The sequence below is a fragment of the Agelaius tricolor genome, unplaced genomic scaffold (genome assembly GCF_023055355.1).
Source record: "Agelaius tricolor isolate 1412-34295 unplaced genomic scaffold, bAgeTri1.0.p SCAF_20, whole genome shotgun sequence".
In the NCBI taxonomy this organism is placed as follows: Eukaryota; Metazoa; Chordata; class Aves; order Passeriformes; family Icteridae; genus Agelaius; species Agelaius tricolor.
In genome coordinates, this window is record NW_027269280.1 from 8219925 (window position 1) to 8285305 (window position 65381).

At 44.9% G+C, this 65381-nt stretch overlaps 3 protein-coding genes across 6 annotated transcripts; 1 reads left to right on the plus strand and 2 right to left on the minus strand.

The window, feature by feature from the left end:
- Positions 1-8446: 8446 nt before the first annotated feature.
- SDF2L1 (stromal cell derived factor 2 like 1) lies at positions 8447-12675 on the minus strand. Its single transcript, XM_071445429.1, has 3 exons — positions 12447-12675; positions 11508-11704; positions 8447-10322 (listed from the first exon to the last, which is right to left on the minus strand). Exons 1-3 carry the CDS (start codon positions 12613-12615, stop codon positions 10044-10046), a joined length of 645 nt encoding a protein of 214 aa, XP_071301530.1. The 5' UTR covers positions 12616-12675; the 3' UTR covers positions 8447-10043.
- Positions 12676-20676: 8001 nt separating this feature from the next.
- On the plus strand, positions 20677-34117 carry YDJC (YdjC chitooligosaccharide deacetylase homolog). 4 transcript variants are annotated; one of them, XM_071445430.1, is made up of 6 exons: positions 20677-20959; positions 21536-21708; positions 29375-29534; positions 30227-30326; positions 31218-31395; positions 32700-34117. In XM_071445430.1, the coding sequence occupies exons 2-6, from the start codon at positions 21551-21553 to the stop codon at positions 33007-33009; spliced, it is 906 nt and encodes a 301-aa protein (XP_071301531.1). In that variant the 5' UTR covers positions 20677-20959; positions 21536-21550; the 3' UTR covers positions 33010-34117. The 4 variants fall into 4 exon arrangements, with proteins under 4 accessions (XP_071301531.1, XP_071301532.1, XP_071301534.1 ...); XM_071445431.1 differs by lacking the exon at positions 20677-20959 and adding an exon at positions 21007-21113; XM_071445433.1 differs by lacking the exon at positions 20677-20959 and adding an exon at positions 21237-21254.
- An 853-nt stretch (positions 34118-34970) lies between these two features.
- Positions 34971-52680, minus strand: UBE2L3 (ubiquitin conjugating enzyme E2 L3). Its single transcript, XM_071445434.1, has 4 exons — positions 52547-52680; positions 44138-44233; positions 40687-40873; positions 34971-37720 (listed from the first exon to the last, which is right to left on the minus strand). Exons 1-4 carry the CDS (start codon positions 52571-52573, stop codon positions 37566-37568), a joined length of 465 nt encoding a protein of 154 aa, XP_071301535.1. The 5' UTR covers positions 52574-52680; the 3' UTR covers positions 34971-37565.
- Positions 52681-65381: the final 12701 nt, after the last annotated feature.

Here is a 65381-nt window from a genome sequence, read left to right on the forward strand (position 1 = left end):
TGTTCGCAGGCTCCGACCAAAAGGAAGGCGTCAAGCCTGAGGATCTTCCCCCCCACCCCGTGACATAGGGAGGCAGAGGGCGGCCCCCTTCCGTCGGGGAAGGTGTGCTTGAAGCCACTGCCTTCCCCTCCGTGGAAGGCTGACGCGAAAAGTCACGTCCGCCAGTCCTAGCAGAGACGGGGAGGACAGGCTCAAAGCGGGGCCAAAGGGGACACCGCCTAAAACCACTTCTCGACATAAACGTCTTGAATTTTTTTAATTAACTTAGGGGCACACAATAAACATAAATTTGGAGGGGGAGGGGGGACGACACAGCAGGACTAAGTATTGCTCAGGCTATTTAGTCACACATTTCCGATTATCTCTGCCCAAAATACCTCTGCCCGACATCCAAGAACGTCCTTTCCTGGCTCTTCTCTATTCAATTTAAATCCACTGAGGCACATAAATGCCCCGGAGACCAGCCTGGAGGGAGCCTGCTGCTGCTCCGACCGTGCCGTCGGGAAAGCACCTCCCGGGCCCACCGGGGAGCTTGAGGGTGAGCCCCCGCACTGCTTCACCGCATTTCCCTCCAAGAAGTGAGTGAGAGTCTCCCACCTGCAGCCGGTCAGTCCCGGCGGCGAAAGCACCGGGAGGAGAAGGAGCAGGAGCCACAGCAGCCCGGGCCAAAGAGGGGCTGGCTCCCGGCAGAACACCCAGCCTCCCTCGGGCCGTGCCCGAACACCCCAACACCCCACAGCCCCTGCACAGCCGGACAGGGACAGACAGAAGTCCCTGCCTTCGAGGGACAGGGTGGCCGTCGCCATTTTAACCTGCTCCGAGCAGCCCACAGCACACAAGCAGCGGGTGATCTTCCACCGCTCTGCGCGGCTGCGGGAGAAGGATATTGGGGAGGGCAGGGATTCACCTGGGCAGCCCTGGGCATGTCACCCAGTCTCCATGCTGGCTTCTTGGACACCTGCCCCGGAACCCAGAGCACTGCTCACAGACAAGGCAAAGAAAACCTATCATTTTCTCTTCCAGATGGGACGAAAAAGCACCGACACGTTTTTGGGATCACTCAGTTCTGCAGCTACAAACTGAGTACTGCTCATCAGTTCCAGTTCAGTACCTTAAGCATAGCTCTACCTATTCATTCCAAAAGATCCCTGGACTTTAGCTAACACTTTATGAGGATGGAATTTTATTTTAGGTTAAGTACTAAGGAATTCTTTCAGTATAAACCACAGTGTCTCAGACTGAACAACAATCACTTCTCCTTCGGTTTCTTAAGGCACCAGATATAAGAAAATATGATCTAGTGTTAAGGTGGTTTTCTGACAAGAACAATCTAGACCGGGCAACTTTCCTATGCAGAAGAGCACAGAAAGCAGGTTGGAAAGAAAAGCGACATTCGGCATTTATTGTTATCTTCCCTTCAAAGCATCTTTTAATGTAGCATCCCATTCAGCACCAGCCTTCCCAGCGCCGCCCCGCGCAGCATCTCCTCCCCGGTGGGGTCGGTGCCCCGGCAGTGGGAGCTCCGCCGCGGGGTCCCAACCAGGAGCGTGCTGTGGGCAGAGCAGGAGCCGCCCCGGCTGCAGGTTCGTGCTGAGGATGCTGAACCACCCTCCCCTGGCCAGCTCCCATTGTACGTCCGTTCCACGCCTGCGCCCTGCCCCTCGCAGCCCCCGCCCCTGCCCTGCTGGGCACCGCCGGGCTCGGAAAGCCTCGTTCTCCGCCACTGACACGCACATTCACTTGGTTCTGATGTTCCCCAAATTCGGGACCCCCCTCCCCGTCCCAGCAGAACAAGAGTTGAGGGGTTCATCGCTCCCCGGCTCGGCTTTCGGGTGTCGCTGGGGAGGAAGCCGAAAAAAGCTGCTATGTCAAATTTCCAATCTTAGGAGCGTTCTCAGGGTTTTCTCTGCCACCCACTCCTGCTCTCCCGGAGGGCGGTGTCCCTTCAACTCCAGCTGCCGCTTCCAAAAAAATCACAAGTACCCCTACCTTTTTGAGTGGGGGGGAGGGAAGTTGTGCCCTCCCAGCTGCGAATTTACCCCTTAAAGACAGAACGTGTTCCCGCCGGTCGGATCGCCCCTCCCCGCCCTTTGCCGAGCAGCATCCCTCCTGTTCTCCGGCGCCCGGCTTTACCCCTGGGAATGGCAGTTTTCCTAAGGGGCGTCACGAAGCACCATTTCCCCCAGAGCCGAGACCGAGGGGCTCCGAGGCTGCTGGGATTTCTTAAGCAAGATTTCAGTTAATTGCTCACAATAAACAGCCTCCCGTATCATGAGGGAAAACAGAGCACATAGAGAGAGACAAATATTTTAACATTTTAAACTATTTTGCCCTTGAGACTGAAGTCTCTAAGCTCGACTGAGAGCCAATCTCACCGTGGGTTTGTATTGCTGAGGAAACGCAGCACAACATAAACGTGTTTTGCTGTGCAGCTTTATAGAAAATTGCCTGCAGCTCGACTATAATCATCTGCACATCCTCACCCAGCAAAGGCAGAAGTAATGTGTTCAAAAGTATAATATTTGCAAGAGAGAGCAGATGGTGCTCCCTTGGGTGCAATTTCAGGAGAAGCCTTGCATTCTGCACTTCTCGAGGTCTGTTTTACCCGCCCAGGTTTAATGCTATAAGAGCACTGTATTTTTTTTCCTTCGGCAATGGAGTCACAAGCACACTCAACGCTAGCCCAGTGTAAGATATTGCTGGCACGCGTCATGATCCTTCCCGTTTTGAACAAGCAGGGAGGATACAAGCGGAGTAGACAGGTGATTAAACAAGTGCCTATGTGGTTATTTTCCCACATCACCTTCCGTGTGCCCGCCGAAGCCAGCTACCGAGCTAGATGGGTTTGTACTAGGATGGGAACTGCTGAGAATGCATTACGGCGTGTTTCTCTCAGTGTCAGCAACCGGACAGGGCCGGAAGCCCTCTCACAAGCCGTATAAAAGCACGATTAGAACACCCCTAGAGCACGAAGGCCTCCGGGCGTCCTTGATGCGGGTTAAGAACTCAGGGCCCCCGTGAGCCTGTCAGCTCCCTCTCCCGGGCAGGTACTGAGTCGCCGCTGTGTTTTCTCGGCACAAGAAGGCACAACGATTCGCTTTTGCAGCCTTTTGGGCTCTCGAGCTACTGGGCTTTAAACTTGCCGCCTGGCCAGAGGAAGTCGGGTGAAGGCAGCGGAGGAATCGCCCTCTTTGCTGACCCATCGGACACAGGCTCTGCCCAACGCAGTCCTGTCCCTGGGCTCGGCCCTGCGGCCAAGCACTGCCGCACCCAGCTCTTCCTTCCATGGGAGCCGCGCCCGCCCAGGCTCTGCCGGGGCCCGGGCTCTGCCCGCAGCCGGGGGCTCCGCTGGGGCCGGCGCACACCGTGGGACCTCCCCGCTCCCTCCACGCCCCGCTGCGGCGGGCGAGGCTGAATAAAGAGACGCCGATCGTGCCCGGCAGAGAGCAGAGGGATAGGGGTAGAGTGAGCCGTGAGAACAATTCCGCTACGAGAATGAGGGTCTCCTGCCAGCTCCCGAGGATCGCCGTTAGCAGCGGCTGGCACGCAAATACTGGTACCCGGAATCCCTGAAGGCTCCTGTGCGAGAGCATCTTTCCGCTAGACATGAAAGAAATGAAAGAATATCGGCAGGCGGCGGATGCTGAGAAACCCAAATTGCACCGCCAGGCAGACACGCAGGGAAAAAAAAATACGTTATTTTGGCACGTGAACAAAGCCCTCGGCAATAACTGCGCGGGTAGGAAGGGGAGCTGGACCCGCCGCTTGCTGTCCCCACTGAGGACGGCTGGTGGGGCGCGATGTGGGTGACCCACGAAGCCAGCGGGAGCTGCATCCTCGCAGGATGGCTGGGAGAAGTCTCGCAGCGGCTCGCAAACCGATACCGTGTCGGTAAGAGATGGCAGCTCGGCTTTCCTCCTCATGCCAAAGGGGAATCCTCGGCGGATGGCACAGGATCTGCTCCAGGGGAAGCGGTCCAGCAAGAGCCGAGGAGAGCCAGGTGAGCTACGTTAGGGATAAGAGGTGTTCCTGTAACCACCACTGACGCGCAGCCTATTCTAGTTAGGAACAGATCGTTTCGTTTTAGCTTTTACTGTCGAGATCTTGCGAAATGTAATGCTTTTTTTTTTTTTTTTTTTTTTGTACATGACAGGACAAGGAGAGCTCCCTTTTTAACGATCCTTTTGTGCGTTTTCTTCCCCCACCGAGCACAACCCGGTATTTAATTTTACAATACAGATAATTGCCTTAAATGTACACTGTAAGCAAACAGACTTCATCCTTGGCCGCACTTCAACGATCCTAAAGAAAAATAGTAAACAGAAACGCTTGAAGCACCGCTTCAGAGCTTATGCTAATGTTTTAAACTTCCCTTCTAATAACCGAGCAGAACATGACTTGGCAGAGCGCACCTAAGGAGGCACGGCCGCACGGGCGGTCTTGCAGCAGCTGATCGCCTTAGCAGTGTAACGCGGGGGAAGCGGATGTTATTTGTTTCCCCCCGAAGAGTATAAATCTGCGGCGATCAAAGCTGCGCTGCTGAAACCCTGCCGGGCTGCCAGAGGCACACGGCTCGCAGGCAGGCAGGCAGGCAGGCAGGCGGGGGAGCAGCGCTGACTAGCGGCCGCGGCTCCGGCACCGAGAGAGCCACACGCGCCCGCCCCTTGCACCTCTGAACGGCCCTGCCCGCATCCACCCCACGCAAGTTTTTATACGGCTCACCCACAGGGCTGCTCCCTTGGCAGGACAGGGGAGCCACCAGCATTTAAGCGAACAGAAGAGAACTCTCGTGTAGGGGCTGTCTGCGGGCACCGGCCAAGCCAGGCTGAAGTCAGCCCGCCCTCCCAGGCAGAGATGGGGTTGTGAGGGCATCAGCAGAAGAAAAATAACATCGGGCACCTACTGCGTATTATGTTCAGCTGTGGTTTGAGTTGCACTTAGATTCACCCCACCTACTTCGATTTTCAGTACAGCACACACTTATACTAATTATTAGTACTCAGAAGCCGAGGTGGATAAATCATAACCACCACGAGGATCAAGCAAAGAGCCACAAATCTGAGCCAAAGCTAAACAGTCCTCCAAAGCCAGCATCCACACATTATTTTTACAATTAATAAAAAGCACATAGGAAGTAATTACACAGCTTTACATCTTGTACACATTCTGATTAATTTGTAATGTGTTTCATAAAGGTTTGAGACCCTGGAGATGTCACACAGCTTCTAACACTTATCCTAATGAAGCAGGACACCATTTTCACAAAGGACAGGAGACAGATGAATCCCTCACAGAACAGCAGCTTGAATCAGTCTCAGAGCTATCACAGGATTTCACTGTGAACTTGATGCTAATTTAGAATTAGCACAATACCAAATATAGTAAAAAGGCTTTTATAATCAGTTCAATTTTATGCAATTTAAATAGAAAGAAGTATTGAACAGTGTAGCTGCTGAAGTCTACTTTTCAAGGTGCTCCCTACATTCCCTCCTTGCTCATATACACCCAAAATAAACCAGTACTGTCCTCACAGGAATCGGCTGACCATGTCTCAATCAATTTCCATGCATTACTGCAATTACAGCAAGTTTGATTCAGGTAACAGATGAGAAGGAGCTAATGCTGGGTTTCCCTCTTTTGCACAGAAAATAAGAATTATTATGTGTAAATACCGCACACCCTACCAAAGAATTTATAACCATGGGAGCACTAAGATGCTTTGAATATCCCTGGAAGGAAAAGGAAGAGGTATGAAATACTTCCTCCTTTAGGTTCCTAAGGTTTTTCAAAATGCTTAAAGTTTATTACTGTTTGTGACCTGCATGCATAACAAACCCTAAGGTAATGTTCAAATTGCCTTGTGTTTCCTACATAACTCCAGGGTGGTAAGGTTGAATGTTTCATTCTTCCTTGAGGAAGAAAACCATGCCCTGTGTTTCCTACCCCACCGGACAGAACCAAGCACAGTGAAGAAGGAAAGCATTTCCTTAGCTTCAAATATTCCTGTTTAACTTCTTTTCTTGCTTCCTTAAAAAGCTAAATGATACAACCACAAGTGCTGTCTTGTATCCCCAAACACGAGTTCCTGAAAGGCAGCTGATGAAACAGCCATGTTATGAAGCAATTAATTATCAAAGATAATTGATTGGTGGCCCAGGGCTGGATTACAGGAGACATTTTTAAAGAGAAAATTGCAAAACCAAAAGGGCACAGATGCAAACTCAAAATTAGGAAAGCAGCATTAGCATCAGACACCCTACATACTCAAAGCTCTGACAGGCTCTCAGCTGCCAGCAGGGAATTTAGCAAAGAGGCAGCAAGGATGCCAGGCAGGGAGTCAGACACCAGCAGGATGCTGCTGCTGGAAGAGGACACTGCCACAGTTCAGCCTCTGCCTAGGCCAGGTGTGAAATGTGGAGCATCTACAGTGTCAGCCTCTGCTCCAGAGCTGGGGAAGGCAGGCAGAAGACAGAGAAGATTCAGCAAAACGAACAGGCTTACAAATACTGCTGAGGAAGATTCATTGTTACAGGCTTGTTTTGACTGTATTTTTTCCTCTTAGAAAGATATGCTAATTTAACCTAATAAGAACAGATATACCCAATTAGTATTCCTAAACACAATAAATTAAATTATGGTTATACCATTTAAATACAAACACTGGTTTATATTTAGCCTCAACATTCAGAATGAAGAATCAATGAGCAACACATCCCTCCCAGCACACTGGAAGAACTAAACCCAGGTTTCATTCATCCTGACTAAAAAGTCAAAGTGTGTGGCAAGCGTTCATATGCAGAGCAGTTGTACAGAGCTTTAAAGAGCTTCCAGAAATAGAGGAAAAATATCTGTAGGCACACACTTGCCTAGAAATTAACATATCTAAGGAACTCTTTGTCATTTCATATTGAACTAGATATATAAGTATGTGTAAAATGCACTATTTGACAGATTTCAAAGACTGACTAGCAACTATTCCCGCTGAGAACAATTATAAATACAGATCCTTCTAATTCTTTCCCAAAAAGCCTTTCGGGTTTCTTAAAGGAGGAGTACAAAGCAACATTGGTGCACCTTTTCAGAGAGTTCTTGTAGTAAAATGTGAGAAACAGGAAAGCACCTGTTCTTTCTTATTTGAGAGGATTATTTTCTGCTAGCATCAGAAGACAAAATAAACTGGTTTCATTTAACCTTGAAGCATACAAAGAATTTTGACAGGAGGTATAAAATGTATCATTTTAAAATAAAGGAAAATAAAGAAACAAAACAGAATTCCCAACTTTTATATCTACATCTCTCAGTATTTCATGTTTTACCCTAGAGCCCCAACAGCTTTAGGCAGACAGTAAAATCACATGGAAAACAAACATCTCCACACAGCCATACAAAAACAGATTCTCCAAGTCTCTAATCCTCACCCATGGGGGCAGGACTGAAAAGTTGAATTATAAGCAGCCAAAGTAAATAAAAACACCTGAATCACACTCTGAAATCTCAGTACTTGCAAAGGAGCACAAGCTATCATTTTTCATAGCTATAATTTTTGCACTTCCTACATTACATGACTTTTGTAGCCAGAATTCAGCACGCTAGGGGTACCAATAGTTCTTGATGCACTATATTACACCTTCCCAAAGTAAGATGTACTTCAAACAGCCTTATTTGAGAGTCCTTCAGACCACCACTCAGGGATAAAAATTGGGGGAAAAATCCCAACCAAACAAAATCCCCCCCAACTATTGTGACACACACCCAAGTGAAATATTAAGTCTAAGCAACTTCTACACTTTGGTCAGAATCAGAAGTGGAGGAAACTCAGCTCACAGGAATATTGTCGAACATGTCTTTAAATAAGGCAGTCATGGGTGTATTTGTGTGTGGCAGCTTGGTTCTTTAGGAACAAAAGGCACAAATATTTTTCAAAACAGAACATAAGAAAGTAAGCAATAATGACTAAAAGTCAGTTTTTTCACAGCCTCACCAAACCAATTTGGTTCAAATCCAGAACAGAAAGCCAAAGGTCCAGTGAGATCCCACTCAAGCATAATAAATAAGACTGAAAGCCACCTTTGCCAGGGTCAGAAACATCCAGGCACAGACCATCATTGGGTGGGGATAATACCTGGCACACAGACTGAGATGAGCCCCACAGCTCTGCCCCTTCTCAGCCAATTCAGTATTCCACAGGTGCACAAACACTAAGCCATTGGTGTAGGCACAAAGAATTTTAGCTCTTAGTGAACTCAGAGAGCTGATTGTCAAGACTTTCTTCCTCCTGTCAAATGCCATCACATTTCTTGTGTTTATGTATACAACACCTTCAAAAGAAAAGCTCTCCTTCGTAAGGAAAAGCTTGTTTATGCAGGTTTGTTTTGTTTTTAAACAGTTATCCTTTTATAGCTATAACCTCAGTACCAATTAGTCAAGAGTATCAGTGAACCTGAAATATTAATCACAGGAAAGTTTATTTCTAATACAAAACAACAAAAGCCAGTCCACTTAATCTCCAAAATGCCTGCAATCCTTAAATACACACATGCAACTAAAATTACTAGAAAAACATTCTTACCTTTTCCTTTGAAGAAAAATGGCAAGGTACACAGAAATGCTGTTACAGAGGTTCCTTGTTCCATAGGGTTTGGACAGATCTTCCCTAGCAGGAAATCCTTAAATAAAGCCTGGAGCCAGCACTCCTGCATGAGGTGCACAGAGCAGCCTGCTGGATTTGTAAAGCTGAACTCAACTGCCTACTGCACCCTCTCAACACAACACCAACACTGCAGCTCCCACCTGCAGCTGTAAGAGCAGTAAATCAGTTTCCTGCTTCTTTAACTGATTGACTAACGAGCACTGTAATCAGTAAACTATTCACACATGGAAACAAGAACACCTGAATGTTCTGACTTTCCTCACTGATTTCGTGAGCTTCTCAATTTCAGACAAAATCACAAATACATGGTATTTTGAATTTTAATCAGTATTTCCAGTACCACTGTGTAAAAACGCACTGAAGAATGAATTCCTTTTCACAGAGGAACACAGAAATTCTTAACTCGTTCAGTGAAGATTCCTTGCTAGCACTCCAGTGCATATCACTCTGTCAGAAATCCATGGCCAAACCATTGTCTCAGGTTTTTTTTGCTCTTCTGGATTCACACATACAAAGTCCCACATAGATGTATGCCTCACTATTTATTCACCTAAATTGTCATACTGATCTTGTAGTGACACAGAAGTAAATCAAATTCAACTGTTCCTTTACACCATGAGAAACTGTGTAAAATTCCAATATTAATTAAGCAAGCAGCAGTTTTCTGCACCTGTTCATAGAGCAGAGCAGCCTTACCAATGGACAATCAGCTGTACCACCCCTACTAGAACATCTGAATTTCTTGGACAAAGTAAAACTCTTAAAATTTTGTCTTCTTACTCCAACACACACAATATTTTCAAATCTTCCAATACAATACAGAATGAAACTCTCATAAGACATTGGATGCAATTTTCAAATGAATACTTTTTTTAAACTCAAAGACCGAATAGCTGACTGCAAGTCATTCAAAAACCACCGTATTTCAGAATCATTTTTCCGTTTCTACACTCAATCCATCTCCTCATCAATAACATTCTTTCACTAGGATGTAGAAATCAGTTTCTAAATATTTAATTATAGCTGGAAAAAGATTACAAAATACAAAGTTTTATTGTACTTGAGACTAGAGGAAAGTATTACTTTCATTTTTCCATTTCCTTTGAATTCGAGAAAAAGTAACAAGCAAACAAATGACAACAAAACCTAACAGATGCATGAACTAGTTTCACCAATAAAGCTTGGAAATTCAGAAAGGACTTCACCAAATAAATGTCAGTGGCCGAACCTGGCAGAAGCCATTCCCCACAGAAGTGCTGCATTCCTAGAATGAACTAATGCCCTTCAGTAACACAAAATTCAGTCACCCAGGCAAGGCAGGACTTAGAAGAGACCAAGGATTAACATCTCCAAACACTGGAGTCAAACAAAGCGATTTGGATCCTGTGTCAGCTCAGAGCTCATCATGTTTTGCAGGGTCCAGACTGGGTTTGATGAAGACTCCCTCCATGGCTTTCCAATAGTTGTGGTGGTTGGCAGCAGGCATGCCATGAACCTCCCGCTGGCCTCGGATGGGGTGCCCGTACTGCTCCCCCGTGATGGACAGGAACACCTCGGTGCCCACGTGCTTGAAGCGCACGGCATCCTCCCGCTCCCAGTAAGAACCACTGCACTGCACAATCCAGAAATCCAGGTCATCTCCTTCGCCATCATCCCCAAAGGCACTTACTTCCTGTTAGAGACACAAGCTTCCTGAAGTGAAAGTGTAAGCAAACACCTCCAGGACACACAAACACCAACCACAGACCCAGCAGAGTTCAAAGACAAGGATGGGGAAAGCAGTGCTGTTGTTTTGCTTTGTCAACAGTTACTGAAGCCAGAAGCAGTAAGGTTCTACCAGACAATCTGAACACAAAGCACCAACAAACTCCAACCTGTAGTCTGAGCAAAAAGTGCTGAAAAAGCTCCAAACAAAACAAAACCCCACAATGACAGATGAACATTCTTACCTTAATGACAATATATGAAGTGTCTACACTGAAAAATGAAACTCAGGGAATGTTTCAGAGTCAATCTTTCCCTTAAACAATTCATTTGAAATGTTATTTTTCCATCACTTTTAATAATCAGATTATTGAGACACCCTACACAGAGCTGAACCTTATTGTTTCAGTCATTTTTCTCATGATGAAAGAAAAATTTTTCCACAAAGAGTCAGAGCTTCCAAGTTTGAATGTAACAACCTATCTACACAGCCTGACATGACTAACAACAAAAATCTTCCAACAACCACATTATTTATGAGACATTTTCCATCTTGGAGAAGTATTTGTTCTGGGGCTGAATTACAGTTAGAAATTACACTCTTCTAGATATGTACAAAACTATAATTAAGTATGATTGCAAGAGCAGCTCAGTTTTCCTGTGGAAGCAGGACAGAAAAATATGAACAGTGAAATGAAATAGGGATAGCAAGAAGACAACTGAGACTAATACACTGGATGACCAAGGAATATGGACATAGGAATGCCAAATGTTATGACACATGACTAGTTGCCTGGCTCTAGAGCAATCTTCACAATGTTGAGGGAGACACTCAATCTCTTGCATCTAGAAAACACCAAACATTTCAGAACAGCCTTCCCAGCAGCAACAGTGCAGAAAAATAAAAAAAGCAGATTTGTTAAAAGTACTGTGAAATACCAATGCTGGCACATACTATATTACCTCTGTCAAAAACTGAAATACATAATTTCAAGATGCAGAAAAGCCTATACTTGAATCTGGATATGCACAGACATACTGCTTCTGGCAGCTGGTACTCAAGCCTGATTCTCCAAAAAACCAAGCAACTGGAGAGACTATTGTCAATAGCATGTGCTACTTGTACAAAAGCTTAAGATTTAAACCAACTCACTTGGTTATTGGAGAGTGGTGATGGGAAGTGATGAGTGTGCAGATTTTTCCCAGTGTTAACGTGGGTGAGTCGTATGGCTTGCCCACATTTCACTGGTGTCCCACGCTGGCAACTGCTGTCACTCTTCCCACGGATCCGCCAGTAGCTGTTGGCATCATCTGAGGCTTCAACTCCTGTCACTGACTGCTGCCCACTTCCTGTTTGAATAAAATTAAATGACACAAGACTTATCCCGCTTCCCCAGTTCCAAAAGACATGAGAAAACTACAGAAATTTGCTTTAGTGTTGTCATGCCTTCGTGTTTACAAGACGCTTAATTCTCACAGTCCATTTACTGACTGCAAAAGGAATGCAGGTACCAAATAATCTTTCAGATGGAAGCAGGGAAACACAGCATGTGTTAGCAGATGCACACTGTCAAAGTTCATGGTGAACACAAGGAAAAAAATCTGATCCATGACAGGTAGTATTCACACCATCCCACCTTTATCAAAAATACTATCAAGATCTTCGTGTTCCCCAACACACCAACATCCTCGTTGCTAGAACAGGCACTGGGAAGGTGCTGCTGAGGGCCGTGACACAGAGCAGGGCTTACCTCAGGAGAGGGCAAAGCAGCCCTGCCACATCCCGGCTCCAGGGCCCACAAAGCAGCTGACACATCTTCCTGACATTTTCCTGTCCCACAGGCCTCAGCATCCCCCTGTCCCTGCCGTGTCTCCCGCCCATCCCTACACCCCATCCCGGGCCTGCCGCTTCCCTCCGCACGAGGGATACGAACCTCGGGACACTCCAACTTCCTCCACCTTCCCCACCACCCTCACTGCCTGCCCACCCCCGCCATTTCCCTGTCAGGCACGACCTGTACCCCGCCGCTTCCTCGGCCCCTCACAGCCCGTGCCCCGCCATGTTCCAGCTCCTCGGCCAGGCCCTGCTCACCGGAGCCGTACTTGACCTCATGCGAGTGGAGCCGTACGCTGTGGCGGGTGTTGAGCAGTTTCAGCACCGAGCCGCAAGTCACGGCGCCCGGCGCCGACTCCCTGCCGTGGCACAGCCCGGGCAGCAGCGCCAGGAGCAGCAGCGGGAAGAGGCGGCGGCCGCCCCGCATCGCGCCGCACCCGGCCGGCCCCGCCGCCCCCTCAGCCCCGCCGCCACTGCCCCCCTCAGCGCGGCGCTTCCGCTCCCCCGCGCGGGCCCAGCGACCGCCCCGCCCTCCGCCGCGCTCAGCCAATCCCCACCCGCCCCTCCACTCCGCCGCGCGTTCTCATTGGGCTACGGCGAACCGGCAAGGAGGGGAGTGGCCAATCAGAGAGCGCGGCGTGGCGGCCCCCCTCGTGTGAGGACGCGAAGGAGAACTGAGGGCGCTCTCCCTCACGGGGCCGGTCGGGGCCGCGCTGCCGCCCCCGGGCCCGGAGCGGTGTCACCGCCGGCTGCTGGGCACCCCCGGGGCAGCGCTGACACGGCTCTGCAGTTTGCCCTTGCCGAGAACGTAGGAGGAGAGGCCAGGTCTGTCAGTGCGACCCTCTCGTCTAACGTGGTCTGGGCTGCATGAAAAATCACAGCCAGGTCAGGCTGAGGGGTTGTTAAAGGGCCTCGGTGGAAAATGTGCTGTGGGTAGGACCGGCCGGTTATTACCGAAGCCAGGGAAGGACAAATGTCCTGACAGCGAGAGCAGTGCCAGAGACAGACCGGCCCGCAGGTCACAGCCCAGGTACGGGCAGTGCTCGGATCCCGCCTCGGGGAGCCGCAGTTGCACTGTCAGGTCAATCAGCCCCTGCTGTTCCATTCAGGCCGCTTCCAGCTCAGAGCTGGCAGGCGGCACATTTAGCTCTGCTCCTCCCTGCAGTTCTGGCTGTTAGAATGGAGTAAATATCCACCCATTTGGGGGATTTAAAGAGAAAAGTATCACAGTGTTGAAAAACAAAGGGAATTCATGTTTGTGAAGTGACTTGGATGATAATTACAGCTCCGGTAATTTCTGAGTTATATTAGAGCTTCTAATGATAGGGCATAAACACTACACGAAGAAGAACTTGCAACGGTTGTTGTAACATTAGGCTGTAGCAATAACATAACATCTTTGCTTTTGGATCCCAAAATTCACCTTCTGTGCTTCAATCTCTTGCAAAGTTCTTATAACTAAGAAATTATTAAGCTCTATTCTGTAGAAAAAAAAAAGCACAAATTCACATACATACTGTCCTTTATTGCATCGTTTTTCAAACTGAAGAAATACCCCCCCCCAAAAAAAATCTCAGTAATAGGCAGCCATTGACGAAGGACACTTGAAGTCCTACACAGTTCTTTTACCTCTGAAGCAGCTCAGTGGGTTTACCCATGTACCACATCACAGCCTTGTGTGAGCCCCATGTAAAACTGTGAATAATTCAAAGTAATTCAAAAGAGCAAAAGATTTTGATCTTAGTGGCAAGGAAACAGGTAGAAGGACTCCCATCTTGTGACTTACATCTTTGTAATAATGGCATTTTGTCTTTGCAACAGCAAAGAACTAAACCACTGCACTTGATATTACAAGATGATTTAGAAAGCACATTAGTGTTGCTGGGTAGTGCAAACATCATAAGATGCTCAGCTGACTCTCTCTTCCACCAGTCCTGAAGCTGCAAGGTTTTTTCCTTTTTTCCTGCCCATGTGATACCACTCAATCAAATGGTTTGCTTTTTTGTTCTGGCTTTGGCGTGTTTTCCATAGCTGTACCTACATTTGAGAAAAATCTCTGACTTAAATGCCAGGCCAGCATTAAAACAAGCCCAAGTACTAAACACAGGTCACATATAAGTGTGTGTCTATACACACACACACACACACAGACACACACAGAGTGTGCTTTCCTCAGACTTAAAACTCAGTTCCTAGTGCTGGAGGTATAAAGCTTTAGTCACAGAAAAGCAAAAGCTCCCCCACTGACAGTCAAATGCCATATTTTTAGGTCATTCTAAGCTGCCTTGCTGTGCTAGCTAAGACAACAACAACCAGTTTCCTGATGCCAGTCTGCAGGAGGTGCTTGGCACTGCCAGGGCAGCCTGAGTTGTAGGTAGTGGCAGGTTGGCTCTGGGAGACATCCTGTGCTGTTCTGAGTTTTGGGAGGTGGCAGCCCACTCGGGGTCACAGGCACCTGGGTGGGGGCAGACCCCTGGACACGAGTGCCAGCCCTTTTCTGTGGGAAACAAAACTCACCATCCCAGCATTGCTTCTGTTGTTATAACTGGGGCAAAACCAGATGTCTGTGGTTGCCATTTTAGCCGTGGAAAATCAATCATGTGGGGCTTTAGCTGGCACCTGTCTGTCTTTCTGGGAGGTCGCTGCATCTCAGTGCATTTAGTGCCGTTTACACGGTGCTCCCTACAACGCTTTTCAGTCCCACTTTAGAAACATAATTGGGTTAGAACGGCTGCCAGCCAAGAGCCATCAATGCCTAACACCCACGGCAATTAACCAGCACCTCATTGCCACAGGGCCCTCTATTGTTTCTGCCAGATTGCTGTAAGCTCCAGGTAAAATTGCCTCAGAAATTGTGTGGCTTCACCTTGGTCATGGGAACATCAGCTTTTTTGGATGGGAATCTTTATGATTCTTGTTTATGCACAGAAACAAAATAATTCAACAGTGCTGTAAAAGGGGAGAATATAAAATATAACTACAAAGCCTTCATGCACTCAAACACCCCCCATGATTATGCACAATTGATTTTCAAGCATTTTGGAAACTCCTGCCATTTCCACTCAGGTGCAGCTGTAGGTATAACCTGGCCCTCCCTGAGAAAATGATTGAGCAGTGCCAAATGCTTTTAACATACAGGAATAAAAAATCTGTGGCACAAGACAATTTCAGAGGGTGTATGCTTAGCCAAAGCAACAGATTATAGAAAAAGGATATAGCTTTTATATTGGTCTTTGTTTAAGCTTTCTTTGGCTTTAAACTTTCTGTTTGATTTGCGTGACTGGAGCAGTGACTGGCAGCTAAGGTAGCAGAGCTGGCAGCTCCTGGGTGTGATGCACACCCCAAAATGCACTGATGCAGCTTTTGGTACAGACAGCCCTTGATTTAAGGAGAACACTGCAGCAACACCTGGGCTCTTTCTCAGACCAACACAAACCTTAGGCAAACCAGACAGGGGCAGTTCTGAAGGCATTAGTACCTGATACAGAAACAAGCCCACATGAGCCCTTCCATTGGCTTTTCTCTGTATCTGGTCCCTTCTCTGATGCCAATAAAGATGAACTCTACTGAACTCAACAGAGTAGCTGTGGACAATCAGATCTGCAAAGATTGTGTGCTTTTTTTCTGTCTCCTTCTTTCACTCCACACTGAGGAACAGCTGGTTATAAACCTCACTTCAGCTGAACCATTTGTCTCCACTGGCATGCCTTGCAGCAGAGCTCTTCCAACTGTGACCCCTAAGCCTCATACACACAGTGAACAGAGTAATAATGATAAAATGTGTCAGCTGGAGAGAAATCCAAGTGATAAAAAATGACTTGCCAAAAATTTATAGAATTCCAGTTTCTTATCACTCGGCCTAAATTGTTTAAGGATTAGATAACCAAAATAATTTGCTCAGATTTTTGCATTCAGTAGATATAAACATAATGTAAGAATAAGCAGAGTAAGTAAATAAGCAGAAGACATTTGACAAAAAAATATTAATATATACATATTTACATATTTAAATTGAAGATTTTTTCATCTGGGGGAGAAGATTTGATATTTTTTAATTGCTGTCTTCTCTTTCTAGTCTTTGAGGTAGAGAGGGTTTCCTGGGAAGTTCTGCAGAGTCCTGGCAATGTGTCTGGCACTGTCACCATCTCTCAGCCACTCTCCTGCCTGATGCTTGTCCTCCAAGAGCAGGGGATCTCCCCCAGAACCCCAAAGGAATTAATCTGCATTTCCATTCCATCAAATGGGATTTTTCACATGTTTTCAGTGATGCTGGGAGGTGACAACAATCACTGTAAGTGATCTGCCAGATGAACTTTCCCGTGTAGTGACACTGCTGAGGTGTTACCCATGTTTGCATTAATTCTTTTTTTTCCCCCCTTAACATAAGGACCTGCCTCTTTAATTGTTTCTAATGACTCCTGATCAACATTTGCAATAATCAATAACTCTGCCTTTGTTTAGACAGTGTAAGTTGAAGCTGAGGAAGTTATTTAGAATTTGTAGGCATGGATTAGAATTGTTGTTTTGATGATTAGCTTCTATTTTAGAACAAGAATGTAAAAATGCAGTATATGTTACATCAGTTCAGGCAGCTTTTAAAATAACTTCTTCATGGGATTTGAAAAACCTCTAGACATCTGTTTCAGTGGTATGTAAGTATTAATGTAATTCTGAAAATTCCACAGAACATCTATGCATCTTTTACAATAACTTTCAGAGAGGTCAAACTGAATTCCTGATGCAATCAAAGAGTTCATGGAATCAGACAGTCTAGGTTTAGCTATTAATGTGCACAGTTAAACAGAACCTATTTTGGACCTATCATTTAACTGTCTAGAAAAAATATTCCCCATCTGAACTCTTTTTTGACCAGGTGTCTTTATAGACCTCAACATCAGGCAAAGAGGTATCTGGAAAAGGAATGTGCAGGCTTTACATCATCTCAACCCCAGTTAGAGGTCACAGATGCTGTAGTTTAGTTCATATTCAAATATCAACTTTTACCACACATTAGACACTGAAGGAAATGCAGCAGAGAGAAAAGAACCCTCTGAAAACAGGGAGAGTGTTTAAAAACTCACCATTCATGAGCCACAGTTTCACCAAGGACCAGAGGCCTGCCAGGTGCATCAGGAGGGATTTGAGTCCGGTGCTTTTAGCAGTCCTCCATAATTTAATGCCAAGTGTCAAGTTAATAAGAAGGTCACAATGGCAAATTTTGCCTTTCAGGCACCTTGCTAGGACTACACACCTTGCCAGGCATTATTTTGTGCTGTAAATTCAGGTATTTCAGACATGGATGAAGGAAGGTGACAGGTACTGCCTGGCTGTCACATGAAACCAGGGAAGCCTTTCACTCCTAGCACAGTGAAATCCCCCAGAGTTTGGGGGTTTCAAACCTTTTTGATGCAGGATGGAAGAAGCTGTTCTATGGATGAAAAACTGTAGTTTAAGCATTTCTACAGAAGCCACTGAACTTCAAAGATTTACAAAACCTCTGAGGCTAGAACAGAGATTATAAAACCTGTGAGGCTGGGACAGAGAAGAAAATGTTTACATCTTTTCATTTAAAAAATGGATTTTACTTTGTCTCATTTCAACGCCTTTTAGAGTTCGCACTTTCAACAAAATTTCATGCAAGGAAAAGACAAACAAAGTCCTACTGTGCTACCATTGTAATCCTAAATGAACTAACTAACTGCAGCCAAGGGAACATGAAAAAGAAAACACATTTTTTATGTCAACATGTAAACAGATGCCTTGTTGGAAGCAGGAATTGTTGGAAAACACTTCTGTGAAATACAGGAAACCTCAGCATTTCTACTGATTAACTCAAAGTTCAGGGAAAGAAATTCAAGCTCAAAAGCAGTGAAGCACTCGAGGATGGTGAGAGCTCCTGCTGGCTTTTGCAGCTAAGCTGAGGTTGGGCTGTGTTTTGTTTTAGTTAAGCTGGAAGATGCAGCCTCTCCTTAGTCCATGTCCTGGCTTATGCAGCTGAACCAGAAATCCTGGCCAAAGTGCCTGTCCTCACTGCAGAGAAGAGACTGTCCAGACGAAGTCTGCCTTGCCTTTCAGCTCCAGGCTGAGTTTGTAAGGACCTTTCAGCTCTGGGCTCTTTGGGGTCAGCTGCAAGGGCTGTCCTGGCAGCCAGCTGGGGGTGCAGGCTGCAGAGGGAGCACTGCTGCCAAGGGGATGTGGCACAGGAGCAAGGTTTGCTTGCTGGGGAATATTTGCTTCCAGTGACAGGAAGGAGAGCTGGGTAAACAGGTATGAAATCAGAAAAGAAAAGCCTCCAGGAAGTGCATTAAATATTTAAGAAGGATGTTACTGTTAATAGCATTAAATGCATACTAAGGTTAAGAAGGCTGAGAAGCCAAGCTTTGTCTAAGATTCTTATGTTGTGCCTCTCACCTCAGCAGAGTCAGGGAGCACTGGCACTTCTAGAAAGAGGCAGAAAACCCCAGAGTTTGCATTGGCAGAGAGAGGAGGTGCTTATTTTATGATTCATGACATTCCTTCAGAATTGTGCTGACTTCAGCTGTTGCAGTAACAGCACTCACCAGTAAGTGAAGCCTCTTGGGGAACGTGGGCAGGCTGTGACGTTCATCTCCCAGAAGAGGAAGCAAGTAGCAGGTGCACAAATATCCCCTATGAAATGCCAAGGGCACTGAAAACCTTTACAGAACATCAAAAACTTTTCTATAACAGAGCCATACAACTATCAAATGACAGAAAAGCTCACAGGAATTGCCTGAATGAAGATTTAGCAAGTTGTCTACATCATTTTAGCATGATCTGTTTAGAATTTCATTTCATAGAATTCTTTTCTAAGGGAAAATGTCACTGAAGAGGCAGAAGTCTGTCTTCCAGCTCTCACCATCATTTCCAGCAGTCATCACTCATTTACATGAGAAGGGAAAGAGCAAGAAAGAGTAAGAAAGTGACAAACAGCTGATGTCCTCTCTTGATGCAGAGAAGTCTCCCATGCTCCCAGTGCTGCCCATTTTGGGGCCTATAGGGAGAGCACAGCCTAGGAACCAAATTCTACCATGAATGATATTGCTACCACCCATTCTGTTTATATTTTTCTCCTTCAAAGTATCAGAATAAACTTACAAATTATCATCCAAAACTTAGGTGCCCATCAAAGTGCCCTCTCAGGCTAATGGAAACAAAGTTTTGTAGCAGTTTGCTACGTGGGCTGCAATTTATGGGAGCCTAAAGATCAGCAGGGCTGCAACCTACCTCAAGGCAGTGATTCCAAATTCCTTGTTAGGAGACAGACCTGGAAAACCATTACTCCCACAGGTGTTCATGCCCCCAGACAGATGTTTGAAACTTCAGGTGTGGAAAGGGTGCAGTTTCCTCTGCTGAAGTGTGCTTCTGTCTCCAAACTGATGGTCCTTGCTTTGCTGAAGATGGTCAGTCTCTGGCTGTGCCTACAAGTCATGTCCTTGACTTTGGGGCATGGGCACGCTGGCTGTCTTTTAGGGATTGAACTCTCTGATTTCTTTATACATGAATTAAGCAGCAGGATTGTCAGCCCATTCCCACAGAAACAACCCTTAAAGCCTTTTCCAACCAATTTCACTCCAGCTGCTCTTCCAAGAAGCCAGTGCTTGCCTTGTCAGTTGTTTCTGCACTTACCTCCCTGCTGGCACAGGTTCAGAGGTAGAAATCACCATCATCTATGCAAGAGTCCCAGTTCCAGTGTGATCCCTGCTTCCTGGAACAAGTTACAGCAAACACCACGACAGCTACCCTGGATCCATGGACATGTTACCAAGGCACTTTCTGAGCTGCCATTCTCCCTACCTCAACCACGAGTTTGTTGTTTCTCCTGCAATATCAGAAGTGGGTGAATCTTTTGGGATAACACTACAGACCAAGAAGGGGGTTGTTCTGCTCAGATAGAACGTCATCGTCTTCCACAGGTGAAAAATGCAGGCTGACAGTATCTTCCACTCTCCATTTCAAGCTGAGTACTTGGCACTTTCACTTTCATTCTGGTAGACCCAGAATAGCTTTTCTGCAGTAAGGAAAAGCAGTTAAATGCCAGGACAAATAAGATTTTACATGCAGCCTGATGGAGAACTGGCTGGCATCCAGCACTGAATGACAGCACGTTAGAAGCTGCCCTTCCTGAAACTCTCGTCTGTTCTCCCTGCCCTTCTCTAGCCCAGCACCAAGAGCCACGGGACCTCCTGGCCAGGGTTTGCTGCCCTGCAGCTCTGAAGTCAGACTGAGTGTGCACTGCCAGCAAACCAAGGTGGGGGAAAACAAGCGAGTGGCTACTGTGACAGTCACTGATTGCAGGATTATACATCCATGGCATCACTGGGATCAGCGGTTTTGCGCTGAAGCCAGCACAGAGCACGAACCGCATCGCTTGTCCCACCCTCGGCCACAGGCGGGTCTCACCTCGGCAATCTGGAGCAGAGGCGGCCCCAGAGTGCGGCGCGGGTTCCCCGGGCGGGCCGGGCCGGGCCGTGCGGCGCTGCGGGCCGCCGCCGCCAGGGGCCGCCGCCGCCGGGGCCTCCCCCGTGCTCGCCGCGCTCGGAGGCGCCGGAGCTGCGGCGGGGCCGCCCTGTGCTCGCCTGGCCGCGGGAGCTCCCGCCTGGGGCCGCTCGGAGCGCGGGCAGGGGGGATGCGCGGCCGGGCGGCGCGGACACAGCTCCGCCGCCGGGGCCAGCGTCCCCCCAGGGGCAGCGGCGGCCGCGGCCGCCCACACCTGGCGGCGGCCCTGGGAGCCGGATCGGGCCGGAGCGGAGGTACGCACCGCCCCGGGCAGGGGAGGGGGCTGGTGGGCCCTCTGCGCTCCGTCCCGCTTCTCCCCGGGGACGCGGCCCGCAGCCCCTCTGGCCGCGCCCGATGGAGCCGGGGATCGGTGGCCGCAAAGACGTCACGGCTGCAGGGCTGCCTCAGGTGACCCGCACCCCTGGCATTTCACTGGGCACCGCGGGCGAGGGTGGGCCCGGCAATGGAATTTGACCCTCTGACGCACCCTCGATCGATTAAATCATTCCACCAAGTCCCTGAGCTTTCGCACTCTCCTCATCGCCAGAGGTAAAAATGCACGCAGGGTTTGCCCCCCCAGGGCAGGGCACGGCTGCTGCTCTCGGGGAGGAGCAGACAGGAGCAGGCAGGGGTGGGTGCTGTGAGCCCGCCGGCCACACGCAAATCCTGCCACGGTGCGAGCCAGCGGCGGGCTGAGGTGGAGCAGGAGTTACTCAGGGGCTGAGTCACGATTGGGCTCGCCCGCGGTAAGCCTCTCTTTTCCTGTTTGCCTGTGATCTGCAGGCTGCCGAGTGTTCCGATTTAACCTCCTTTTACTTTTTTTTTGCCAGGGATGACATCTAAGGATGCTTCAGGTGAAGCTAATAATAACTGGAGATGACTTCGGCTATTGTCCTCGGAGAAACCAAGGCATTGTGGACTGTTTCCTGGCTGGTGCTGTATCTAACGTGTCCCTTCTAGTCAACGGAAGTGCTGCAGCAGATGCAGCCAAGCTGGCAAGGAGGTAAGCGACTTTCCTTAGGTCCTTTGTGGACAGCCTCCACAAAAAACCAAGCCTGGAAAATTTAGTATTTTGTAGCCCCAGAATAAACACTGTATCATAGCTTAGGCTGGTATAGGAAAACTGCATTCAGACACATTTACTAAGACTCTTCATAGTAAAACCAGTGATCTGCTAACTAGTACCAGTAATGGTCTGTCTCTAGAATTGGCCACTGCACCTTTCCCTCTGCCCCCCCCTCAGGATAGGAAGCCATTTCCACTATTTGACTAGTAGAATTTGGGTTTGTCAGACTTTCTCCTTCCACACTTCTAAAAATGCATCATCAGAAGGAAAGTACATATTATATACTCAGACCAATCTGCTAGCCCTAAAACTATAAGAGCATAAAAGCGCAAGTCTTTAAATCTCATTTAATTGATCCATTTCATCCAGGCTGGACACAAGGTCAGCCAGGATCATTGCAGAATCAGGCAAAGGTGAGATTCTGCAAAGGCTTAGTTATAAAACTGGGCAGTGGAAAACTTGACTTTTTCCCCACGCTGTAAACCTTTTTAAAAAAGCACATCAATATTTCTATTAATTCTAGGCTCGATAAACACATCTGTAAAAATGCATACATAAAGGAAGGGACAATACCTTGTACCTACCACCTTTACTTAACCAACTTCAGAGGCTGCTGGCACAGTTAGCTCTGCAGTGGATCAAATGCTATGTGTCAGTCTCATAGTCTAGTCCAGCAAATCCTTTAATAAGAAGCATTATTTGTGTTTAGGAGGTAAAACCCAGCTAAACCATTCAGCTCTGGTGTGGGCAGGTGCTTGGAAGCAGGAATATGTCCTGAAAGAGAGAACATCAGGGTTGAGAAACAATTTAGGAAAGCAGAAAAGGAAAGGAGCTGTAATGCTACTGCTTAAACTGAGACCTTATGCTCCAAATGCAGCTGCTGTGGGGAAGAGTTTCATGAGAGTCCTGCTGACCTTGTTCTCACTGAGCATCTCTCCTCAGTTTGCTGTGATTTTAGGGGTACTTGGTAGCTTCTTTGGAGCAGGGCAGTGGAGGAAAGCCAGGGTGCTGTGTTAGTGGCAATCTTGTCTGTAAAAAGGATAAATATTCCCCACAAACATCGAGGGAGGAACTGCCTGGCAACGAGAAGGGGAGAGGCACCACACCAGTAAGATTCCTAAAACCCTACTAGTAAATGAAACATAAAACACAGAGATAAAGCCAGCACATCTCTCAGACTCAGAGGCACTGTGAAACCCTTTAAGCCCCAGTGATCTGGTGATGTTGTCAGCTATTTTAGCCAAGGTCTTTAGCAGGCTTTTAAAATAGAATCCACCTGGCCTCATTTCCATAGCCAGGAAGTAGGCCATGTAATCAGGAGTTTAAAAAGCATCTTTGAATCCAGGTCATGACACTGGTGCTGGCAGCTGATATGGGTGTGAAAAGCCAGGTTGGAGGGCAGGGGACAACAGAGGCTGCAGCCTGCTGCTACAATTTGATTTTTTTTTTTTTTGGGGGGGAACATAATTTTGAATTGTCAATGTGAATGTAATGGATTTAAATCTGTTTCTGAGCATATAAGCAGGGTGACTATGGGAATCTCTGCCAGCTCTGAAGATCACCAGCCCAGGTTCTTACAGTTCCTCATTTGTGTAACTCTGCAGGTGTGTTCAGCCCTACCCAGCCATGGTAGGAGCATTAGCAGGTATGAAGAGGTTTCCTCATGTTGTAATGCAAGCCCAGCTTCAGCTGCTGCTAATTGGCACCAGTGTGTGTAAACAAACCCCTGTGTCACCCCTGAGATGTTTGTTCATGTCACAAAGGCTGACGCAAACTCTACACAGATGACAAAGAGGTCAGACTTGCTAGAGATGTCATGGAGTCCTCCTCATCTTGTGCTGCAGAAATGGGAAAGGATCACTGGCTTGGCTGCTTTGCCAATATTATTCCCTCTTTCCCCTGCTTGGTGACATCTCCCATCCCACTGTAAATATTGAGGCTTTTTCTATTATGGGATGAAAGTCTGCCTGTTGGTTTTTTTTTTTCCTCTCCTCATGTTTGTCTTCCCCTATTCAGCCTTGACCAGTGGCATAAGCAGGAAGAGTGGATCTGTCCCCAGCTGAGAGAAGAGGCTTGAAGCAAGTAGCTTGTCCTTTCCTGGGCACATTCCAGTGCTGTGGAATTTGGTCTTTCACACACATAGTGCCAGGATTGTCAGAGTGATGGACTGCTTTTATGGCTTCTTGATAAACTGTCTATGACATGATTGCCTGTAGCTGCAAGTCTTAGACTCTCACTGTGTTACCCTGGTTTTAAGTTAATTGGACACAAGCAGAGCTAATTAATAAGTAGACAACTTTTCCTTCCTAAGCACCTCATGCTGCCCTACAATGTTAGGACTTGGCATCCTTCAGAAAAGAACACAGTTCCTCTGAAATTTCTTTCTTCCTTTCATTTTCACAACAATTCTGTAGTTTCTGGGTATACCATCTGTTGCCCCGAGCCTTGATTAAAAGCCTTGGCAGACGTGTGATGATAGTCAGCAGATCTTTGTAGCAGCTCTACCACAAGCCAACTGCAGAACAGCAGAACTAAGCAGTAAAAAATACACCTTCCCTAACATTCAGGCTCAGCACCTTGGGCTTTCCTCATCCACTGTCACAACTGGCCTGAACCAAGGGGCACACTCATTTCTGGCAACAGAGGAGTTTCAGCAGAGGCCTGATCCATCACCAAATGACAAACCTATTGATAGCATCTGCCAGAGCAGAACATAACCAGAGCAGCAGCTGGGAGAACAGACTGCCATTGTGGGTTGAGGGTTTTTTCAGTAACTCAAAACTTTTCTCGTTATGGGGCCTTGACTGACTGTGATTTCCTGCTTATCCATATAATATAATCTCAATTTTCTACTTAACAGGCCCTGCCTTGAAGTCAGCCAGACTTCCTGGTGATTATTCCAGAGCCTTTCCCAGAAACTGGAAGGGTTATTTTGTAACCTGAAATGAAGAGATGCCTTAATTTTTCCTTAGAAATATGGAGATAGAAATAGAGACATCTAAGTTTGCTGCTGTATCCTCCCACTCCTCCCCTTTACATCAAACAGGTCAGGTGTCACTGAGCCTTAGGACCTTTTTCCAAAGGTGTGTCCAAATAGCTTAAGAAGAGTGACATATTTTAGAACACAACTCAGTCTTTCTGGGTGGTTTTTTGCAGTTTAAATACTGAACATCAGCCGAAGTCCCCACAACATCTGGGTACATGTAATAGAAGGATCTAACAAAGCCACATTTAATTACTCTCTATGTTTTCACTTCCTTTCCCATCAACACTAATTGCAAAATGTGTTTGTAAATTGTGACTTAATTCTGACCCTCCCAGTTAACATCTGACTAATATAAAAATCTCTCATGCTTTCTCATCAGCCCCTGTATGTGACTGTTAATCACACAGCAGAGAGTTCCTCTGCTGAACTGTTTGGATAGGGGTGGGGCCCAATCTGAAGCCTTACACCAGAATCCCAGATCATACTGACTTTACTGGCAGCAGCCCATTTTACTGACGTGAGCCTACAGACACAGGAGCTGCACTTGATACAAAGATGTAATTACAACAGAAACCCGGGTCCCTAAGCTGTGTTACAGCACCAGCTCAACACTGCAGAGGCTTTAGAGCATTTCTGGCAGGAGAAATACATTTTTAGCAGTAATAGAGCAAGAAAATATGCTATTTGATGAAAGACAGATATTACTGAATGGTGAAAGTGTGTGTGAGGAAGTATACAAATGCCAACATGAGGAAAGTAAGAAGTGCACATTTGAACTCAAAGCCTTGCTTTGTCTGGCTTCAGACACTTGGGTGTTCACTGAAGTGAGATGATGAGATACAGATATTTACATGAGCCTCTGACTTGGGTCACACTTGGGCTGAAACCTGATGATCAGCAGTTTCCTGGATTATACAATAGGTTGTTGAAGGTGGGACCTGTTTACCCATTAAGGGAAAGGGTAAAGTGCCATGCTTATGCCAGAGCATCCAGCCTTCAGCAAGGCAATTGGAACAGTGCTTGGCAAATCTCATAATTCCCACAGCCATTGCTGTCCTGTGTATGGCCAGGCAGGACCAGGACCCAAGCACAGTGACAGTGCAGTGCCCATCTCCAGGGTCAGTGAACAGGGATTGCAGCTGCACACTGCCTCAGCAGAGACATTTATCCAGAGCACTCGTGTGGCAAAACAAGCAACTACTTGAAAAGGAAGAAGTTTAAGCAGTTTAACTGACTGTATTTCCTCTCTCTTTGGTAACTGGACTGGGCCTGCTGGCTCAGAAATCTTTCCAGGGTGAATTCCTTCTCGCACCTGCTGTAAGGATATTTCCTCCTGCACAAGTCTCTCCTTTTTTCCCCCCACCTCTACAAGGAATGCTGAGTAGAGGCCTAAAGAGGTAACAGCCAACTTTCAGTGCAAACAGCTCTAGTGCATTGAGCTCAGTGGCCTGAACCTCTTCTCACAGGTTCCCAAGCAGTTCAGTCTAATGCTGCTCCTGCTGTAGGAGCACACACCTGTAGCCTGTGGCTTTATCAGGAGTGAAGTGAACCCCTGTGCTAAATCCTGCTTCATCTCTGCATTCCCTGGGGCACTGGGACAGACTTGCAGACACAGAGGGGCCCCTCCAAACAGACTGGAAGGGTCATTGCAACTTAAGAGTCACCAAAAAGGATTTAGGGACACCAAGTAGATTTTTCACATCATTTTGTTTCAGCAGTGGTAGCTGTGTGCAGAAACTAAGCTGTTGCCTGAAGCCCAATGCCAATCCTTTTCTTTTGCATCTTGTGTGAGCAATTAGCAGTTAATGACCAGCAGTGACCAGCAGGGCTCACCCTGTCCCATCTGGAAAGGGCTTGGGCAGAGGAGTGAGGCCAAACCCACAACAGCTGAGCTCTGGTCCCAGGGCAGCATCACATGCTGTGTAAGCTGCTTGAGCTGCTGGTCTCTGCTTCAGTATTTCAGCCAACAAATTAGCAGCTATTTTACAGTCTTTTGAAAGATGTGGGCAGCTGTAAAGTGTATTTCTGTACCAGAAACAATCATATGTGCTCTGAAAAGTAGGTCTCAGGATATTCCTGCACCTTGACTTTTTCTCCCTGTGAGCTTGCAGTGGAACTCTGCTGTACCCACTGATCTGTCCTTCTCCCCATACCCTTACAACCTTCCCATGCCTTCTTCTGTGCACCTCCCACAGATGAACATTTCTGAACAAGTTTCTCATGTGCAGCATTTTGAGTTTTGCTTTCAGTTCCTCTATCCCAGACCAATAAACACAAGCAGTTCCTCTCCAGACACCTCAGCATGCACAGTCTGTCAAAGCAGGACTGGCTCCACGAGAACACTATTAAGATATTCAGCTGGTGTTAGGCAAAGCTCTGAAACACAGTCTAATGTTACAGTCAGGGTCTCCTCTTACCCAAGGACAAGGCCAGCTCTCTCTGCACTTCCACATTCTGCACATTCCCAGCTCTGGGGCTGGGTTCAGCCCTGGCCAGGAGCTGCTCTCATGTTCCTCAGTGCAGCCCTTGGCTCCTTGGTGTCCCACACCTGTCAGAGGGACTTGCCTTCTCCTGGAAATAGCCTCCCTCACAGCATTTGAGGCATTGCACAATTGGAGGCAGTTCATTTGATGCTCCTGGGAGACAACACTGAGAGGCTCAGCTGTTCATTTCTTGCCCTCCCACAACACATGAGAAAGAGAGTACTCAACAGAAAAAGTCCATCTGCTGATTCATGGTAACACAGGAATCCTTTTTTTCTTGCAAACAGCACTGACTATGGTACAAATAATACTCCAGCTGAGGCAGTAAGAGCTTCCCAGAGACAGAATAAAGAATCTGGGGTGGATTTCTAAAAGAAAACCAAAAGAAAACCACAGGCTTGCCCTCTGCCTTTGGACTTGTGCAGGGCGCCCAGCCGGTCACAGGATGGAGGGGAGCCCTCCTGCCACAGCACCCCCTGCACTGTGCTGCCCTGCAGCCTGTCCCCCCAGTGACAACACACCTTCCACTCCTGTGCCAGCCAGGAGTTGGTGTGCACACGTGCTCAGGCCCCTGCTGTGATGAACACTCATCATCAGTGAAACAATCGGGCCCTGCTGCACAGAAATCACCAGATCAGAAAAGCCAGAGAGGACCTTTTCCTCCACAAGCTGTTTTGCTCCATTAAACAAACATTCCAGCTCCTTAATCACACAATGGACTAATTTTGTTCCACAGAGCTGTGCATACAATTTGACTCCTAACATTTATGTCTTTGAGAAGTAGTATCTAGCAACTGACTGCACCAGGAAAAAAAAAAAGGCTTTCAGTCCTTCAAGGGCCAAAGCCTTAGGACCTGAATGAGCTAAATGATTCTGACTTGGTCCAATCCATCCACAGTCCTGTCTCCAGTGAGCTGGTGCCTCACCAGTCAGCTTCAGATGTCCCAGTTTTGCACCCTTTGCCTCAATGGAGATTGTTTTTGTTTTCTCCTTGTGCTACAAGGGCTGTGTCAGGGACAGACCACACCCACTTTTAGCAGCTCCATGCAGAAGTTCCAAGAAGGGTTTAAAGCATCACAGACTTGTTGTCTTGAAATTCACTCTGCACCATGACTCAGACTGGGCAGCACAGATGGAACATTGCACTTCTGTCATCCCCTGACTGGGTCAGCCAGAGGCCACGGGTTGCCTTGGAAAAAGTTTCAAAGCATCATTTTGGCTACTGATTCTGAGGATTTCCAGAAATGCTAATGAGACCCAGCACAAATCCAAGCACGCACAAGTCCTGTTCTCATTGTAGGGGAATCCACAGCACTCTGCTAAGCCCTGAGGGGAGCTCTGCAGCCACACCAGCTCCATAAGTTCTTTTTTTTTTTTTTTTAGAATCTTACAGCTTGCAACTGGGTAATCAGTCATTCCCCTGTGGCTCCTTAGCAAGGCTCTACACTTCACTGTGGGCCTCCTTGCACTGATCCTTCTCTGGCTGTGCCAGGGAGATGCTGCTCTGTACAGCTCATCCTTGCCACTCACTGAGTGATTGCTGCACTAGACAGAAGCCTGGCCACTGCAGGAATTCCAGCTGCAGCCCCTTGTATTTACACCTGTAGCCTGGGCTGTTGCCATAACAGCTTCCTTGGGCACTGTTTAGATATCAATTACTGGATTCTACTTAAGGGCAGCTTTAGGAGTCATCAAGTAAAACTCACATGTCTCCTAAATGTACCATCTTTAACAGGGTGAACAACTCAAGGGGATACCTAGCAAGGGCTAATGGAGCACTTTAGAAAGAGCTGCAAGATGTGGATTTTTTGGTTGGTTATCAGTGACTGCAGTTCCTGGAGGGCAGTTACAGCATTTAGCCCGAGATGCCTGGTGCTGTGAGCCAGGGTGGGGCAGGGTTTGGGGGCACTCACAGGCTGGCCCTGGGGAGGGTGCTCAGGGCTGTTACCTGGAGATGCCCTGCCCTGGTTGGGGTCACTCTGCCATCCTTTCTGGCAGAGCAGAGATACAAACATGTACTCCAGTGAGTGCTGCAACACCTCTAAGATCAGTCTGGTTCTTACACTTTAATGTCCCCCTCTTACACCACAGTGAGGGAGGTGCAAAGCTTGGCAGACATTTCCCTCTCTTACAGATACAACATCCCAATAGGCCTGCATGCCAACCTCTCCGAGGGCTCCCCTGTGTGTGAGGTGCTCAAGGCAAACTCTTCTCTGCTCAACCAGGATGGATTCTTCCATGGAAAAATGGGATTCAGAACAGCTCTATCAAAAGGTCTCCTGAATATGTCAGAGGTAGGAGAAAGCCACATACAGCTGTACAACTTCCCTTCCTGATTCCAATCAGCCTGCATTTATCCCAGCTCATAACAGCTGAGGAACTTTCCCACATCCCAGCTATGAGTAGGCTTAAAGATGAACCCTGCCTGTACAGCTTGAGCTGGCTTTAGGTCCTGGGCCTCATTCTGCCAAAGGCTCTGCAGCCTTTGAGAACCCATTCCTCCCTGACTCAGTGCCTGTATACACTGTTAACTATTTATCTGAGGAGGCAGAAGGGGCATTGGGACAGGTATTTACAAAGAACCTAGAGATCAGTAAAGAGCAAATGACAGAAAAGTCCTAAGTAGGTACCAGGACTTTCATCAGCTTGTGAGAAGTTTTGATTCTCTAGGGAGGTGGCTGGTTTTGCCCCATGAGCAAGGATGAACATGTTCAGGTGATCAAAACTGCATCCATTTAAACAGAAATTTATACTTAGAATAATATTTAGAACATGCCCACCATTCCCATAAGCAGTACCACAAAGAGCCCTGTGCCCAAGGCAGGCTCTGGGTAGCCCAGCAGTGCTGCACATCCCTGTACAAGCACAGCCCATCCTGCTTCCCAGAGCTGGATCTGACTCCTGCCCAGTGAGGTGCCAGCAGCCCCATCACTCTCCTGCTCTCAGCCTCTGCCAGGTCTTGCTCTGACCCTTTTCTGCTGCACAGGTGAAGCAGGAGCTCAAGGCCCAGGTGGAGCTGTTCCATGAGCTGACAGGTCACCTACCTCCTCACATGGATGGGCACCAGCACGTCCATGTTCTCCCAGGTAAGGAGGAATCTTCTTCTCCTGCACCAAGCAGGTGAGAGAGTCAGCTCAGAGGGGCCTCGCCCTGGCACAGCTCCCTTCTGGGCAGTAATCCCCACCCTGAGACACCTGCTGGCTGTTGCAGTTTGAATGTTCCCACCTGAGCCCACAGTCCTGCCCAAACTCTGCTTGGAGCCCTGGGCCTTCCCATAGCAGCACCAGGGCATTAATGACAAAATGCCCAAGGTTACACCTCTTCCTCCAGGGAGCAGTAATTCTCCTCAGCATCCTAATTCCATGTACTCACCCACACTGAAGGAGGCAGACCAAAGCCAGCAGCAGCCTGGCCAGTTTAAACTGGAATGGTGGAGCTTGCAATAGCTGCTGGCTCTTTAAGATACTACAGAACTCCATCCTGTCCATTGTGTTCCCACCCCAGTCCCTGCCTGCAGGTCTCAGCTTTAGAGATGAGCAATGATCTTTTGTTTTGCAAAGTCATTGTGGTACAGAGATGGAAAATGGAGTGAGGAAAGAATCCAGGTTTTCCCACTGCAGTACTGACTGCCTCCAGATAACATTGCTCTGGCTGTACAAGGACTTGATGAAGAATTTGTTCCTGACAGTGCAGCCACCTCTGGTGCACTCTAAGACCAGAGTTGCTCACTTAGAAGGGGGGCTGGACTAAAGGCTCAGTGCTGAAAGGAAGAAAGGCACCTACAGGAGAAGTTCAGGGCGAAATGTTTCCAGTATAGAAGGTGACTCTCATACAGATGGATTTCAGCAGAAGATAAACCAAATGGAATTTTATTTTCTTAAACACAGAAAGGAAAGAAGCCTCTGTGCTAAGAGCTTGCAGGGGACACGAGAAGCTGTTTATCCAACTCCTGACTGCATCTCTGGTTTTGCTTACAGAGGTCAGGAATGTGTTTGCAGAGGTGTTAGAGGAATATGGGATTAAGTACACACGTGTCCCCATAGAGCCAGGCCTTCATAACTGTGACTGGATTCCACCATCCCTGATGGACTTTTACCTGGGAGTAGAAGAAGATTCCTTTAACACAGTGGATGTGTTTGCAAAGCATGGAATAAGGTAAGACAGGTATTACTCATCCTTTTTTTGTAGTAAAACATTAAGATTGTATCAGTTCCTGATAGCATCCTTCAAAAATGGAACACCATCTTTCTTTTTCCTCTTTGGACTTAGAGAAAGGTTCAGGAGGAGCACAGAAGTGCCAGAGGCACAAGGGCTTAGGAAGTTTTGTTTGAACAGAGGTGAGTCACTTTCCACTTGAAAAGGAATGTTCTTTTCCAGGTATGCTTCTCAGCCTTTCTAGTGAAGCTTCCTCAGCCTGGCATCTGGAATGCCAGGAGAAATGCTGCATCAATGCTGGAATTTTAAAAGTATTATCTAAGGAAAGCGTTTAAGAACTAAATTTTCATCTTCCTGTCATAGTAGAGAAAGGGTTTTAAGTAGCAGGAATGAGACTAAGTAGAAGCAGGTATTTGTTAAGGGGAAGCAGTGAGCTCTGAGAGCTGGCAGTACCACAGCAGGTGATCACTGCTGTGAGCAAAGAGCCTTGTCAGTGTCCTGCATCTCAGGCCAAACCCTGAAAGCTCAGCCCTTCCCCCAATAAAATCCTTCTCTTAAAAGCTTAGACAGTTTTTTATGGGTTAAAGGTCTTTCACTAGAGACCCTTGCAGTCACCTGTCCTTTGGGCCAGATGTCATTACTTCCTCAGTCCACTGGAAACATTATCTTCTGGGATTTTATTTTTTGTATCAGTGGTTCTGAACACCAGCAGATATTCCTGCTGGTATTTCTCCATTCTCAAGAACAGCTGAGCTGGGCTCTTCTGTAAACATTCAGGTAAAGACTCTAGCCTTGATTTCTTCTGAAAACATTTTCATTCTGCCCTCACATGCAGTGGCTCAGCTCTCCTGGACTCGTCCAGTTATTATGGCTCTTTGATATATTCTGCCAGAAGGTTGCTTAAGCTGGGTGGTTGCCATTTTATTTCAGTCACTTTTGTTTCTACTTAGCTGAGGGTTATTATTCAGGATTAATTTATTTTGATAGTGTGGCATTTCTCAGTTTAGCGTTGCTCTTTGTTTTTGGGACAATAAAATGCACCTGTAAGCTCACAGATGCCAAACACAGTGCTGGGGCTGTGCTGGGCCTTGCTGTCCCTGCAGAACTGCTGCTTGAAATAGGATCCTGGTTTCAATCAGGAAAAGTTCTGGTTTTACTTTTGTTTATAGTTAAAAGATTTTTTAAACTCCTCCCAATTTTAGATCTTAAATTTTCAGTAAATTTTGATTCCTAATCCACTGGACATAACCCAATTCTCTCCCTGCCTCTAGCACTAACAGCAGTGTTCCCTCCTCTGGCTGCAGGTGGGCAGACATTTACATAGGCCTGAGCACCATGGGCAGGAACATGTCTGTCAGCAGCATCCAGAGTGCCATCGACAGCGCCGTGCTGCAGCCCCCGGCCCGGGCACCGCGCAGCGGCACCGTCACCATCGAGCTGATGGTGCACCCTGGCTACCCCAGTGTCCCCCCCGTGGGCGGCTGTGGGGAAGGACCCGATGATTTCTCACAGTCCTGGGAACGCCTCCATGAACTCCAGACATTAATTAAGCCAGAGCTGCAGAGCCATTACAAAAGCAGGAACATTCAGCTGTGTTCATTCAAAGATCTTTAAATAAATGAGCAGACATCCATCCATCCATCCATCCATCCTCTGAAGACATGCAATTGATAATGTCCAGAGAAGCCAGATCACTGTTATCAGTGTCACAGTCCCTGTGAACAGCTCACCACCACCCTGTGAGCAGCTCCAGCAGTACCCCAGAGCCCCAGGTGCCAGTTTTAAGGCCACAACATCTGCTCCAAACGTGCCAAACTCCTTCTGTGACACCCCCTCCACAGTGCCCCAGTGCAGCGTAGGCTCCCAGGGCTCAGCTCCTGCCAGCAAAGGAGCAGCATGGGGACAGACTTGGCTGTGAGACACTGCAGCACAGCCCCCTGAGGGGTCTGATCATTTCTCCTTTCAGACCTGACGGCAGAACAGGAACCCTGCTGGGGAGTGGGTGCTGCTTTGGAGCACCCACTCAGTGCAGGTCGCCCACAGGAGGCCTGGCCACCTTCAGCATTTGGCTCTCTGAGGGGCAGTGCCTGCCCCTCCACTCGTACCTGCTCACTATGGAGAGGGCTGCAGGGACACATCACCCCCAGAGCCTTCCTCTGCTCGGAGCACTCAGGTCACACATGGCCCTGTGGGGTCTGCAGCCACCTTAGCCACAGGAATTGTGTCTGCCTGTTTACGTTGCCTCTTGGTGTCAAACCCCCCCTAGGAAAGTAACATCAGCTGCAGCCCTTTAGGAGAGGCTTCTTATTTTTTGGATGACTTTGCAGGAGCAGCAACTGTTGACCCATCTGCTATTTCAGTAACTGCTGTGTGTCAGAGCAGCAGCAACTGGTCCTGCACCACCCACTGCCCCTCAGGACAGCCATGAGCTGTGCCAGCCATGACCATGGCTGTGAGTCAGAAGGTCCCTGAATTTGTCCCTTTTGTTCCTGTCACCAGAGCATTCGAACTCCAGCAAGTCCCAGTAGTGCTGATACGTTCTTAACTGCAGCCCTATCATTCCTGTAAGGACTTTCACATGGGGAAAAATTCTCTGCACAAGAGTGATCTATTTAACGTAACTGGTTTTGTTAACTGTATTTTTTAATATAAAAAATATCAGTTTCACCATTATTCTTTTAAATGAAAAATAAACTCAGATCTTTTCTATGGCAAAGCTTCAGGAGGCTTTTGGGTTTAATTAAGTCTGGTGAGTGAACTAAACCCACTCACCTGTCTGCTCCCACACTGCTGGAAGGGCCTTCCTTTCTATCATTAGTGGGAACTGTCTGAGCTTTCCTGTAACACGTCATGAAGTTTCTGTCCTGTACAGTAGAAAAAACATCAAGGATGCTGTAGAAAATATTTTTCCCGATTATTTCCTATATTATAGAAATGCCTTAGATGTCGGAGGCGGGGCCGGGTGAGAGCAGGGCAGGTGTTACCCTGGGGATGCCCCGGCCCCGGAGCCGCTGCCGGGGGGCCCCGGGACAGCCCCGCGCCCGGAGCGCCCGCCCCTGCCAGCGCCACCCCGCGCCCCCCGGGCCGCACTGCAGCCGCTGCCGGAGCGCAGAGCTCCGTCGGGGATGGATGGAATTGTCACCGCGTCCTCATGAATACTTTTAAACCTTATTATAAACTGCCTCACGTTCTAAGCGCTGGACTGGCTCTGATCGCACCCATCAGGACGTTACACACCTGTGGAATTCTGCATGCATTTCCTCGCAGCTGAGCACTGAAGACCTGGGGGCAGCTTCTACCCAAGCACCATACTGTGAAAAACAGATTTTGTAAATTTGTTATTTTTAAATGAAGAGCATTAAACCCCAAATTTACGTTTAATTAGTGAAATGAATAACGAACTACTAAAAGACTATTCAATAGGGAACCTTTCAATCACATAAAATATAGGGAGATAAGGAATTTCTCAGTAGTTCTGTGAAAGCTTTAAAGACAACCCAAGTTGAAATTAAAACACTACTACAATCCCAGTTAATTCCCAGACTTCTGTGAAAATAAAACCATGCCACAAAGCCTTTGAGAGCAATTTTTATTAGGGTAGCAGAATGGACTTGCAGAAAGCCTATACCAGTACTCCTGGGTGTAGTTTCACCAGTGCGCTGCTTTCATTGTGGATGTTCAACCGCACGTTTAAAATTCAGCATGGCTTAGGGAACCAGAGAGAACAAGAGCTTGATTTCCTGAGTTATCCTAGGACTTCGCACTTGGATTTCTCCTCCTCAGCCTTCAGCCACACAGGTGCCGGATCCCTTTGTTCAGAGGCTGCCCCAGACACGCGCCAGCACTTTGTTTACACGTCTCACAGTTTAGCAATTGGACTATGAAGAGCACACCAAGAGAACTGATAGCGAGATCTGTCTTCGTGTGAGCTCTGCAGCCGGAGGGGAGCGGCTGGCGCGGCTCAGCCGCAGCTCCCGCGGGCACCGCAGCCCTTCCGTCCCTTCTGCGGCATCCGGGCACAGCCAGGCAGACGGCGCAGTCTTTGACCTGAGAGGCTTTACAACCACAGAGTAACTATTGAGTAGCAACGAGGGCGGCAAACTAGTGCTACAATTTTGTTTCAAATAAAATTTAGAGGATGGTAAGTTTCCATGCCAACAGACATGATCAAAGGTACAGTGACTCGGGTGATGCAGAAGTTACACACTTCAGTTTGACAGATAATTTGGCATTATTTTATTATGAATCTGAGTGAGCGTGAACGAAACAAAATCAGTACCAACTTTCTGCAAATGAAGACACAAAGATGTGAAAATTTGGTAATAGTGCTCTCACAAGCCTGAAAACACTTAGGAAATGCAAGTTTCCGTAAATAAGGTGAATGTGGTTTAACTTTATTTACCTGCCAAAGAATCTGTCTAAGAACACTTAAACATAAAATTTCTTAGCTCCCTAACTCATAAAAAAATTTACTTTCAACAGAGGTGAGGTACTGGGCTGTCATTGTTTACACTAAATTGGAAATGAAAGCCAGAGGAGAGGGACGAATAAGGAAATAGCAAATACACAAGACATTAAAACCAAGAGAGATCTACTGCTTGACACACTAGTTCTGAAAGGTTGCAAAGGCAGAGGCTGTATTAAAATTGAACTTAGGAGTATAGGCAACCACCTAGGTGTCAGGGTTATTTCAACTCAGCTTCCTGCACATCGAAATGATATGTGCTCCCAGATACTGATGGATCTCTGGAAATAATCCATTCACTCAGTAGCAGAGCCCAGCTGCAGAAGGGGAGACAGCAGGTTGACTGTGTGGCAGTTTGACTGTGGAGCTAGGATCACGCTCTGGGCTGGGGAGGAAAGGCAGCAGAAGCAGCAGAGACAGGCAAAGGATGCTCAGCTCTGAAGGGAAAGGCTCCCTCTCCTTTCCTTCAGCATGCGAGGAGCGCCCCGGGACAGCCACAGGACGGCTCTGCCTGGCAAAGCTGATGGACTGACCACACTGAGCACTCACTGCAGCCCTGCACAGCTGATGGACTGACCACACTGAGCACTCACTGCAGCCCTGCCCCGTGTGCTGAACACAGCAGCAGCAGCAGCCAAGCACACTCTGCCCCACCTTAGTGCTCAGGCTGGCCTGGCAGCCGTGCTGGGGCTGGGAACAGCCCAAGGGCCCTCCCACAAACACAGATGCTCCTGACGCATTCTGAGGGAAAACGTTCAGAGAGGACAGGTCAGCAGTGCTGTCAGATTGAGTTCTTGAATTCAAAATTAACCTTTCCAAAATAATTATTTTAAATTCAAAAGACAGTTTGTAACTTTGGTACCTCTTGGTCCCCGATTTCTGGAACTCTCCTGAATTGGCTGCAATGTTGTTCTGTGCATGTTTCCCACTACTCTGCATAGGTATTAAAGATAGAAGTGAAGGAAGTTTGCAATCATGTTCTACTACTTGTTTGCTACAGATTTTTTTCCAAAGTTTTCCAAGAGCAGAACTTAAGCCGTATTCTAATTCAATGATGCACACAAAAACTTGGATTTCCCTGTTTAATAGACATTGGCCAGATTTACATCAGACCCAGACATTATTTCTGATTGGTTTTGCGGGTTGGATTTTGTTTATTATGTTACAAACTGAAGTTCAGGGGAACTTGCAACAAGTCCCACAAAGCACAGTGCAACATTTAGAAAGAAAAGTAAATGAAACTGCCAAACACTCAATCATTTTCTGCCGGAACTGGGATATTTTTCCTAAGACATCACTTTGAGGAGGGGGTTAAAATTCAATGAATGAACTCAAGATAGTGGGAACTGCAAGGAAAAATAATAAATGACAGCCACAACCTTTTCAATTTAAGGGCAGAATATAAGTCTAAGATATTTTTGATAAATTCTGACAAGAAAAAGAAAACAGCATACTTTAAAGTATATTGAAGCAGTGATTTTTAAACAAAGAAAGCAGAACTAGAACATCTTAAATTTTAATCCTTTCTTTACAGGTTACCTAGCCCACTTTTGATTAAGAAAACTGTAGAAAGTTAGTAACAGCCACAAGTTCACACCAAAAGGTGGCACTTGTCAATTTTCCATAGAGTCCTGCTTTACGGGGTGTCTCAAATGCACTGCTCCGATCTTCTATCATAGGTTGCTGACAGCACTTGTGTCAGATTTTAGTCCACTGGTCGCTTTTCACCATATTTCTTTGTAAACTCTTCAGCGTTCTTACAGAATTTTTTACGGTCCTTAGAGTATTCTTCAGCTAGGTCAGCCCGGAGGGGGTGCTCGGGCTGTGGATCATTCACCAGTGCTATGAGGGACTGGATTACTGTCAAAAGAAGTATAAACACCGTCAGAGACTTAGATGGGTCATTTTTCAAAATCAAAATGTAAGCAAAATTCCCCTGTAAGGAAAGAGCTTTAACTGCATTTAAATACATCCCCATAAATCTCGGGCCTTTTCAAGTGCAGGGCGTGAGTAAGCTGCAGTGATATGCCAAGATTTAGCTCAATGACCATGAATGAACACCAGAAAATCGTATTTGTAAACAAAATCAACATGAATGGAGACCAAAGTGCACTACAAATCATTTCCCATGTAATTGGCATCCCATCTAAAATCCTCTCCTATGGCTGAGAACGAACTGAAGTCCTCAGACAGGTTCCCTCCCTGAAGGGATTTGGTGAAGATGGAATTTGCACCATGAAGCATTTCCCAGCACCTGTCACAGGGACACAGCTGTGACCGACCCTCCTCTGGAAACCCTTTTTTCCAGCTTTATTTCCCTGTGATTCTTACATCTATGAACAGCAGGCATGTCTTCCCTTTACTCTCAACTTCCCAAGGCAGCCACCAGTAGAGATGTACTGGGCAAACAGCAGGGTGAGAGTGGCAAGGTGCTCACAGCAATGTCACCAATGTCCCTGTCACTTTCTGAAGAAAAGTCACTCTTCAGGAAATGGAAGTGCACCTGACATTTACACAGTGAACCTCACACCCCACAGTGCCACTCACTGCTACATTTTTCTCTGGGCAGGAATGAAGTTCATACAATGATGGTCACTCCAGCAGATGCTGGAACACCAGAGTGGCTTTGTTTGGGGCATTGATCCTCAAAACAAATACTCAAAGCCAAACTCAAATCCAACATTTGTCTCTAAACTGCAGAACAAAAGCATTTCTTAGCACAAATCCAAGTTTAAACTGCAACAAACTATCTAAGGAATGTAGAATTGATACCAGCTTCCTTCACAGTAACTCACCAGTCCTGCCTTACAGCAACTGCCATCACATTGCTGAAAACAGCAGAAACACTGAGGGGCAATCCCTTCTCACTGAGCAAAGCATGCAGAAACACTACAGAGGAAATGTGTGTTCAATAACCTTAGTAACAGTAACAAGCCAGAAAACACAGGCCTGGCAGAACAGGAGCTGCCTCAATAGTCACAGAGTTTGAAAACTATCCTGCCATTAACAGTTGTTTTTAATATTAAGCATAAATTAACAAAAAGTGCAGCAGTAAGATGTACATTTAGTATGCAAAAGGTAAGTTAGTGATTTATGATGAACTTAATTGCTTCATTTTTTTGACACCTGTGTGAGCAAAACCAATCACTTTGATGCTGTACTAATGATGCCACAATTACTTCATTGAGAAAAGCTAGGAGTGATTTTTCAGTGAAGAAGAAATCTGAAGGAAAAGGAATAGACATTTAAGCAGGGTTTTAGTAACACTGTCACAGGTTCATACAACCACGTAGTAACAACAGATGTTGACGTTAAAACAACTTGAAGAAAGAGTTAAGACAAACAAAAAACCACACACAGCAGACCATGAGAGGTTTGCAATATTTTGATAGTCAGGATTGGTTCCAAATTCTGATTTTAGCACAGCTTGTATTCACTCTCTCAGATAAAAAGGGAGTTGCTACTTCTCAGGGAGACACTGACTATTTTCTGCATGCAAACAATTGTTTCAGTAGTTCCAGCTAATGACAGCTTGTTTTTCAAGCTGGGTAGAGACATGTAAGTTCTTTAGTTAACTAGCAAAGGCTGATAGCACCAAGACAGCTGCTCAGGTGTGGAACAGAACAGAAACCTTCCACATGTTCTTTCCATCTCCTCTCTCCTGAGGGCCTTTGTCCTGTAAAATCAGGGATAAATCTACAACAAATCCAAGCTCTCAGCAGTCCTATTTCACAGGCTCTCTCTGCTGCCACCTCCATATTCACCAACATTCAGCTGCTTCATCTCTTCTAAAACAACTGCAATTCTCCTGTTTTGTCTTTGGGCAAGATCACACAACCAGAAGTACCTTCTTTAGCACACAGGGATAAACAGAAAAAGGTATCTTAAGTACAGCATTGTTTCCTATCAGGAACACAGATCATATGAAAATAACCTTTAAGAAGAGCCTGGAAGGGGAAAGTATTTTCTCTTATGGAACAAGATACTTCAGTGTCACTGGAGCTCTAGCACTGCCCTAAACTGCTACTCATTTGAATTAATACTCTTTAAAAATAAGCATTTTTTGCAAGGATGTTTGCTTTCTATATGTATAATAACAAAAGCTTAATACTCAACTAATTATCACCTGCCAGACAACACAAAGTTCTCACCCCAACAACTGATGCAAGCAACAACAGGAAAAAACCTACTTATATTACACTTAAGTCTGCCACAGAACTTGACAAAACTTTTTTCCTTACAATATTTAGATTCTTTATCAAAGACACTCTACACAGCAAGCCTGACAGCAATGATCTTTTAAGTTTACAAGTTAATCTGTAGTATCATCTCAGATTCTGTTTATGACTCCCATGATATTTCAAGCCATATGTTCAAATCACTGAACCACATGGCACATTATAAAATATACAGAACCTTGAGGTTTTAGACCTTGCCTTTCAAACATCCAGGAATTTACTGAACAGCTTTGGATTCTAAAGTCACTGTTTAAAAAGAAACACAGCATAACCCCCACACGAACCACCAGCAAAATTTTAAAGTATGCTGAGGACACTTCCTTAATAAACTCCTTAGTCATGAAGACCAAGAGTTTTGTGGTTTCCTGGAGGTGGAAATGCCACTTCAGTGCCAGCACCTCCCATTCCAGTAACAAAATGAGGTTCCACAAGTTGCACTCTGTGCTCAACACGTGATTCATGACACAAACCTTACAATGAATATATCCTCAGAGCATTGGGAAACTGACAAGTAAAACATTATTAGCTTTAAATTCAAACACCACAAAGTTTCTCAATACCCAGTTCTTGCTCCACATGGAGTCCTACCTTGGTCAGTTTTGGTTGCTGGCTTCCAGTTTTCAGCACTAATTACTGGCAGACAAACCTGCCCCTTTTCATCGATGTTAGGGTGATAGATCTTTGTTTTAAATGTAATCTTAGGAGGTTTGAATGGATATTCTGCTGGGAAGTTGATTTCAATTCTGAAGGCTCCTTTATCATATGGAGGATTGTCCTGCAACAAGAAGGCAGAGTGTCAAGAATGTGGCACATGCTAATGGACACAAGTGAAAAGCAGCATCTACAGACTTGGATTTCATTGATCTCCTCAATGACCTCTCTGAAAGGCATTTTACCAACACTACTGCCAGGTTTATGTGTCAGGAAACATCAAAACCCATGTGAGAGGCAATACAAGCTGCAAGTTTGCATCCACCCTGGACAAAGCAGGTTGCCATTGTCCTACATTTCTGACATTTCCATGGGTAAGAAAGCATCCAGCTCCATTTACATCCAACTCAAGGCCCTCTCTAGTAAGTAGTTTTATGTTTCAAAAAAGCATAGTAAAGCCCTTACAAGATACAAACAGCAAGCCTGACAAGGGAAGTGGGTTTTTGAACAGTTATTCTGTGTGTCTCACAACATGGTGGCATGAACAGCAAAGCAATTTGGTTTGTCAGATCTCCCTAAATGTTTCGAGAATGTTTTTGTGCTGACTACACAAAAATCTGCTGAGCATTCATTGGTACTAAAGATAGATATTCACTGTGTTTGCTGATGAGAACATTCTGAATTTGTATGCAGTTTTAGCACCCACTCTTATCAGATCAGTTTTGAAGGAGCAGGATGAGAGATCTGTGAAGTGAGCAAAGCAGTTCTTCATGCTGAAACAGAAAAAACAATGCCCAGAATTTCACTAAGAAAAACCTGTTAGACTATTGATACTGATGCTTCAGATACTGCACAAGAGAGGCAGAGCAAAAATAAACCACTGCTACATTTAAAGCCTATGAAAATACCATTCTGCACTGAAAACAGTAACTATGGAATGAAGCCTTTCCAAACACAAGAACAAGAATCAAAGGATGAGAGTTCCCAGTTGGTGTAAAGTATAATCACACACATTCTTCATTAGCAACCAGACCCTTCCCTGCAATCAATTCTGCTCCAGAATTTATCAATACTTGGGGGTGGGGAGTGTTCCATTAAAATATTTGTCAACAGAAAACATTTAATTTTAGGCTCACCCATGTGAAGAATTTGGCTGTGTGTTTGTAAGAAATATAGCACAGTTTCTGCCAGGGGGAGAGGCAACTACAGTGGCTTTAAAATCACTTTTTACCCAAGCAATCCTAAAAGCTTTGGAAGTTGAACTAATAACTTGTGGTGGTGGTGACAACTTAGGCAGTCTCTGCCCTCTTCTCCCATAGCTCAATTGTTCTTTCCTCATCATGTGCTGTAATTTGTGAGGATGTTCACTGAACTGACACAAGAAGTGACCTGCCTTAAAAACATCCATTTTTTTCACTGTGCCTCTTACATGGACAAGGAGCCTGGGATACCAGTCTTGTTTTGATGTTGAAATCAAACAAACAGTGTACCTTGGCTACCCACAGGACACAAACTACTTCATTCTACAATATAGAGCAGGAGAAGAAGTTGCCCAGCTATCTTCAATTTGCGTCTCAATTGAGTGAACACCCTTAAAAACTAACATTTGTTCTGAAGAGCAAAATATGTTACAAACAGGAGCTTTTAAAGCTCTACAGCTCACCTTTACATTATCTTTCACAGTAATTCTGTGTGAACACTATTAAAAATAATAAGCATTATCTTTCACACCTTTGTTAAGCAGCTGACCAAGAAATGCCCAGTTACAGCATTTAATAATCAGTAACTGGTTAGTCCTACTGAAGTAACAACTGCTAAAATGGTAACAGCATGTGAAGCAAAAACAGAGAAAAAAGTTTAACTTTCAATAAGCTCATGTATTGCATTTATAAGCCATCAACTCTGGTACCAAAAATAGCTAAAGAGAAAGTAACACTAAGAAATCTATAGCATAACCTCAGAATAAAAACTTCCACTACTCTTTGAACACAAACAACAAATTTGAAATTACTATAGGAAGTGTAATTTCATAACAAAATTCCCCCTTAACTATACCAGCAGGGAATTTGAGGCTATTTCCCCTGTAACAGGACATATTACAAATCAAAAGGCAGGTCTGGAGCACAGTTCACTGCACCAGCATTTAAACACTTGTGATGCTGCAAAGCTCTGCAAAACAAACACCATGCTCATCCTCAGTCGAGCAGAAACTGTTAAAAATAGCTGCTGTACACCACACATTCCTAATCTTAACAGGAGTAAACAAGGATTTTGTTTGTTTTGTTTTATTAGTCATATTTACCAGCCTTATACTGCTTCAAAGTGTTATCAAAGCACTAAACTGTTACACATGAACCACAAAGTGACTGATTAAAGGGAGTTGTTCCTCAGCTCTGTCAAATTTCAGTGTCAGATCCCATTTGCTTTGTTTGCAGGAGCAGTGTCAGGCACTGCAAGGAATCACTTGCAGGCAGGTAAATAAACAGCAAACTGAATGTATTCCACAGCATTTCAAGTGGAACCACCCAGCCATTACCTCAGCCTGTGCCATGTGAGCTCCAGAGCAGCCTCTGACTAACGAGGCACAGGCACTGCAGAGATGGCTCCAAGTGTTACTCATAGAATAAAAAGACAGACTTACACTGCTTGGGGAGCTTTCTGGCACCACCCACAGAAAACCACAACTGCTGCCCCCATGGCCCATCCCCTATTGCTGCAGACTAAAAATAGCTCCAAGAACCAAGCCAGCCATTTCCCACTGCTATGGGCCACAGCTGTGGGAAACACAAGAGGTGAAAATCCAAGCGACTTTCAACCAAGAAATCAACACATCATATTTTCTGCTTTCCCCTTCATAACAAATCCCTCTCTACTTGACTAATAAAATGGTTACCTACTTCAATCAAACATGCTTTAAGAAGACTGCAGTGCTTTAAAAAAAAATTAAGTAAAATAAGTTTATTTTGGCACTAACTAATGCCTAAACAAAGATACTACTTTCTTTTTTAAAGAGCTCACTTGAGAAAATCCAAACCTTTTCCTTGCATCAAATTTTTCCCAATACCCAGTTTTACCCTAGTAATAAACCTAGTAAATTAAAAAAAAAATACATATTAAGGAGTAAAAGTATTTCATACATCCTTTGTTTTTCCTGTGATCATGTAGATTTTTTATTTTAGGCTTAATGTAAAACCAAACTTCACTGCTTCCCCTTCCAACACCTCTCCCAGCAGCCCAGTGCCACCACAGAGCCCCAGCCGTGTGTCAGCCCAGGCCCACAATAACGAATTATTTCATGGTCACCAGCAGCACTACTGAGCTATGGATTTATGAGATACAAATGATCCTCATTTTATTTTAAAGCTCATAAGGAACAGTCTATACTCACAGGAACAATAAGCCCTTGCCAGGTCAATAAATTAGCTTCATCAACCTGGATATTACGGAAGTTTTTCATTCCACATTTGCGAATTTCTTCAAGCTCCTGAAAAGCAAAGCAAAGTGTTAAGTGGAAGTTAATAACTGGATTAAGCAAGATGCTCACATTTATTTTTCAAAATGCTTAAAGGTCAATGTGATTTTCTTTAATTAGTGGTGTGGCAACCCACAGAAATAAGAAATAAAATTTTGCACCTGTAAAAAGTAAAATTCTCTGAGATGAGATACTAAAACTCTTATTTTCTGATATATGAGGAAAACACAAAAATGTCTTGTTATTAACATCATTATAGACACAATGAAGCAGGAGATTAAAAAACTACATTTAAAAATGTCCTTGTATCTCAAATGTAAATCAGTGGCTTTGGTAACAGACTATTAACAATACTGTGAGGTGCAGAAATAAAATGCATCTTAGGGCTTGTGTGAAGCAGAGCAGTGATTTGGAAGAACTATTTCATAATAGTTTTAAACAGGGATAAAACCAAGGAACGGGCCAATTATTTCAACTGAAAATGAGCAAATTCCTGCATGAACAGCTTAAATTGATCCAAACCCAGAAAAATATCAATCAAGCCTTGTTTAGAGCAGTAACTTGAAAAGATTCAGCTTTCTCTCTGTTTAGTACCTCAAAGCTCACAGTACACATTAGGATTACTCTCTTTAAAGCTGTATCAGTCTTGAGCAAGGTTATCTCTCTGCACCAGTCAAACTATTTTAATCAGTTTGTGAACCAGGTATCACCAAAATAAGTATTTCAGCATTTTTGTATTTAAAATGACATATAAGCCCTACTGTAGGGACTGCTTGCTGGAATATTTCATAAGACCTCAAAAGAAACACCTCAAGGTTCCACTTTTATTTCCTCCACAACAATTACAGTCCTTTGTGGTTGAACTCTGCCATTTTATCTTTAAAGAGAGTTTAATGAAATATGAATTCAAAAATCATCCACAGCAAAACATAAAAGTTTCCCAGTGCTTTCAAAACTGCATCACATGCCTGGTGGCTGCATAGGTTAGGAAAAATGTTGCTTATACAGCAGCACTAGGGTGCTCTGACAGTGCTCAGCTCTGCACTGGCTGCAGGTGTCTTGCAAAATTAGGCTGGATATAATTATGATAAACCCACCAATTAAAAGCAAAGACACTACACAATGAAAAACAAAACCAATCAGTTTTCCTGCTACAAGTGCTGTCCGTGGTTTGCCTTCCAAAATAGCTCTATGTTCATCTTGGATCAAACCTTCCTGCACCTGACTGGCAGATTTCATACTTGCAGTAACCTCTTGCACAAATTCAGCACCATGATAAAATTCAAACCCAAAGGGAAAACGAGAATTCCAAATGCATGTGAAACAAAAATCAGGACAGCCCCACATCAGTAAATGAACATTTATATTCCTGTCCACTGCACCTACTGAAGCAAGGGCATACTCTGAGCACAGAAGTTTAACCTTGGAGCCTTGGATACTAATTGATGCCTAACACTATCTTCATGACACTAACACTGACTTCTTAGTCTAGACCCATGGATTAATCCCAAATTCCACTGCTGCTCGATTTATGCAATGTCACAGACAGTTTGGGTGGTTTTTTTTGAAGAGCTAAGAGGATTATCCTATTTCCTTAGAGCAGGAAAACATAACCCCCCCCAATAATCCCATGAGTCATATTTATAGGGATAGAGAGCAAACCAAAATATTCAAAAGACAATAACCTTTATGATTGCAGCTCTAGAGGTGCTTTACCATCACTCAGAGTGCAAATCCCCACGGTGCCCTGCTGTGAGTGCTCCTGCACAAAGCAGCAGAGCAGGGAGAGCCGGGCGGGTCCTGACAGGGGCAGGGGCCTGCTCTGAACTGAGTTTGCTGCTCACTCCTGTCACACACAGACCTGCGAGGTGCTGGCAAAGCACTGCCCACAGCAGCCAAAGGATCAATTCCACTCCACACTAAATGTAACATACCAAACACTGGGAACAACATAAGCTAACCAAGCAGTAGGTATTTAAGCATGAAGAAACGTGCATCATCACAAGTGCCTTCATTCTAAAAGAAGACAAGGAAAATGGGTTTAGACTATTTTCTAGTTACTATAGTAAAAACATTATGCACATGACAGAAATCTCCCCCATTATGCCCAGTGGGACTGCAGCTTCCAGGAGCTTTTGTCCCAGGTTCAGACAACAGCATTGTACTGCTGCTGGCCCAGAGAACAATTGTCCAGATGCAAAAAAAAAGGAAGGACTCTGTAATTCAGGTATGCTATTAAACTAATACAACAAATCAGAAAAGTGTAGCTTCACATTGCTGAAAAATTAAAGACCTACATTTTATAGTTAGATTCAGGTTAAAAAATTGTATGGTGAATAAAGAAATGCAAGAATGCCATACAGAGATAATTGTAAAATTGTAAAACTTTGCATGCCATCAATGAAAAGTTAAAATAAATATGCAAATTGTTTCCCACTTTTTCTCAAGCCCACCATATGAGAGAGGGAATTAAACAGTACAGAGGCACTAAAGAACTAAACAAAAATTATTCAGGCCATCTTCCTCTTTAAAATGTCATGAGAGGCCTTTGCAGGAAACCACTTCCAAAAGCAAAGCTGTGGTAATGAGTGGATGTGTCAGGCCTGTGCTGTGCCCTTCTCCCGCGGGAGGAGCTGACAGCTGTGCAGGGACAGCCGGGGATGAAGGGGCAGCAGCAGCTCCGTGCCTCACACGCAGCCAGGGCTGCAGAGGTCAGGGACAATGCAGCCACCTCAGCAGGGCACGCACCTGAACCACGGCCCTAGACAGACTGAAATTTGCACTGGAAATTACTTTTCCTATCCTAGGAGTGCTTCAGAGAGTCACTCCAAGTGAATCGGCTCCATGCTGGAGCTCTTCACAAAGAGCTTTTCCCCACAAGGGCAGTGTAACACTACCCAAGCCCTGCTGCTCTCAGGAGTGGTAGGACCTTCACCACACACAATTTAAGGCTGTGAGGGGAGGTTGTTTTGGTTTTTTTTCCTTCTGGCAACTGCCAAAACCCATAATAAAGATCTAACTGCCTCAGGGCTACCCAGGCAGACACTGCAGTATAGGAGTACTGTTAAAAAACCGAATGAGCTACCAAATACTTTCAAGCAGCACAGATTAAAAGCTAACAATACCTTTAACGCGGGCTTGAGCAACTCCAAAGGGACCAAAACTACTTTGAGGTAAAAAGATAGAGTCCAGATATTTATTTCAAAGTAATACTTATGAGTCTAGGCAGACAGTAAATAGATTAATTCCTTTTCTTGTCCTCCACCCCCTAATTTTGTCAAGTAACATAATTAAAGGAGCACAGGAGGAGCGTAACTAAAGGTTGGATGACTGCAGTAAGAATTTAAATCAATCTTCATTCCCCACTCCTTTATCAACCTTGCATGTGACCTTGCTGCATTGGTTTATCCACTTGAAAAACTGAAATGTCTGAATGTTCACGGGGCTCTCTTGGGACATGATGTTTGTAATTTGGAAATGTTCAAACAAAGTGTTATACACAGCACATGAAATGGAGAAAACACTGTTTCAGAGGTGGCACCTGATCCTCAAGCATATCATGCTGAAGGCAGTCATAAAAGTACATACTACTTCTCATATATTAAAGGTTTAAAATTGTAATTTTCAATACTGTGTAATCATTTGGGCTGTTCAAATCAAAAATTAAATGTTTTAAAGTAGAAAGAAAAGTGGCACGTATGTAGCTAAATCTTTAAAATGTAACTAAATCTTTAAAAAACCCTGTAACTGTTTTGTCCACTCATCTTTCAAGTTTTGGGACTTGTCTATAAACCCAAGCCAGATAGGAAAATGCAGTGAAGGCAAATACTTGTAAGAGTACAATCCCAGAATATGGGAATAAGTGTAAGAGCTCATACTGACTTGAGTAAGTTCTGCATCAAGCCCAGAATACTATTAATTTCACAAACAAAACCAAAAGCCTCCTGAAAGAACCCAAAATCATTATTACAACTTATATTTATCTGTTTATGAATACATTCTCTAAAGAATGCCTGTAAGTTAAAAAAGCTCCAAAACACTGATCAGGAACTGGCTAGTTTCACTTTCTGCATTAACAGCACAGAGAAGTCTTAAAACACCTTAAAATCTGATTCTACCACACAAAAAAATCCATCACAAATCCAACCCAAAACAGAAATAGAATTTAGTTCTTTTAAGAATCAGCAGTAAGTTTCCTTTGCAACATTACAACCCTGTATACTCATGTCTTATTGACTGAACAATTCTACTTTTTGGCAAAGTATTTTATTTAATTAAAAATCTTTTTGTCAATTCCCAGTTTCAAAAAGTGAAAATGCATCCATATTCTCACTTCTGCCTAAGGACAATCATATGTTGCTCAAAACCATATTTCCCTTGTTACTAAGAACTGAAGTTTGGATCAATTTATCATTATTTTTCAAGTATCAGAGTTGTTTAAAATCCCTTATTTGGGAGCACTACAGTGTTTACAGGACCACAGCATCCTGGAGATTGCAGGCCACCTACTTGGGTGTGGTCCCATGTTTGTGTTTTATCATGGAGGAGTTCAACAGTTGCATAAATGTTTGACTATGCAACTATGGAAGCAGAGTAAAACCAATAAAGTTAAAATAATGGTCAACATATCTCACTTCCTATGTGAAGTGTTATTTACTCTTTAAATCCATTTTCAATTTCTATCACTAAAGATCCTTTTGAACATCTAAACTGCAGGGAACCAAGGCATGGATCTCACAGACAGCTGAGCTGCATCCCTGGCAGTCCCCATGGAGGCCCAGCTCCCTCTGGGGCAGCAGAGCCTTCTCCAGAAGCACCCAGACCCCCGTGGGACTGTGAGTGTCCAGCACAGAGCAGCCCTCCCTGTGCACCCCTCACTGCCTCCCTCCCCACACAGCCCTGGATCCACAGCAGGAACGGCCTCTTCTATCAGAGTAGGTGGCACCTGGGCACAGCCTCCTCTTGAAGTCACTGGCCTGGTGTTCCCCATCACAGAGCCTGAGACAATTTCCTTTCTATGAGAAAGGGCCATGAAGCCCAGTGCCCCCTCCAAAGAGAAGCCTTACATCCTCTCCTGATATAATCACTCCATATTTGTGTGTTTTAACTCTGACTGTCCACAACACCACATCCTTGACAGCCTGCTTCATTCCACTGCTCACATTTCACAAGGAGCAGGATTCAACAACTGGGGCTCTTTGAAAAGGTGTAATGGTGGCTCACAGATCAATGTCACTGGAATATGAGTCATTAGCCATGTTTATTTCACGTTTTTGCTATGCTGAGTGCACTCCTGGAAGGGCACACCTCCATGGAGCTGCTGTGAATCAGGGGACAAGACTTCAGTGAGGTGGCACCATTTGATGGGATAAAGCTCAGCAAAAAGAGGCCATAAAAAAGGTCTTTGGCCTAGGGAAGGTGATTTGTTTAAACACACCCTCAGATAACAAGCCAATCTTGCTGTCTTTATAACCTGAATACCTGTTTAAAATTGGATGGTACAAGTTCAATGTACCAAAATTGGTAATGCTTGTTTCACACAGAGGTCTGTGAACTGAAGATGCAAATGGCTTCCCCAAGTGGGAAAGGGCATCCATTCCCACCTGGACAGTGGACATGGCCCCCAGTTTTCTACAGGCAGCCAGTGAGTTATTATGGATGTACTGCATCCAGTCTCTTTGAGCCATGGTGATTAATATGAATAACTATGATGCATGACTTGAGTCCAGAAAAAATGCAGTACTTCAAAATGTTGGCAAGACCTTAAGGAAACAGGAATTGCTTAATTTTATATAGCTATGAAAGGTTTAAGGTTTAGTCTCATTTATCAAAGACAAGCTTGATTATTTAGCTCTAAGAAAAGACAGTTAATGCTTATCCTAAATTATTTTAAAGGTAATTGACTGACACAGTGAAAAACCCTATTTCCTTTAGTTATAATCACTCATCATTCCAAGACCCTGACAAAGACACCCCAAAGACTCTTCCCAATTGCAAAACTTCAACAGTGAAAGACTTTGATTTAAAGTAGACCTGAGAACATGGGACTTTAGCAGTGATATTAGGCTGATACACACGTGAGCCTGGACCTTCACATCATGCTGCAGCAATCCCGATGACATCATCCCTACGAGAGCTCCACTTTGTTCCTGCCGAGATGAATGGCAGAGCCAGAGCCTCCTGGGCTGCCTCCACTCCCCGGAGCAGGAAGGGAGCTGCTGATTTAACAGCCTCTGCGAGCTGTGGGACACAGCAGCCCACGGCTCTGCAACTGCATAAAACCCACACAAACACGAGCAACCCACGGGTATTAGGCAACAGAAACAAAAGTGAAAATAGAAGAGGTAAGTTATCAATGTCTCCTGCATTCCCACACCACTCCCTCCAAAAACAACTGCCACACCAATTTTTGAGAAAATAAGGTCACATTATCAAAACTCCTTTTTAGTGTATTTTAGTGTAAGACTGAAATTCTAATGTTTCAGAAGTATAGTAAAAATGAAGAGGGAGGCTAAAAAGCAAGAGGCATTTGAAAATACTAAGAACCATTTTTCTTGCCTTTGAGATTTGTATTTTCTATTTTAAATAAACCACAAAAAAAGAAGAAATATATATGATTCCTAACAGAGTAGTGATGTGCTTTTGAACAATTAATGTATTATTTCAGAACAGAAAGAAAAACTGCCTTACAAAACCAGTAAACAACCATTTAATCTTGTCTGAAACTAAGGGAAACCTTATTTGAGTATGAAGCAACAGACATGGTGATTATAAAACTAAAGCCCAGAGAAAACATAGAGCTATCAAAAATGAAGTAAAAAATGAATTCCATCTCACCAAGATCCTTAAGACAATTAAAGGTTTATACCTACTGATTTTTAATACATATGAATGACACTGCACACAATCTAGCTACTATTTCATTTTGAAATGCTCCATAGAATATTTAAACCAACAAAATGAGTCTTATAGAGGCACTGCTGAGCTATTGGTTTCCTCTAAAATACCCAAGTTATAATGGTTATTCATATATCTGCTCATCAAGGAAATGCGACTTCCGGACATGCCATGAACACGTCCGGGTGAAATCCCAACCCTACTGGGGGTCCAGGGCCTTGAAGCCAGCTGTAAAACTGGTATTAAAGGATTAAATTTAACAGAATCACCCAAGAATCTGTTAAATCCCAGTGGAGAGTTATTCTGCACCCCACAGGGGCAGGTTTTTAAATAAGGCTGAAACATTGCTCAACAGTTATGGGGTCTTTCGCCTCCACCTCTCAGGCCTGGCCTGTAAAGTCCATTGATTTCCCCACAGACACTGCACATGCAAATTTGGATTCTGCCACAGCATTTTACAGATGAATACATTTTATGCTACTATGTAGTGTGTCCTAGGCAAGCCTCGCTGCTTACAGTTTAGGATGTTAATTGGCAATTATATACAGCACATAAAATAAATGTGTGTGCTTTGGGGGCAATGGTTACCATTTTCCTTGTAAGAAGTACCTTCCTCCTCAAAGAAAATAACGAGAAACATAAACCCGAGTAGTATTTAATCATAAACTATACGCGCTCTTGGTAAAAGAGCAGCTTTTACCAGCTGGGGCCGAGTTTCCATTTCCAAGTATCATCCACGGTTCAGAACAAATAAGAGTGAATACAAAAACATTACCACGTCCGCAGCGAATGAAGAAACTTCTGAACCCAGGTCCGTGTTTCTGTGTGATAAACCTCTTACTCATACGAGGAAGAGGTTACTCTCCGAAACAACGAAAACGAAATTATTTCATCCCCGGGCGCCTAGGGACGGTTCCTCACCGGGGCGAGCGCGGGGGAGCGGCGAACCTCCCCCCGCAGGGAGGGAGGAGAGGGCGCTTCCCCGCCGCGGCCTCCCCCGGCAGGGCCGCCGAGCCCTCCCGCCGCCCCGGGGATGCCCCGGCCCCGGGCGGCGGCGTTTCCTTCCCCCCGTCCCTTCCTCTTTGCTTAGTCACCCTGAAGCCCCCCGAGCGAGGGGGTCGGGGCGGCCCGCGGCGCCCGCCCGGCGCCCCCGCCCAGCCCCGGGCGGCAACCGGGCCCGCGGGGCGCTGCCGGAGCGCGGGGCGGCGGCGGCGGGGGGGCGGCGCGGCCCCTCACGGCCGCGGCCCGACTGCCGGCTGCTCCCGCTCCGGCCGTGAGGGCGCGGGGCGCCGCCGAGGGGCGCGGAGGAGGCCGCCCCGCCGGGGGGCGGCGGGGGAGGCGGCCCCGCGCTGCCGGAGGGGGCCGGGCCGGAGGGGCGGCCGCGGGAGCCGGAGCCGCCCGCCCGGCGGCCCTGCCCGGCGCTGTTACCTTCATCAGCCTCCTGCTGGCCGCCATCTTGGCTCTGCTGCTGCGCCCCACAATGCATCGCGGCGCGGGCCGGCCGCTAAACCCTGCGCTTCCTGGGGCGGTGCGCGGGGGGGCGGGGCGTGCGCTCGGCTCGGCTCGGCTCGGCTCGGCTCCGCTCCCCGCCCTGAGGTCTCGGTGGTGCCTTTTCAATCACCAATCACTGATTTAAAAGTGTTGCTGTGCCTTTTTCTATTTACTGTGCATCCCCCAAATTCGATACCATCTTCCTCGGCGGGGGCTACAACCACCTGTAGTCACAGGCTTTCTCAAACAAGCCCACGTCCTCTTCAGAGCCCCCATAAGCTTTATTTCTTACATTCTTCCGGCACTCTGAAGGGAGAGAGAAGGGCGATTTTCCAAGAGGTGTCTGACCACAGAACCATGCTCAGCTATGCTGGTCTCAGATGAAAGCACCCTTGGCCTTACCTCTCCTTGAGCAGCCCAGTCCAGCCTCAGCCCTGCCACGCTGTGTGACAGAAAAGTGCTGTGGGAGAGCAGAAATGCATCGTCAGTAGCAGTCCATCCTGCCATTTGAACAGAAATGCATCGTCAGTAGCAGTCCATCCTGCCATTTGAACAGAAATGCACCGTCAGTAGCAGTCCATCCTGCCATTTGAGCAGAAATGCACCGTCAGTAGCAGTCCATCCTGCCATTTGCCATGTGCTTTTAGCCCCTTCGTGGAGCTCTTTAGCTGCTCCCAGCTCTGATGCTCAGGATCCAGCAGCAGTGCAGGCGTCCTCAGGTATCCAAGACACAGGGCTGGCAGATTTAAGTTACTACATGGACATGGGACATAAGTTACTACATCACATCTAAAATGCCACCAGACATCCGTGTTCAGGTACCTGACTTGCTCCCTAAAACCTTCTCCATTGACCCAATGTAGTCAGGAATTACTCCAGGACTGCTGGATGTGTGATCTCAGTTTCCCTTTCCCCCACCCTTGTGTCAGTTCATGTCCTCATTTGATCTAACACTTGTTCTACAGAACAAGTCAGCAACAAAGTTCTAAGCTCTAAAATAAACTTTACAGACTCATACAACCTGAAAAAGGAAATGTTATGCTTATTACAGGCTTTCAAAAACTTGTAAAAATGCAACAGAAGTTTTTCATTTTGAAGCACAGGATTATAATCTTAAAATTAGTTCTTGAATAAGCTATTTGCTAACCAATATTTACATTAATACAGTGCTTATTTCTCCAAAACTCAATCAACATTTGTTAATGAAATAAGCTATATTGCATCTATAAGAAACACCTTAATCCTCACCTACTTCATATGCATATTATGAAATAGTTTGTAAATAGTTATTAAATATATTTGATGATCACGATAACTTTATTCTATTGGATATGTAAAGATTTTTGCATTCAATTTACTCCAGGAAAATGGACTCAGGGGATGCTGAAAGAGGCAGACCCTCATGGGGAAGTAGTGGAGAGATGCAAAGAGAGCCTGTGGTGAAGTTCTCTGGGTGAAGTTACACCCGTGCCAAGCAGGCACAGGCTGTGAGAAACCAGAAGCTGCAGAGACTCTCTGAGGATTCTTGATGTGCTGCTGAAGTGGGATGCTGGTGATGAAGATTTAAAAATGCTGACTTCTGATAAAAGAACTAGTTCAGATTCTATGATTGTGAAATGTATAAATACCTAAATCTGATACCATGGTAACTTGGAAGAAGAGTTCTTACAACGGATTATCCAGATGTCTACAAATAGGAAAAACAAGCTGCTCCAGATACTATCTTGATTTCTTTATTTGCCAAAACTCTATTTATATCTTCAGCTCATCTTTATTTGACTACATAGTTTCCCAAGATTACCATATGTCTTTGTATGTTCTCTAAAGATTTTTTCCCCCAAAACACAATTATTCCATCCCTCTTCTATACCTGCATTGAGACACAGAGCCACCCAGCACCAGAGAGTATTAGAAGCACCACAGGGAATTCTGAAATTACTATCTGTAATTTTAATCCATGAATTTACAGCTTGTAAGAGAGTGTCAGAAGTAGCTGGGATAATTATAAGATAATCTGCATTTCCTTTAACAAGACAAAAATACCACCCACACTATAACCAACAACAGCCCAGCCAGCTCTTAAGAAATCGGTGTTGAGTGTAGCTGTCCTCACAAATGGACACTTAACGTTGAAATCACTTCTTACAGCAGTGTTTGAGAAGTTTACCCAGAACTGGGCACATCTCACACTCCTGCTGCCAGTACCCTGGATCCTCCCAGTGCCTGGGCTAGGCTGGGGAGCAGATCTGATGGTGCCACACTCGTGTGCATCCTGTGCATGAGCAAGGACTGCAGTTGTATTCCCAGTGCTGGATCTCACCTGGGTGCCACTTACTGAGTCAGGACACGCTGCTGTACAGTCCTGGAGAAGCAGCAGGAATTTCTTTTCAGACAGAATTTCATCAATTATACCTCATACTCTCCTGTCAGCAGCAAAATCCAGGCCATTTGTTACATAGTTTGGAGGATGGTTCTGCATTTTTAAACTTGCCTTTTGGTGTGGTTTCTAGGTTGTATCCATTATTTTACTTGACACTTAAGAGTGTCCAGAATGCAGGTTTTGGTGTTTATCCTGTAATATCTTCAAAAGATTGGACACTATATTTATGCCTGCCCTCTGCCAAAGATAACTTTCTATCACATTTCCACTTTTTAAAGCAACATAACTGCTCCACTTCTAGAAAAGAAACTGTGCAAACAGACTTTGTGAACAAGTGAGCCACAAGAGCTCAATGGTTGAAAACTTTAGAAAAAATTCTCCTGGCTTCTTTACTGTTATGAAATGGCCATCTGAAAGAAAACAAAAAACCTTATGAAAACTGAAGGGAAGAGGAAAGAATAAGAATAAGAATAATTTGGCTGCTGTATGAAACCTTGGTACCCCCACATTGTGTTTACAAGTGGGAGATGTCACTATACCACAAGAACAACACAACAGAACCAGGGAAGGGAAAGAGAAGGGGAGAGGTGGTGATCAAGAGAATGCAACAGTGATGTACTAAGAGAGGTTAAAGTGGCTGAGGCTCTTCCACCTGTGGGGAGGAGGCTGAGAAAATATGTTAAAGGCTTATGAAATCATAAAGGCAGGGGCTGAGATGATGTGAAGCTGTTATTTGTCAGACTGGAGTGAAGGTACACACACAGAGAGTGCTCAGGCATTACCAACTGCCCAAAGACAGGTAATTCATGCTTGGAACTCCCTACCACAGGCTGTAGTAAAGGCAGCAGTCAGCAGGTTCAAAAGAAAACTAGTCAAACTAGGTAACAGGTCTATACATGAATTAAAGAAGAGAATAGGCATGGAATAATCATCTAACATCTCCAATTAGTGCCTGGTGATAATTATGGATACCTGGAAGTGTGAGGTGACAGACTGTTGGCTTGCATGGTGGTCCCTAAATAAACCATCCTCCCCTGCCATGGACAGTGAGAGAGGGCTGGCACAGGTGAGCCTCTGCTCTGGACCAGCTGGACACTTCAGATATTCAGGATTCCTTGGATATGATGATTTCCACAATATAGACAGAATTCAGATTTCAAATGGGTTCCAATACCTTGAAAATACATCAAAGGGACCTGTAGTCCACAAGGGCAAAATGAATCTCTAGGAGCAAGGAAAAAGGTAAAAAGAGTAAAAAAATATTAATGCCTTAAATAATTATATGCCTCTCCATTGGAATTGTTAAATCTAAAATGGTTAAAAAAAAGACATAATTTATTATTCTGTTGACAATCCTTCATCCTTTATTCCTCATCAACAATTTAAAGTTTTTATGTAGATTTTCTTGTCTTTTAGTCTCTTAGATCTCTAATGGCAAGCATTTTAAAGCAATTAATTATGTATGATGATTGTCATCTGACATTTGTTCTGTCTAGTAAGTATCTATTGTACAATTATAAACACATTGTCTTCCTCCTGCATTTTGTGTGTCGTGAATGTTATTAAAGTGATTCTGTCCTATACAGATGCCTTTCCCCTTGAATGCAATATTTCTTAATAAAAAACTAAATGCATTATGTCCCTTTTGATGCTGGAAACTGATCTAGAGATGGATAGGGGAATGCACAAAGTATTACAACAATAATACCACGAACTTTCTATTCATGCTTTATTAGCTTCTATCACCCTGAATCAGAGACAGGGTCCCATGATGCTAGAAACTCTGAATATCACAGTGAAAAAGAGCATTTCTCTCTGAAAAAACCCCTGAGCAGCTATGATAGTTGGGGACAATCACCTCCAGAGAGACCTAAAGAACCTGGAGGGACTATGGAGTGTTCTTCACAATAAGAACTGCCTTGGAGGCAGGAAGCTCTTGAAGTGTGGCAGGAGGCAAAGCAGCACAAGGACCCTGAACAGCTTCTACTGCCCAGCAGCTGGAAGAAAGAGACAGGTAGTGACATGAGATCCCTTTCAAGGCAATTAGGTCCTGACTCCTTTCACGTGAAGCCACTGAGACACAGGAATCAGTAACAGACAAGTGTTCCTTAACCCCAGAGTCTCCAAGGCAATAGGCTGCAAAATTTGGAGTATTCTTAGCTCAACATGGCTATGATGGACCTAGGGAGCACCCTGAAGTAGAGCTTCCTCTAACTACTGCAGAAGTGGCTTACAGCTTTTGAGGCTTGGATGAGGATGGTTGATTTGAGGGAGAGGTGACAGAGGGCAGAGGAGAACAGGTCCCCTGTAGTGTGATAGAAGTTCCAAAGGGTGACATGGTGACATTGAGCCTCCATAGCCAAGGGAGCTCTTGCAGAGTGCAGATCATGAAGTGAGATTTTGCAGCAGAAGCATGAGGAATGGAGGAAAAAGGGATGGTCTTGACAAAGAAATCTGTGTCATTGTGTTGGCTGATGGACCTGGAGATACAGAGATTCCCCTTAATCATGTGTCAGTACCTTATCCAAGAAATCTCACTTTAGTCAAACAATTTGGAAGAAGTATTGTTGTTGGCTGGGAGCCTCCACTTGTGCTGGCTGTGTAGATATTAAATGTGGTTTCTATACCCAGACAGCTCAGAGGCTCAAGCAGTGATTGAAGACTTGGATTTTGAAAAGTCATACCTACCAAATTCTACTTCAAAGTGTAATATAAAAAGGAAATTACTGTTAGAGGCAACACAGCATCCGAGTAGGGAGAGATTTCCAAATAGTCCAAAATGTTTAACACTTAGGAGCATCATTCTGTTTCAACAGAGGTCACTTGGATGCCAAGCAGCAATTATTTACATGCTGTGCTCCCTGATGAAAGGTACATGCCATGAGGCAGAGGTCCGCTGCTCTGTGTTCAAAGCTTGCAACTCAGCCCTCAGCAAAGAGCAAAAGTGAAAGTGTGACCTCAAGATGTGAAATGACTCATTAACCAAGAGCAGCAGGAGCAAAACTCAGCACCAATGGGATTTGTTACTCCAACCACTCATCATCAGTGAACACTTTGTGTATCAGCTGCTAACAATGCCCAAGGATCTTCCAAAAGAATGGTATACAGGGTGGCTCACAGCTACATTTTATGTGGAGTATTTTAAAATAAGTGAACATTCAAATATTTAAATTGAAATAACATTATTTAACATGCTTATTTGTTTAAAACAGTGGAAGATTTACTAGTTGTAGAAGCATTGTTGGGTTTTGTATTTATCTCAATATTTGGTTTGAGATACAAATGTGTTCTGTGTTTGGTTTTTGCAAACATGAATGTTGGAGATGGCTTTCTTGTGACACAGGCTTACTACAAGCAATATATTTCTTGTAGTTTTTCAGCATTTACTTTTAAACCCACTATTTAGGGAAGGATAAACTTGCAAAACCTTATGAGAGTTATCTTGCCCTTGCACTGTGTTTAGTTTCACAGTTAACTCACAAATGAATCTCTTTGATGGGAATTTTGGGATATTGCAGATGAAAAGTGACAAGGTCTAGTGCGGGTTCTACTGATTTGTGTGAAGTCACTCTGTCCCTCCCAGAGGTGGGGACACTCGAGTGCCATCCTGCACATTCACACTGCCCAGGAGCTGGTCTGCCTTCTGGCCTGCCTAAAGTACCTAAAGCTCTATCAGTAATTTAGAAGGTGCTTTTAGAATCTTTTCAATTTGTGAACCTTAGGTGGTTTTACAGCGAGGTACAGAATGCAGGAAACTTCACCTTACCGCTGGCATAAAGCTGCCCTTTGTTCCTTACTGCCGGCTGTCTCAGACAGCCCGTGAGCCCCTGTTTATCAAACAAGAAGGGGAAAAGGGAACAGAGCCGGAGCCCGGGCAGGGAGCGATTTCCGAGGCTGGCTCGGGCTGTGGGGACACCGTTAGGTGGCAGCAGAGCCCGGGGAACGAGACCCCCCCCAATGTCCCTTCTCTCCTCCATGGCACCAGGGTCTCCTTCAGGATATTTTAAAAAGGAACTTTTAAAGCAAAACACTTGCTCTTCATCAATGTGATACACTGCAGCTCTTCTTAAAGCATATTAACTCTAGAGAGTTTCCAGTCCTTAAAATACTTTAATACTTTCCCCTGTGTCCAGCCCATTGGGAACACAGGTCTGCACAATGCCCAGGGCTCAGTGGCTCTGCCACACACACGAGACAAGCCACAGGGTGGTCCCGAGGTAATCCCAGGACTGGAGCCCCCACACTCGTGTTTGCCCCACTGCAAGAAATGCTTTTGTACAGCAAATCTGACACAGGCTGGATGAACTGATGGGTGCCCTTCTCTCCTCTACTCTTAGCTCAGTTTGATGGAGCAGACCCTGTGGAAAACCATAACATTAACCCAAGTTTTATTGTTCCAGTATTTCAAACCCCCTAGTGTTGTTCTAACCAAGAGGCAGGAGTATCATCCACTGAAGGGAACACACTTTGCTATGGCTTTTACCCCGACCTTTCCTGCACAGCACATTTTGTTCCTGTGACCCAAGCACAACTGTTAAGCTGTCACATCCATGCAGAATGAGGACTTAGAGCTGGCATTAGCAACTCACTGCTTATTCACAGACTGTGACAAGAAGACAGATCCACAAAGTAGGATCCAGCCCTTCAAGATGGCAAATTTGGAGCATGCTGGTTGGCAAAAGAATGAATTTGTGTTAGTTATGTCTTGTGTTACTTGTCTTCCTCATGGTGCTCACTGAATATGCCTTTACTCCTTATTGCCTGTAGGTAGAGATGTGATGAACATGGTTTGGCCGGGAAAGTTTAGATTGGATCTTCTTACAATAAATCACTAAAGAAAAGAAAACCTTATGTGACTTATTTCCCCCCACAAAAGCATGTCCCCAGTCAAAATGGCATCCTCCATTCTGTAATGGCTTCAATTCTGGCTACATGCAAGGGGACAGATGCCTCCAGCCCCTATCTCTGGGTGCCTGTCCAGTCCCAGGGAGCTCATCCTTTCATGGGTTAAAATAAGAGAGTAACACATATGACAGACAAACCACAAGTGGACTTTTGTCCAGCTGATTGAGAAAGCAGGGAATGAGTCAGAGGAATTGTTCTGCTACCTTGCATCTGGCTCCCAGTCCATGATTTTCACACTTGCTTTACCTAAAGGACCTTTTCCATAGCAGGTTGAATAGCAGCGCCTCTCAGGGCTTGACAGTTCCTTCTGCATTCCCCAATTCCCCTTCAGAAAAACAGGACTGGCAGGAGTATTGCCACAGCAAGTGATGACTGTCAACTTCTGCTGTTTCTTCTCATAGTTCTCAGAGATTTAATTATTAAAAACTTAAGAATACTTTACATTTTAAGTCACTGTAATTTCTAGTTCTTCATCACCAAATATTGTCATCATTTTCCTTCAGATCATACCAGTGACTTCAGAAAGCTCCAGCACAACAGTGTCTATAACTGATCTGTGAAACCCCAAGATCAAGAAGTTGTTGGTTTTTTTTTAATGCTATTCATTCTCAAAATAAGAGGACATGTAGAAAGTTCTTAATGCTTCAAATAATCAAATCACAAAGTAGGAAACCATCTAAGTTTTAAATCAAACTCATCAGTCATGATCTCTGAAAGGGCTCCCCAGTGACAAGAGACATGGTAAAGACAAAAATAATTTTTCAGCAGCATTTACATTGTATTCTATATTGCAAAATATGTCTCCAAATTCTAACAATTCTCCATTGCTTACCTTACCCTATTAAAGAAAGACAAAGAGCCTAGGGAGAACAGAGCTTCCATGGCTTATGGCTTTTAGAAATTACCTGCTAAGTGTGTAATTTTAAAGTGATTGTCTTCCATTAGGACTACAATAAACAGCATGGTGGAAAATTCTATCTGATTACCTTTTCTAATGAGCTGCAGGAGGTTGTGGAGGCCAGAGCTGTAGAATCTTAAACATTTCACCACTGATTACAAACCTGCCTCGGAATTAATCAGATAATGAAGTGCATAGACGTAATGAACCTTATGCTGATCAACAAATTATTAGTGATCCTTGCAGATTTTTGGGAGGCTAAAAACCTTTTTTATAAGATTTCCTAAAGTAGAAAGTCTATAAAAAGTATGTGCTCTATATATAATTTTTAATGCAATAATCAGTAGATATAAACTTTATAATTTACACAATTATTTAATTTACTCACAGTGTGTTTAAGTTCCTGTTGGGGCTCCAGGGGGCTGTTATTATCACAGATGCAGTTTAATTGAGACAGCAGCAATTAAAGATGAGCTCAATCTTGAGAACTTTTAACTACAATCTCACTGGAACAGGTGGAGCTCTGACTCTGGAAATGAGAGAACAGGTTTAGGCATTGCCAATATTGGTACTGTGTACAAGTCCAAGTTCCTAAACCCAAACCATCCCTTTTGGTAGAACTACTCCCCATGCCAGCATCAAACTGCCCCTGCCCTGGTCTCCTGGTGTCCACCCTGCATTGTTCCCCCTCCAGCCATTTCTTTTCCCTCCATGTTTCATTCCTGTTGCTGGAGTTTAATTATACACTTGCATTTTGCAGAGCAACTGCCCAGTTCCCCAGGCCATTGTACCTGGCTGGGCAGGAGAACAAATCAAGTGGGTGCCATTGGGGTACCACACACGTTTGCCCTGTGCTGTGCCCTGTGCTGGACCTGCTCCCTGGGAGACACAGCCAGAAATGGCCTCACCTGCTCTTTCTCCTGAGTTTGGGAGTGGTGTGCTCTTGGGATCCCTTTTGATTTTCTGCTTAGTCACCAGCTTAATACTCACTGAAAGATCAAAGTTATTACTGTTAAAATCTAATATACTGCTCTTGGCTACTGATGGATCTGGGGTATGGACAAGATAGACCTTTGCTCTGATCCAGGATGGCATGTCTTATGTTCCTATTATCACTTAAAATTTACTTTCCCCAAGGGGATGTGCTTGTAGAAGTCCATCTGTCAAGTGATTCATGAGAAGTGGACATAAAAGAGAACTGAATATGACTAACAGAATACATTAAAAAAATTAAACAAGTATCCCTGGCAAATGAATACTTGAAAGATCTTAAATAAAAACACTAAGAACTTGAATTTGTCACCTCTCTAGTCTCTGTTTTGCATTTTAAATGGTTGCACCTTTGATGAAACATTTTTTTAATGTTAAGTATTGCCCTTTTCTTATAAAAACATATGTGGCTTTTCCTTTCTATCTCAGTTGTTTTGGATTAAAAGAAGAAGAGGCAATTATGGAAATATCAAAGAAAGAGACAGAAGCAATGGCATGGATCAAATTATTATCTCATTGAAATCCAGGGCCTGCTATTTGCAACTTCAGTCAGACCAGGATTCATCCTCAGTGCCTGGAACAGTGGCAAATTGGTTTTAATCTCTGCACATTTCTCATCTGTGCCCAATATGATTTATCCTGCAATGCTGGGTTCTTAGTATTTATCTGGATGGCTTTTAATAAAGATTGAATAAAAATGCCAAACTTCTTTTGTAAAGTAAATTTTGTAAGAAATTTAATTTTTATTTGAATTCCCAGCTTCAAATGTTCAGAGTCACTGTGAAAGTAGAGCTGTTTGATAGAGTTTTTGAAAGTACTTTTTACAATGTTTGCTGTTGAGGAGTGAGAATAAGCTCAATTTTATGACAATAACCGTTTTACACATTATTCCCAATATCAGTGTGTATCTTTCAAGTGGTGCCATGTGTGTTATAAACAAGGTATCATTGTGATTCTGATAGGGCATAATCAGAATAGATCAGCCAACAGATATGTCAGAGGTGGAATGGCACAACTCTGACACTTTCATAAAATAATTGGATAATCTGATTTTTCTCCCAAATGCAGATAAAGAATTGCTTGCTGTGGGTTTGAGGGTGATATGCCTCTAAAATGTCTTTTTCTAAGTATGATTTTGAACACAAATTGTTTCATTGCTTTGGAGTTTTCATGAAAGGCTTAATTCATAATGTTAGAAACCAAGACCTTACCAATTTCAGAAGATAAAGATATATGTATGGAAACAGGAGATTGTGTTTATCCTCAGCAAATATCCACACACTCAGAAATGAAGCCTCACTATTTAACATAGTACCCTTTGCTATAAATTAGCCCACTATCTCTTATCCTGTGTTTGTGTACCCAAGGAGTGATGATTTTAAAATGCAAATATAAAATAGAAACACCATTTACATGTTTGGAGTCTTGCAGCTTCCCTCATTACTTTTCTAAATTTAATGAAGACAGTTCTCTCAGCCTTTCCTCACAGGTCATGTTTTCTAAATCTCTTAGTGCTTTAGCTTTGCCTGTCTTTCTCTGCCTCCCCACTTTTGCTCTTTTCAGACTGCAGAGTCCAGACGAGATCCAGCAATCTGGCTCGAGTCTCACAAGTGCTAAATTGAGCAGAGCAGCCACCCCCTATTTCCATATGTGCCTTTTGCAGACACATTCAGCCTGGGATGGATGACAACTCTTCATGCCACGCAGCTACTAACCAAGAGCAAAAATCATTCTTGATTTTCAGCTAATTAAATGGCTGAGAGTTACCAAATTTCCAGGTGTGCCAGTGCTGAGCAGGCTCTGTGCCATCCCAGCTGTGGACTAAGGTAAGAAGGCAGTGCAGAGAGGGCTCAGTCCAGAGAGGGCTGTTTGCTAGAGCATCATGATGGGTCAAAGAAAGTTCTTGGCAGGCAACACAAGCTCTTGGTCAGATGTTATGCAGTCCTGGTTTATATCTTGTTTTTTATGTATGAAATTCTTGTGAAGTTCTTCAATAACAAAACTCTTGTTGCTCTTCTGCTTGTTGTTCCAATGCCAGAAAATCTAGGTGCTTTTGTTTACAGAGGCTTGAATTCACATATTTGCTACTGAAAGTTATTGCCCATCCATTTAACAAATCTAACCTTTCCACATGGCTCCCAAATTCCTACACCTCAAGGTCCTTCAGGACACACAGATAAAATTAGATGGGAAGTCTGTAAATGGTGTAGACAGATACTCCATTTATCTGTAAATCTTTAAACAATGGAAGATATGAAGAACACTAATGGGTCAATGTATATTCATTATATGAAGTTGAGAATTCAGGCAAGTCTATAAAGTGGTTTCCCTTTGTAATTTTGTATAATTTTCCTATGTCTTCTTAGAAAGAGTTTTGGGGCATTCAGTGGACATTCATAAGCAAAAACTACAGCTATGCAAGTGGATTAGAATGTGGGTGGGGCTTTAAAGAGAATGGAATAGATGATTGAATAAACAGGAATAGAATAGAAAAGAAGAAAAATAGATCATTTTATAATTATAATACATGCAGGGAGAGGGCTAAATTCACTGCTGCCATCAGTTGCTCTAACTCTCCTTGATTTAAACGAATTTCTGTCCATTTACTCCAATCTGACCAGATATGCTGGCCAAGTACATTTGAAAGCTTCCAGAGTATCTGGTCACAGAACTGAGGACTCTCTGGATTAACTGCCTGTACAGATTTGAGTGACCCAACTACCACACATTCACCAATCACTCAGGCCTGCTGGCACCCTGCACCTGTGGCTGCTTTCTGAGTTGTGCAGAGCTGTGAAGGCTGCAAGTCAAATCCACTTTAGCTGAGCAAAGTGCCTTGGATGCCAGTTTCTGAATGTATAGCTCTATAAATCTCAGCGTGGCCTTTTGAACTGTATATTACTATAGAACTGTGGGAAATCCCTTTTGGGAGAGAAGTGGCACAGTTGATATTTATCACTACAAAGTCTATTGCAACACACTGTCTCTTTCCTTTGAAATAAAAGCTTTTGAATTACAGATGATCAACTATATTCACACCCCAAGCGAAACCCAAATATTTCTGGCATTTTGCCAGTATCGGCTTGGGTGTGAAATATTTGACATTTTGCATTAATTTTTTACAATAATAAAAGCACTTTCTCAGCTAAAATCTCCTTTGCCATCCAGGAAGTGCCACTGGGCTTGCAGCTGCTCCAGACTCCTGCTCAGTAAATCCAGGTCCCATGAGTGAAGGGAGCTGCAGTCCTGGGCACTGAGCTCCCTGAGCACATACAGAGACCACCATGGTACAAACATTGACCCCATCTACAGTGTGAGCAAGAGGCATTACTTTGGGATATATTTTGATAAAGGTAATTGCATCAATCTATGCTCATGGCCAGTGAAACAAGGCTGCTGTGCAGTCTGTGTGCAATGTGGCTGAGTTAGCACCAACACAGGCATCTTACCTCAGCAGTTCCAAAATCTCTAGCTCTGCAACCTGAATGTAGCATTAACTTATCTTCCTCTCTCATGTATTGACATTTCTTTCCTTTGGGGAAGGAGGTATAAGATTTTAATGAACTCAGAAAGAAGATGTTAACCTTGTAGGAGGGATC

Bases quoted from the DNA above. Each gene is read 5' to 3' on its own strand.
- SDF2L1 (XM_071445429.1), bottom strand. From the start codon at position 12,615: ATGCGGGGCGGCCGCCGCCTCTTCCCGCTGCTGCTCCTGGCGCTGCTG. The intron at 11,705-12,446 runs GTGAGCAGGGCC...TTATTCAAACAG, and splicing joins TGAGGTCAAGTACGGCTCCG to GAAGTGGGCAGCAGTCAGTG. The intron at 10,323-11,507 runs GTGAGTTGGTTT...TGTCTCTAACAG, and splicing joins CACCACTCTCCAATAACCAA to GAAGTAAGTGCCTTTGGGGA.
- YDJC (XM_071445430.1), top strand. From the start codon at position 21,551: ATGCTTCAGGTGAAGCTAATAATAACTGGAGATGACTTCGGCTATTGT. The intron at 21,709-29,374 runs GTAAGCGACTTT...CCTCTCTTACAG, and splicing joins GCAGCCAAGCTGGCAAGGAG to ATACAACATCCCAATAGGCC. The intron at 30,327-31,217 runs GTAAGGAGGAAT...TTTTGCTTACAG, and splicing joins GCACGTCCATGTTCTCCCAG to AGGTCAGGAATGTGTTTGCA.
- UBE2L3 (XM_071445434.1), bottom strand. From the start codon at position 52,573: ATGGCGGCCAGCAGGAGGCTGATGAAG. The intron at 44,234-52,546 runs GTAACAGCGCCG...TTTGCTTTTCAG, and splicing joins CCAGCAGGAGGCTGATGAAG to GAGCTTGAAGAAATTCGCAA. The intron at 40,874-44,137 runs GTGAGTATAGAC...TTCTTGTTGCAG, and splicing joins GGCAAGGGCTTATTGTTCCT to GACAATCCTCCATATGATAA.